Raw genomic sequence first — 72,089 nt, 5'->3', positions numbered from 1 at the left:
TCCCTCATCAATTCTATGATTCACCTCATCTTTCATAGACCCATCCGCTGACACGTCCACTCCCAAATATCTGAATACGTTCACCTCCTCCATACTCTCTCCCTCCAATCTGATATTCAATCTTTCATCACCTAATCTTTTTGTTATCCTCATAACCTTACTCTTTCCTGTATTCACCTTTAATTTTCTTCTTTTGCACACCCTACCAAATTCATCCACCAATCTCTGCAACTTCTCTTCAGAATCTCCCAAGAGCACAGTGTCATCAGCAAAGAGCAGCTGTGACAACTCCCACTTTGTGTGTGATTCTTTATCTTTTAACTCCACGCCTCTTGCCAAGACCCTCGCATTTACTTCTCTTACAACCCCATCTATAAATATATTAAACAACCACGGTGACATCACACATCCTTGTCTAAGGCCTACTTTTACTGGGAAAAAATTTCCCTCTTTCCTACATACTCTAACTTGAGCCTCACTATCCTCGTAAAAACTCTTCACTGCTTTCAGTAACCTACCTCCTACACCATACACTTGCAACATCTGCCACATTGCCCCCCTATCCACCCTGTCATACGCCTTTTCCAAATCCATAAATGCCACAAAGACCTCTTTAGCCTTATCTAAATACTGTTCACTTATATGTTTCACTGTAAACACCTGGTCCACACACCCCCTACCTTTCCTAAAGCCTCCTTGTTCATCTGCTATCCTATTCTCCGTCTTACTCTTAATTCTTTCAATTATAACTCTACCATACACTTTACCAGGTACACTCAACAGACTTATCCCCCTATAATTTTTGCACTCTCTTTTATCCCCTTTGCCTTTATACAAAGGAACTATGCATGCTCTCTGCCAATCCCTAGGTACCTTACCCTCTTCCATACATTTATTAAATAATTGCACCAACCACTCCAAAACTATATCCCCACCTGCTTTTAACATTTCTATCTTTATCCCATCAATCCCGGCTGCCTTACCCCCTTTCATTTTACCTACTGCCTCACGAACTTCCCCCACACTCACAACTGGCTCTTCCTCACTCCTACAAGATGTTATTCCTCCTTGCCCTATACACGAAATCACAGCTTCCCTATCTTCATCAACATTTAACAATTCCTCAAAATATTCCTTCCATCTTCCCAATACCTCTAACTCTCCATTTAATAACTCTCCTCTCCTATTTTTAACTGACAAATCCATTTGTTCTCTAGGCTTTCTTAACTTGTTAATCTCACTCCAAAACTTTTTCTTATTTTCAACAAAATTTGTTGATAACATCTCACCCACTCTCTCATTTGCTCTCTTTTTACATTGCTTCACCACTCTCTTAACTTCTCTCTTTTTCTCCATATACTCTTCCCTCCTTGCATCACTTCTACTTTGTAAAAACTTCTCATATGCTAACTTTTTCTCCCTTACTACTCTCTTTACATCATCATTCCACCAATCGCTCCTCTTCCCTCCTGCACCCACTTTCCTGTAACCACAAACTTCTGCTGAACACTCTAACACTACATTTTTAAACCTACCCCATACCTCTTCGACCCCATTGCCTATGCTCTCATTAGCCCATCTATCCTCCAATAGCTGTTTATATCTTACCCTAACTGCCTCCTCTTTTAGTTTATAAACCTTCACCTCTCTCTTCCCTGATGCTTCTATTCTCCTTGTATCCCATCTACCTTTTACTCTCAGTGTAGCTACAACTAGAAAGTGATCTGATATATCTGTGGCCCCTCTATAAACATGTACATCCTGAAGTCTACTCAACAGTCTTTTATCTACCAATACATAATCCAACAAACTACTGTCATTTCGCCCTACATCATATCGTGTATACTTATTTATCCTCTTTTTCTTAAAATATGTATTACCTATAACTAAACCCCTTTCTATACAAAGTTCAATCAAAGGGCTCCCATTATCATTTACACCTGGCACCCCAAACTTACCTACCACACCCTCTCTAAAAGTTTCTCCTACTTTAGCATTCAAGTCCCCTACCACAATTACTCTCTCACTTGGTTCAAAGGCTCCTATACATTCACTTAACATCTCCCAAAATCTCTCTCTCTCCTCTGCATTCCTCTCTTCTCCAGGTGCATACACACTTATTATGACCCACTTCTCGCATCCAACCTTTACTTTAATCCACATAATTCTTGAATTTACACATTCATATTCTCTTTTCTCCTTCCATAACTGATCATTTAACATTACTGCTACCCCTTCCTTTGCTCTAACTCTCTCAGATACTCCAGATTTAATCCCATTTATTTCCCCCCACTGAAACTCTCCTACCCCCTTCAGCTTTGTTTCGCTTAGGGCCAGGACATCCAACTTCTTTTCATTCATAACATCAGCAATCATCTGTTTCTTGTCATCCGCACTACATCCACGCACATTTAAGCAACCCAGTTTTATAAAGTTTTTCTTCTTCTCTTTTTTAGTAATTGTATACAGGAGAAGGGGTTACTAGCCCATTGCTCCCGGCATTTTAGTCGCCTCATACGACACGCATGGCTTACGGAGGAAAGATTCTTTTCCACTTCCCCATGGACAATAGAAGAAATAAAAAAGAACAAGAGCTATTTAGAAAAAGGAGAAAAACCTAGATGTATGTATATATATATATGCATGTGCGTGTCTGTGAAGTGTGACCAAAGTGTAAGTAGGAGTAGCAAGATATCCCTGTTATCTTAGCGTGTTTATGAGACAGAAAAAGAAACCAGCAATCCTACCATCATGCAAAACAGTTACAGGTTTTTGTTTCACAGTCATCTGGCAGGACGGTAGTACTTCCCTGGGTGGTTGCTGTCTACCAACCTACTACATATATATATATATATATATGTATATATATATATATATATATATATATATATATATGAAAGACTATGCTTCTTTAAGCTCCTCAAGACTTGGAATAAAAAGATAATTGAGGAGCATTGCAGTAAACCTATTGGCCCATTCTAGGCAGGTCTATTATACACCTAGCCACACACCAACTCATGTACCTGTCAAACTTATGTCTAATGATACTCGAAGTTCTCGCTTCGATGACGCTGTTTGGGTGTTCGTTCCACTCATCTGCAACTCTTGCTAAATTAGTACTTTCCTATATCTTTTACAAATCTAAATTTATCCAACTAGAATCCACTGCACAACGTGTTATTTGTATCCCCTTCATCTCTTCCTGCTATCCATTTCTATACTTCATTCAGATCTCCCTAAATTCTACGTCTTTTCAGAGAGTGAGAATTGAGTGCCATTAGCCCATCTTTGAAGGAATGATTTCTGGTACAATGAATCAACGTTGCCATTACTCTCCGCATATTTTTCAGCACATTCATGTCTATTCTGAAATATGGATGCCTGAGTTAAGCAGCATAATCTAACCGAGTCCTTATCAAAGATGTAATGTTGAAGCTTAATCTTAGGTTATTGCGGATACGCATGCATTATTCTCTTGACTTTAAATTTCTGCTAATCAGAATTTCCTAAATATTTTCGTGTTCTTTTTAACTAAGTTCTACGTAATTTAGCTACTAAATGTCATAGTTATTTTCTTTTCCTTAGATTAAAAACCCATACATTTGCCTTCACCGATCTGCATTTGCCACTTGTATAATTTGTCATATTTATAATTTATTTTCGTCCTGGGATTTCGTTTGTATCGTCTTGTGTTGAGGCAGGAAATAAATATTAAAAAAGTACACATTTCTTTTTCACTAACAATAAGCTGACCCTAAATTTATTCCTAAATACCTCAAGGAAAATCTTGGAGTGGTCTTTTACTCCTACCAACCTTAATATCACATTCTCTTTTGACTTTCCATATTAATTTCTTTTCGCATTTCTTTTAAATTGATTTAAATTGAATGTATTATTCAATACGGTTTGGAAGTACTTGTTTATCTATTCAGGGTCATATTTATTTGCTTGTCCTAATTTCTCCGTTGAGAACACATGCGACTTAGGCAGCTTGAACAACGCCTTGGGTATCATACTGACATCTATCACTATCGTCTATCCTGCCTCTCTCACAAAAATCGCTAGCTATACCCATCTGTGTGTAGAAGAAAATCTTAGTGATCAAAAGCGTTTTCTCACTTGAGGGTTCCAACATCAACCTTATATGAGTCACTGTTACCAGTTAACCTCCTTCATAAACCATGAAGGATATTTCCAATACTCTCGAAAAATGGAAAGCAAAGAATGACTAATTGTTCATCTTTGCGTAACACTAGTACACACATACTGTCCACTAGCCTCGTATTCTGACTATGAATCCTCTTTTTCAGAGGTTAACATGAATGCACTTTATTTTTTGTCATTTCTGAAAATGATAAGACGCTTTTAGGAAGGGAAAGGTGACGTCTTCCCTGGCCTAACTTGGCTGTGGCCCTGCTGCCTCTTCCTACAAGGAGTCTACCTGGAGAGTGCTCCGGGGGTCAACACCCCCGTTACCCGGTCCATGAACAAGCCGTACGGCGTATCAGCACCTGATCAGTTAGGCCGTTACTGGCGGTCGTAAAATGAATATGTCATATTTAAGGATTTAATTAACGCTGGTTTTCAGTATTTCTCAGTTTCTTTTTCTCAGTTATGTCTCTACTGAGAAATATTTCTCAGTTATAATGTGTACAGTCCTACACAGTCCAACTCTCCAGACCTTCCTTTAAGTAAAGCATATTAACATTGAGGGTATGAAGCAGATCGAATGAGGCATTCAAAAGTTATCAATCGAAAACCAATATTCAATTTTTTTAAAATTTCAATAAAACTGGCAAATTAACAGCTACACTGCAAAACACTGGTCTAAAACATAATGGAAGTGATATGGTGATACTAACATGATGAGGAAAACATTTATGTATTTTTCAGGATAGTTGTTAACGGAAACGTTTCTCCACGAATCTCTTTTCTATTAGGATTTTTAGAAGCCTCTCGTTGCCAAACGTTTCCTTTAATAAATTTCTTGAACTGTCCATGAGTATCTTTTTTTCTAAACAATTTTTACTAAGATACACCAAAGCCAATCAGAAGTGGCATTACCTAATTTTTTTCCCCAGAAAATAATTTGCTTAATAAAATTGGTAAATTAAAAATTACACAGCACAAAATTAATGGGAACATTCCTTACCATCACTGAAAGCTTAAAGCCGATTAGAAGAGACATTTTCCACTTATTGCTCAGAATCCACAGATTCCAAGTTTATTGTGATAGTAAATATGCAAAATTTCATCCACGCAGCCTACATTTACTTATAGGGAACCACTGTATCCATAAGATGTGTCAGTAGTTAAGATTCAAGCCTTTCAGATAAGGCATACTCACTTTACGGAAAAAAATACTTTAATTCCATTTTAACGGTAACATTGGTAAAGTGGAAATCAAACTCAGGAAGGAGCTATATAAAACTCACCGAAAGGTACCTGCACATGCTCCATAGTTGGGATCAGAGACCTTGGGATCATGGGGAAAAAAATGCCACACGTTTCCTTATATATATATATATATATATATATATATATATATATATATATATATATATATATATATATATATATATATATATATATATATATACATATATATATATATATATATATATATATATATATATATATATATATATATATATATATATATATATATATACATATATATATATATATATATATACATATATATGTCGTGCCGAATATGTAAAACTGGTCAATTAGCAAGAACTCATTTAAAATTAAGTCCTTTCTAAAATTTTCTCTTATACGTTGAAAGATATATTTTTTTCATTATTGTTAATGTGAAAATTTTTAATTTTGCACCAAAAGAATCTTAGAAAACTTACCTAACCTTATTATAACAAGCGCAATTTATTTTAGCCTAACCCAACTAAATATATTTTAGACTTGTTTACAGTAATTTAATACTAAACAAACACAGTGAAATATATTTTTTTCGTTAGGTTCAGAATGATTTTAGCGAAATTATTGCATACACAAATTTTCACTTGTCCTATATGGCAAGATGAGCGTTGCTAATTAAGCCAAGATGGCAAGTTCTGCCTATTCGGCACGACATATATATATATATTTTTTTTAATATAGGATGGGGTCCACCTCTGGTGGACCCCATATATATATATATATATATATATATATATATATATATATATATATATATATATATATATATATATATATATATATATATATATATATATATACATATACATATATATATATATATATATATATATATATATATATATATATATATATATATAAATATATATATATATATATATATATATATATATATATATATATATATATATATATATATATATATATATATATATATATATATAGGGAGGTACCACCTCTAGAACTGTCCTGGGGACCCTCATCCTCAGAGAAAAGAATAAACTTCCTTCAGGGAAAACTCAAGGTTCTCCCTGAAGCTGTTTGAGAATTTTCTCCTACCACCCCCTATATTTAATACATATTTTATTTGAAGACAACATACATGTTGGCAAGCACCTTTTCAGTGATCGGGCCATCCCATTCAGTAATGTTCAAATCTCCAACGTCTGTTTTTTCTACACAGCATACTATAAGAGTGCCGCGAGGCGTGTTGAGGCGGTGGTCTCGTCCAATAGCTTCAGGCTAGGCTACGTGCTCATTTTAGTGAGTGTGAAATCTTCATCTGCAGCAGCGGTTTGTGTGAGTTAATGAGTGGCGCAGTGAATCCTACCAGCTGGCCCATTCATGCTTACAATGAAGTTTACTTCGTTTCTTTTTGTGGCTGTCAGTTGGAAGCTCCGCGAGAGCTATGGCAAGAGAGAAGGAAATTGAGAACGAGCGTGGCAGAAGCGGCAAGAAGAGCTGAAGTTTTAACATTACTAGTAGTCTTATCAGTGTGGCGAGCAGTAGTAGTACTACCAGTGGGTGTAGTAGTAGTCTTATCAGTGTGGCGAGCAGTAGTAGTACTACCAGTGGGTGTAGTAGTAGTCTTATCAGTGTGGCGAGCAGTAGTAGTACTACCAGTGGGTGTAGTAGTAGTCTTATCAGTGTGGCGAGCAGTAGCAGTACTACCAGTGGGTGTAGTAGCAGTCTCATCAGTGTGGCGAGCAGTAGCAGTACTACCAGTGGGTGTAGTAGTAGTCTTAACAGTGTGGCGAGCAGTAGCAGTACTGCCAGTGGGTGTAGTAGTAGTCTTATCAGTGTGACGAGCAGTAGCAGTACTACCAGTGGTTGTAGTAGTACTACCAGTGGTTGTAGTAGTAGCCATATCTAAGGAATTATTAGGTGTTGTAACAGTGGTAGTTGTAGCATCAGTAGTGGCAGTAGCATTATTAGCTGTAGTAGTAATAGTGGTCATATTAGTGGTGGATATAATTATCGTTTCAGTGGAGGTAGAAGTAGTAACAGCGATGGTAGTAGACGCTGCATCAGTGGTGGTACTAGTAGCTGCATCAGTGGTAGTACTAGTAGTTCCATCAGTGGTGGTAGTAGTAGCTGGATCAGTGGTGGTACTAGTAGTTGCATCAGTGGTGGTAGTAGTTGCTGCATCAGTGGTGGTACTAGTAGTTGCATCAGTGGTGGTAGTAGTAGCTGCATCAGTGGTGGTAGTAGTAGTTGCATCACTGATGGTAATAGTAGTTGCATCACTGATGGTAGTAGTAGTTGCATCACTGATTGTAGTAGTAGTTGCATCACTGATGGTAGTAATAGTTGCATCACTGGTGGTAGAAGTTGCATCACTGATGGTAGTAGTAGCTGCATCAGTGGTGGTAGTAGGAGTAGCATCGGTGGTGGTAGTAGTAATTGCATCAGTGGTGGTAGTAGCAGTTGCATTACTGATGGTAGTAGTAGCTGCATTACTGATGGTAGTAGTAGTTGCGTTACTGATGGTAGTAGTAGTTGCATCAGTGGTGGTAGTAGTAGTTGCATCACTGATGGTAGTAGTAGTTGCATCACTGATGGTAGTAGTAGTTGCATCAGTGGTGGTAGTAGAAGTAGCATCGGTGGTGGTAGTAGTAATTGCATCAGTGGTGGTAGTAGTAGTTGCATTACTGATGGTAGTAGTAGTTGTATTACTGATGGTAGTAGTAGTTGCATTACTGATGGTAGTAGTAGTTGCATCAGTGGTGGTAGTAGTAGTTGCATCACTGATGGTAGTAGTAGTTGCATCACTGATGGTAGTAGTAGTTGCATTACTAATGGTAGCAGTAGTTGCATCACTGATGGTAGTAGTAGTTGCATTACTGATGGTAGTAGTAGTTGCATCACTGATGGTGGTAGTAGTAGTAGTTGCATCACTGATGATAGAAGTAGTTGCATCACTGATGGTAGTAGTAGTTGCATCACTGATGGTAGTAGTAGTTGCATCACTGATGGTAGTAGTAGTTGCATCACTGATGGTAGCAGTAGTTGCATCACTGATGGTAGTAGTAGTTGCATCACTTATGGTAGTAGTAGTTGCATCACTGATGGTAGTAATAGTTGCATCAGTGGTGGTAGTAGTAGTTGCATCAGCGGTGGTAGTAGGAGTAGCATCGGTGGTGGTAGTAGTAGTTGCATCACTGATGGTAGTAGTAGTTTCATCACTGATGGTAGTAGTAGTTGCATCAGTGGTGGTAGTAGTAGTTGCATTACTGATGGTAGTAGTAGTTGCATCACTGATGGTAGTAGTAGTAGTTGCATCACTGATGATAGAAGTAGTTGCATCACTGATGGTAGTAGTAGTTGCATCACTGATGGTAGTAGTAGTTGCATCACTGATGGTAGTAGTAGTTGCATCACTGATGGTTGCAGTAGTTGCATCACTGATGGTAGTAGTAGTTGCATCACTTATGGTAGTAGTAGTTGCATCACTGATGGTAGTAATAGTTGCATCAGTGGTGGTAGTAGTAGTTGCATCAGCGGTGGTAGTAGGAGTAGCATCGGTGGTGGTAGTAGTAGTTGCATCACTGATGGTAGTAGTAGTTTCATCACTGATGGTAGTAGTAGTTGCATCAGTGGTGGTAGTAGTAGTTGCATTACTGATGGTAGTAGTAGTTGCATCACTGATGGTAGTAGTAGTTGCATCAGTGGTGGTAGTAGTAGTTGCATCACTGATGGTAGTAGTAGTTGCATCACTGATGGTAGTAGTAGTTGCATCACTGATGGTATTAGTAGTTGCATCACTGATGGTAGTAGTAGTTGCAGCACTGATGGTAGTAGTAGTTGCATCACTGATGGTAGTAGTAGTTGCATCACTTATGGTAGTAGTAGTTGCATCACTGATGGTAGTAGTAGTTGCATCACTGATGGTAGTAGTAGTTGCATCACTGATGGTAGTAGTAGTTGCATCACTGATGGTAGTAGTAGTTGCATCACTGATGGTAGTAGTAGTTGCATCACTGATGGTAGTAGTAGTTGCATCACTGATGGTAGTAGTAGTTGCATCACTGATGGTAGTAGTAGTTGCATCACTGATGGTAGTAGTAGTTGCATCACTGATGGTAGTAGTAGTTGCATCACTGATGGTAGTAGTAGTTGCATCACTGATGGTAGTAGTAGTTGCATCACTGATGGTAGTAGTAGTTGCATCACTGATGGTAGTAGTAGTTGCATCACTGATGGTAGTAGTAGTTGCATCACTGTAGTAGTGATGGTAGTAGTAGTTGCATCACTGATGGTAGTAGTAGTTGCATCACTGATGGTAGTAGTAGTTGCATCACTGATGGTAGTAGTAGTTGCATCACTGATGGTAGTAGTAGTTGCATCACTGATGGTAGTAGTAGTTGCATCACTGATGGTAGTAGTAGTTGCATCACTGATGGTAGTAGTAGTTGCATCACTGATGGTAGTAGTAGTAGTTGCATCACTGATGGTAGTAGTAGTAGTTGCATCACTGATGGTAGTAGTAGTTGCATTACTGATGGTAGTAGTAGTTGCATCACTGATGGTAGTAGTAGTTGCATCACTGATGGTAGTAGTAGTTGCATCACATCACTGATGGTAGTAGTAGTTGCATCATGGTAGTAGTAGTTGCATCAGTGGTGGTAGTAGTAGTTGCTGATGGTAGTAGTAGTTGCATCACTGATGGTAGTAGTAGTTGCATCACTGATGGTAGTAGTAGTTGCATCACTGATGGTAGTAGTAGTTGCATCACTGATGGTAGTAGTAGTTGCATCACTGATGGTAGTAGTAGTTGCATCACTGATGGTAGTAGTAGTTGCATCACTGATGGTAGTAGTAGTTGCATCACTGATGGTAGTAGTAGTTGCATCACTGATGGTAGTAGTAGTTGCATCACTGATGGTAGTAGTAGTTGCATCACTGGTGGTAGTAGTAGTTGCATTACTGATGGTAGTAGTAGTTGCATCACTGATGGTAGTAGTAGTTGCATCACTGATGGTAGTAGTAGTTGCATCACTGATGGTAGTAGTAGTTGCATCACTGATGGTAGTAGTAGTAGTTGCATCACTGATGGTAGTAGTAGTTGCATCACTGATGGTAGTAGTAGTTGCATCACTGATGGTAGTAGTAGTTGCATCACTGATGGTAGTAGTAGTTGCATCACTGATGGTAGTAGTAGTTGCATCACTGATGGTAGTAGTAGTTGCATCACTGATGGTAGTAGTAGTTGCATCACTGATGGTAGTAGTAGTTGCATCACTGATGGTAGTAGTAGTTGCATCACTGATGGTAGTAGTAGTTGCATCACTGATGGTAGTAGTAGTTGCATCACTGATGGTAGTAGTAGTTGCATCACTGATGGTAGTAGTAGTTGCATCACTGATGGTAGTAGTAGTTGCATCAGTGGTGGTAGTAGTAGTTGCATCACTGATGGTAGTAGTAGTTGCATCACTGATGGTAGTAGTAGTTGCATCACTGATGGTAATAGTAGTTGCATCAGTGGTGGTAGTAGTAGTTGCATCACTGATGGTAGTAGTAGTTGCATCAGTGATGGTAGTAGTAGTTGCATCACTGATGGTAGTAGTAGTTGCATCAGTGGTGGTAGTAGTAGTTGCATCACTCATGGTAGTAGTAGTTACATCACTGATGGTAGTAGTAGTTGCATTACTGATGGTAGTAGTAGTTGCATCACTGATGGTAGTAGTAGTTGCATCAGTGATGGTAGTAGTAGTTGCATCAGTGATGGTAGTAGTAGTTGCATCACTGATGGTAGTAGTAGTTGCATCACTGATGGTAGTAGTAGTTGCATCACTGATGGTAGTAGTAGTTGCATCAGTGGTGGTAGTAGTAGTTGCATCACTGATGGTAGTAGTAGTTGCATCAGTGATGGTAGTAGTAGTTGCATCACTGATGGTAGTAGTAGTTGCATCACTGATGGTAGTAGTAGTTGCATCACTGATGGTAGTAGTAGTTGCATCACTGATGGTAGTAGTAGTTGCATCACTGATGGTAGTAGTAGTTGCATCACTGATGGTAGTAGTAGTTGCATCAGTGGTAGTAGTAGGAGTATCATCGGTGGTGGTAGTAATTGCATCAGTGGTGGTAGTAGAAATGCATCAGTGGTGGAAGTAGCAGTAACAGAGACAACGGAACAATGCTCTTCTCCAGACTGAGGGACTGACCACCTCAAAACTTTAAGGGTGATGGACTGATTACATCGTCTTCAAGTATCTTCTGCTTCTATCAACTTTTCTGTACTCGACTGAAGAAGCCTACTGTGTAGGCGAAACGTTTCGAAATAAAGATACCTAACTGTTGCATATGTGTCTTACCTAACAGTAGTTGCATTACTGATGGTAGTAGTAGTTGCATCACTGATGGTAGTAGTAGTTGCATCAGTGGTGGTTGTAGAAATGCATCAGTGGTGGAAGTAGCAGTAACAGAGATGATGGTGGTAGTAGTAGTAAGAGTGGTGATAGAAGTAGTAGTAATAAGAATGGTGATAGCAGTAATAACAGTGATGGTAGCAGTAATTTTATTTGCAGGGATAGTGGTGGTAGTTTTATCAGAGGCAATAGTACTAATAATAGTGAAGATAGTAATAGTAGCTGCCACAGCAGTAGTAGTATTATTAATAGCAAAACTAATAGTAGTAGTAATAGAGGTATTAGTAGTGGTAGCATCATTGTTAGGATTAATAGCATAAGTGAGAGCAGTAGTAATATCAGTAGTGGTAATAGTAGTAGTAGTAGTAGTAGTAGTAGTAGTAGTAGTAGTAGTAGTAGTAGTATCGGTAGTGTTAGTAATAACAACAGTGTAGGAAGTAGTCATGTGTGATAGTCTTAATACAAGTCATATCAGGGGAAGTGGAAATATCAGATGTAGTTGTAGTATCAGTAGTGTTAGTAACAGTATCAATAGTGGTAGTAACACCAATGGTGCCTGGCGGTGTTTGGAACACCTCTATACTCTGCAAACAAGCCAGTTTAAGCAGTGCTAAGAAACTAACGGTGCTTCCTTTGCGAGGTCCACAGGAAAAACTGCTGGCTATCGAATGCTCTCCAGTCATTCTTACACTGTGTGTCTGCACACCATTCTGGCACCATGACGGATAAAACGTTCAGATTTGTACGTTACCTGTTTTTCCTTTCCTCATCCTTGACAGCCAACCGACATCCGTTTTTTTTCAGATTTCCTAATTTCCTAATCTCCTAATTTGTGGATAAATAGTTTTTCCTATTTATTTACAGATTTACGTAGTCTAATCCAACATAAACTAAATTAACGTAAACAAACTTTATCCGACTTAAGATGAAGTGGCATGTTAAAAAATATGGCGAAATAAAAATTAACATTACCACGAATAAGTTAGTTTAGAAGAAAAGGTTGGTGAGTGCGAGTACGGTAATATTGGCGTCTTACCACTCACTCATTTTCCTCTGCAAGGTGGGAGTCTATCCACTTCTCTCGTGTTATGTTCCATAGACACATGTCTACCTTGTCATGTGTAGGGAACGCATGTCTTATCAGCCATGTTTATGGGTCGCATGTCCTATCACTCATGTGTAAGGAACGCATGTCTTACTAGTCATATTCAGAGGTCGCATGTCTCTCCTGTGAGACATGCAGGTAAGACAAGGAATTTACAATACGTTCCAGCTGCTCTTCTGTGCAGCTGCACTTCTGTGCAGCTGCTCTTCAGCTGCACAGAAGAGCAGCTGTAGTTGTTTCCAGAGATCATGCCCCAGCGGCCATGTCTCCGACAAATTGCATTAGTTATGTTTAAAACGCCAGTATTTGCTTTAGCTTTGTATTTCACTTCAAATGTACTATTTTAGTATACGGATATCCAAAGAAACCCCAAGAAATTTGATTTCTTCGGCACTGCGTAAAAATAATGTAACTAGCATTACTGATTTGTAATTATTGACAGTTATCTTCATTTTTTACTGTCAATTGTCAGGGAAAATGGGGAAGGAACCCTTCTATGTCTAGAGAAATAACATAATAGGAAAGCCAACTTATAACATTCAATTTAATTAAAACTTGGGAAAAAATAAAAATTTAATTATTATTAATACATAATTATTATTAATTGGTTATTATAAATAACCAAATCTGGTTATTTATACTTATAATTATACAGAAAAGGAATAATTTTCTCGAACAGGCATACAAAGTAGATGTCTAGTGATATCTGCTGAAACCGTGGAACAGTGGAACCGCGAAGTCGTGGAACTCCGTGCTCATCAAGAACTGCAAGCCCTTGTCACGTGCCTTCAGCATTCTAAGGAGAGGAAGTATGGACACAGGGGTCATCACACAGTCACTAAAAACAACAGACAGCCTCACTATACAAAGGTGGCGGTAAGCCAATTGCAAAGAACTACATACTGATAGTTCTAACATCCCATATTATAAAAGTAATTGAAAGGACTCTGAGAAGCAACCATCTAGATACCCATCATTTACTTAACCCGGGGCAACACGGGTTTAGAGCAGGTCGCTCCTGCTTGTCCCAGCTACTGGACCACTATGACAAGGTCCTGGATGCTTTAGAAAATAAACGAAAAGCATATGTAGTATACAAAGACTTTGCAAAATCCTTTACAAGTGCTACTATGGTGTAATAACGCACAAAATACATGACAAAGGAATAACAGGAAAAGTTGATAGATGGATCTATAACTTCCTAACAAATAGAACACAAAAAGTAATAGTAAACAGAGTAAAGTCTGAGGCAGGTACAGTGAAAAGTTCTGTTTCACTAGGCACTGTACTTGCTCCCATCCTGTTCCTCGTCCTCATATCTGACATAGACAGAGATATAAGCCATAGCTCCGTGTCTTCCTTTGCATATGACACCCGAATTGCCTTGACATTGTCCTCCATCGAGCACACTGCAAGATTCCAAGCGGACATGAACTAAATCTTTGAATGGGCCGCAGAAAACAATATGAGGTTCAGAGAAGAGAAATTTAAACTTTATCAGGACGTAAAACAAATTTTAACCACACAATAGAGCGAAAATTTAATGTGAAGGACCTGGGAGGGATAATGTCAGAGGATCTCATCTTCGAAAATCACAACAATGTATCCACCACATCTGCTAGAAAAATGATGGGATGGATAATGAAAACCTTCAAAACTAGGGACGCCAAGCCCATGATGATTCTCTTCAAATTGTTTGTTCTCTTTAGGCTGGAACACTGCTGTACACTAACTGCCCCCTTCAAGGCTGGCGATATTGCTGACCTGGAGAATGCGCAAAGAAATTTCACGGCACACATAAGTATGATAAAGCACCTAAATAACTGGGAACAGTTGAGGCCCCTTGATTTGTATTCCCTGGAATGCAGACGAGAAAGATAATTGATAATATACTTGGAAAATCTTAGGGGGATTAGTACCAATCCTACACACGAAAATCGCTCCCTACGAAAGCAAAAGACTCGGCAGGAGATGCAACATTCCCCCGATGAAAAGCAGGGGTTCCACGAGTACACTAAGAGAGAACACAGTAAGTGTCAAGGGCCCAAGACTGTTCAACTACTTCCCAGGATACATAAGGGGGATTACCAATAGACCCCTTTTTGTCTTCAAGAAGGCACTGGACAGACACCTAAAGTCAGTACCTGATCAGTCGGGCTGTGGTTCGTACGTCTGTTTACGTGCCGCCAGCAGTAACAGCCTGGTTGAGCAGACCCTGATCCATCACGAAGCTTAATCTCAGACCGGGCCACGGGGACGTTGACTCCCGAAACCCTCTCCAGGTAAACCGTATTCAGTAGTAGCGAAAGATAGAGGTCATTGTCCATAGACTTTTCAGACTTCTTTTCTTACCACTTCTGGCAAGAAAAGATGTGAGAATGGAAAGAGGAAAGATGAAACTAGCAATAATTCACTCCCTCAGAGTAAGCTTCTTACGTTAGCAACAGTGTCAGAATACACGAGTCAGTATTTTCCGTTACCCCAGCACAGTGTATTAAAGCTAATGTATAGATGTCACCTTGGGAATAAATCTTTTAACTTATTTATTAGCATTTTTTTAAAGAAACTTAATTTTTTGTCTGTTAAAATTATTTGGAAATAAAGAACTGTCTGGTTAATAGTAATTTTGGGTTTTGGAAGGTGTATTAACCTACCAAAGAATTTACGAAAAAATTGTTAAAATGGTGTTGTGTAAATTAGAATTCATAATGAACACAGAAATACTGTAAACATATAAGAAAGTAAATAAGAAATCACGTTTCATTTACATTGGATAAATACATATACGAAGAAATTTGTTTAAATGTTAGTTTAAGATACAACGCATTTAGATTATGCTACGCAGTTTTAGTCACCGTATTACAGAATGGATATAAATGTACTGGAAAACGTACAAAGGAGGATGACGAAGTTGATTTCATGTATCAGAAATCTTCCCTATCTACCTGGAGTCTACCTGGAGGGCATTCATGGGATCAACGCCCCCGCGGCCCGGTCCACGACCAGGCCTCCCGGTGGATCAGGGCCTAATCAACGAGGCAGTACTGCTGGCCGCACGCAATCCAACATACGAACCACGGCCCGGATGATCCGGCACCGTCTTTAGGTATCTGTCCAGCTCCCTCTTGAAGACAACCAGGGGCCTTCCCGTAATGCCCCTTATTGCTGGCGGGAGGCTGTTGAACAGTCTTGGGCCCCGGACACTTATTGCGTTTTCTCTTTGTTGCATCGCCAGCCAAGTCTTTTGCTTTCGTATGGAGTGATTGCTGTGTGCATATTAGGGACCAGTCCCTCCAGAATCTTCCAGGTGTAGATTATGATATATCTCTCTCGCCTGCGCTCTAGTGAGTACAAATCAAGTGCTTCCAGGTGTTCCCAGTAGTTAAGGTGTTTGACGGAACTTATATGTGTAGTAAAGGTTCTCTGTACATTCTTTAGCTCTGCAATTTCACCTGCCTTGAATGGGGATGTTAATGTACAGCAGTATTCCAGCCTAGAGAGAATAAGTGATTTAAAAAGGATCATTATTGGCTTAGCATCTCTTGTCTTGAAACTTCTCTATGAGGATAGACCGAGGGCCCTGAATGGCGTAGAATTATGTGGGATATGATTGAGGTGTATAAATGGAAAGCAGGAATAAATAAAGGGAATGTTAATAGCGTGCTAAAAATATCTAACCGGGACAGGACAGTTGGAAAAATTAAGATTCAGAAAGGATATAGAAAAAGCACGAAGCTAAGACGTAGTGTAGTTTTAAAAATAGGTTGGATAAATACACGAGAGGGTGTTGGTGGGTGTAAGTTGGACCTGAGTACCATGTGCTAATAGGTCTGATGCCTTGCTCATTCCTTAAGTGGATGTGACCTGACCTGTCTATGTGGACCATTGGTTCAAGCCGGGAGGTGACTTGGACCTGCCTCACATGGGCCAGTAGGCCTGCTGCAGTGTTCCTTCTTTCTTATGTTCTTATGTTATCACAGTGGCTTACAAGAATGGTAAAACATGGCAGTGCCCGAATTTTCTTTTCTTCAGATGAAATTCAGAATATGAGTGTTTTAAATACAGTGGACCCCCGCATAACGATTACCTCCGAATGCGACCAATTATGTAAGTGTATTTATGTAAGTGCGTTTGTACCTGTATGTTTGGGGGTCTGAAATGGACTAATCTACTTCACAATATTCCTTATGGGAATAAATTCGGTCAGTACTGGCACCTGAACATACTTATGGAGTGAAAAAATATCGTTAACCGGGGGTCCACTATATAATTATTGCAAAAATAATGGTGCATGATACGGCGATATAAATATCAGAAAGTTGTCACAAGCATGAGGACAATATAACAATAGTTTAAATTTAGCTTGACACTTATTGAGGTAAGACATTGGTTGAAATGTGTCCCCATGTATTTCCAACTGCAGCCGTCCTTCTGTCTATAAAATATCCTGTTAAATAAAAAATAACAATCTCTTGCTACAAATGATAACAATTTATAAAGCTGCTTCTGTTAAAATTTGGAGGGAAGATTCTTCACAGAAAACTAGAAGATGGGATATACTGTCTAATAAATTTGTTAGAATTCTTCGACATAGTCAGAGAGACGAAGCAAGAAAGGCAAGGTTGGATGGAAGCATTTTCTTGGACTGTATAAAATCGTTACCTGTTAACATTATTACAATGTTGGGTGATATCCATCTGTATACGATCAGTATTACTATTAAGTTAACTTACTGAAGATGCAATAAACATGTCATAATGTGGTGATGTCCAGCTCTATGTTCTCTGTGTTGTAAGTGATGTCCAGCTCTATGTTCTCTGTGTTGTAAGTGATGTCCAGCTCTATGTTCTCTGTGTTGTAAGTGATGTCCAGCTCTATGTTCTCTGTGTTGTAAGTGATGTCCAGCTCTATGTTCTCTGTGTTGTAAGTGATGTCCAGCTCTATGTTCTCTGTGTTGTAAGTGATGTCCAGCTCTATGTTCTCTGTGTTGTAAGTGATGTCCAGCTCTATGTTCTCTGTGTTGTAAGTGATGTCCAGCTCTATGTTCTCTGTGTTGTAGGTGATGTCCAGCTCTATGTTCTCTGTGTTATATGTGAATATCTTATTGAATGTGAATTCTTCTTCTTCTTCTTCTTCTTCTTCTTCTTCTTCTTCTTCTTCTTATTATTATTATTATTATTATTATTATTATTATTATTATTATTATTATTATATTTGGGAAAATTTTGGATTTTTTCTAAATTCAGCATGGGGAAATTTGAATAATACAATAATTGTGTAATAAAGTGTGATGCTGATTTGACCCTTTCGAGAAATTTTGAGTAAGGGGGCTGGAGAACAGCTGCTGAGTGACGCCGGGGAAGAGACTCCATATGAATTTAATGTGTGCACACTAGACTTAATTATGCAATGTAATTCGGCATTTTCCGAGGCCAATTTTAGGTGTATCGGCCTGAATTTGTAATAGGAACCCGTGTTAATGTCCCTTGTTGAAGAATTGGGACAGTAAATTTGCGGGACCTCAAGAATTACGTGTAGATTGCGAAAAATAAGGAATGCAACATCACTCACAGGGAAGCACACCATTAGTCCTTGCCAATGTAGGGTCTACATGTTAGGCAGGTGTTGTGGTGTGATCTATCTACAGTAATTAAATGGTAAGTGTTAATAGGAATTTCCTTTCTTATAACACTAATAATTTATGCATAATAATTATATTCTGTGTTCCCAGCAAGCCTAATCCTATATAGTCTGCATAACTTTAATTACCAGAGTAGCTGGTTTTAATATTATAATTATTAATCTAATGTCAGGTCTAACTTTTTGTGAGAGTGGTGAAGAAGTGGCAGTCGAAGGAGTTGCAGTTCAGTTACCTACTGTGATTAAGTCCCACTTACTTCACCCAAATTACTTGCGGGTAATAATTCAGGTGATACCCTGTACATCTCATGCAGGTAATTTTCTCAACTAAAAATAATGATAATAATTTTCACTTTATTATTATTATTATTACCTTTAAATAAACCATCTTTACATTTATCTATTCTTTCTAGTAACAGTATACTCGCCAATAGAGACTTAACATCAACACTATCTAGTACACATTTGTCAAAGTTCAATTCGCAGATTTCTTTAAGAAAGGAAAATGGGTTTTTAATTGTATATTCAAAGGTGCTACACAAGCTTGGGCAAGAAATTTGGAAAGTTTATTAGCTGTACTGGTGACAATAATCGGTTTTATTGGGCAATTGTCCTTATGAACTTCTGGTAAACTACATAAAACATTGGGTTTCTATCCTGATGTAAATGTTTCAGACTAAAATAACTTATCAATTACATTTTAAGTTTTCAACTTTCTTAAAAATTTGTTAAGTTACTCTTTATTAAGGATGGTTATTGGGACATCATGAAATAATTCAGATTTCGTAAAATTATTGATGGTGTGAAGCATTTTGTTCATATAATCACTGTATTTAGTAAAACTACCCCAATTCCCTTCTCTGATTTCGTAATTGGGATTTTATACACAAGACAGTTATTATGTTGATAGAATGATTAATGCCGTTTTTCATGCTGAACTCACGAGTCAGTAAATTTTGTTAAAAAACATACCTCAAATAAATAAAAATAATTGAAATCAACTTTAAAATAATTAAACGAAGCTTATTTTAATCCCTTTGTTAAATACTCTATTCTTAACTTTAGACAACATTTTCCAGCAATAGTGCAATGAGAAATATACACCTCTCGCTTTATTTAATCTTGCACCTTTCAAAGGCAGCTTTTTTTAATCCATTTCATGTTATTTCTAGATTAATAAGAAGTGTCAGACTAGACTTAGCCTAATTAATGTAGACACGGGATAAACAATGACATACTTGGCTCAGAGTGCAGACTCTTCCACACTTCCACACACAAAATAATTACAATTTCGTTCTTTACAAGATTAATGATAACAGGAGAAGCCTGTTCCTCAGGGCATTTCCCTCAATAATTATAGTTTGAACTGTATAATATTAAGTTAATTTTTCTGTTGAGATAATAGTTTTCTGTGCAAGTGGAAAAAACGTAACCAAATGTACGAGTGAAGTAGGAATCTTAAACTATAGGCTAATTAATGTTAATATTATAATTAATATTATACATTAATTACACCCTGTTTTCTAATAGTGAACAGGGGAGGCCTATTTCACTTTTCATGATCCAGTTAACAGCCAGTGTGAAAAAAAATAAGGTCACTATTTATCTTTTAGGATTTTTTACGTATTGAAAAACTTTCCTTTAACCAATGTAGATAGACCCAGAAAGTTATCAGTCTGCAGCAGACACATGTCTTCCGTACACAATGTTCAAATCTGGACACTTCAATTTCAGTCTCATGGTCGAGAAAGTAACAAGCTTCATACTAGACAAAAGTGTTTGCAAAAGTAGTTACTCTCATCGTGACTGATGTACTTCATACAAAACAAGAACATTCTTCTACGTTTATTACTGAAAGTTGTACATGAGATAAAAAATATATATATAAACATCGTTTCCAAAACGAGACGTTCACTGCTCCAGATTCTCAATTGCTTAATTTACAGAAACAAATTTTACATGCATATATGTAAGGAGATACGGATAGCGTCTAAGTTTACTCATTTTCTGAGACTCCTGTACAGCATTTAAGGCTGTTATGCACACGTGCAGCAGCAACTGTACCACCTGGGTAGAGAACAGCAACTACCACCAGAAAGGAAAAACGACCTGGGAATATGCATAATGCCGAGCTTATCGCCGAAAACTCACATTAAGAAGATAATATCAACGGTGTATGTAACTTTCGCAAACACGGAAACTGCTCTCAAGAAATTAAACAAGAATTCTCTTACGATAATATGCACATCGCATAGGTGAGGATAACATTCGAATGTACAGAGCCAGCATGAAACCTACATCTCTAGCTCATATGAAAGCTTGAAAAATCTATTTAGTATTAAACCTAACAATTATAAAGAACATTAAACCAGTCATAGTCAATTAGCGAGCAATGACTAGATACTGACCATCAGGAGGGTTCCTGTGATGGTCATATACGTAGCAATTAAGACCTGGTACTGACAACCAGATTATTCGACAGATAAAGAACTTCAGCTATGAAAACAAACTTCAAGACTTAAATCTCAAAAAAAATAGAAAACAATAAGATTCAGAGAAACCATGACTTATTAAAAAGGTGGATATTGGCGGACTGATGGACGTGTAATCAGATGGAGGTGACACAGATGTCAACTCAACACCACCATGAACCAGTCATATAAGGAAAACGTATTAAACGGAAGATTGTGTGAGTGAACCACACTAGCGCAGGTAGTAGTGTGTGAGTGAACCACACTAGCGCAGGTAGTAGTGTGTGAGTGAACCACACTAGCGCAGGTAGTAGTGTGTGAGTGAACCACACTAGCGCAGGTAGTAGTGTGTGAGTGAACCACACTAGCGCAGGTAGTAGTGTGTGAGTGAACCACACTAGCGCAGGTAGTAGTGTGTGAGTGAACCACACTAGCGCAGGTAGTAGTGTGTGAGTGAATCACACTAGCGCAGGTAGTAGTGTGAGTGAACCACACTAGCGCAGGTAGTAGTGTGTGAGTGAACCACACTAGCGGAGGTAGTAGAGTGTGAGTGAACCACACTAGCGGAGGTAGTAGTGTGTGAGTGAACCACACTAGTGCAGCAAGCAGTGTGTGAGTGAACCACACTAGCGCAGGTAGTAGTGTGTGAGTGAACCACACTAGCGGAGGTAGTAGTATGTGAGTGAACAACACTAGCGCAGGTAGTAGTGTGTGAGTGAACAACACTAGCGCAGGTAGTAGTGTGTGAGCGAACCACACTAGCGCAGGTAGTAGTGTGTGAATGAACCACACTAGCGCAGGTAGTAGTGTGTGAGTGAATCACACTAGCGGAGGTAGCAGTGTGTGAGTGAACCACACTAGTGCAGCAAGTAGTGTGTGAGTGAATCACACTAGCGGAGGTAGCAGTGTGTGAGTGAACCACACTAGCGGAGGTAGCAGTGTGTGAGTGAACCACACTAGTGCAGCAAGTAGTGTGTGAGTGAATCACACTAGCGGAGGTAGCAGTGTGTGAGTGAACCACACTAGTGCAGCAAGTAGTGTGTGAGTGAATCACACTAGCGGAGGTAGTAGTGTGTGAGTGAACCACACTAGCGGAGGTAGTAGTGTGTGAGTGAACCACACTAGCGGAGGTAGTAGTGTGTGAGTGAACCACACTAGTGCAGCAAGTAGTGTGTGAGTGAATCACACTAGCGCAGGTAGTAGTGTGTGAGTGAACCACAATAGCGGAGGTAGCAGTGTGTGAGTGAACCACACTAGCGGAGGTAGTAGTGTGTGAGTGAACCACAATAGCGGAGGTAGTAGAGTGTGAGTGAACCACACTAGCGGAGGTAGCGGAGGTAGTAGAGTGTGAGTGAACCACACTAGCGGAGGTAGTAGTGTGTGAGTGAACCACACTAGCGGAGGTAGGAGTGTGTGAGTGAACCACACTAGCGGAGGTAGTAGTGTGTGAGTGAACCACACTAGCGGAGGTAGGAGTGTGTGAGTGAACCACACTAGCGGAGGTAGTAGTGTGTGAGTGAACCACACTAGCGCAGGTAGTAGTGTGTGAGTGAACCACACTAGCGGAGGTAGTAGAGTGTGAGTGAACCACACTAGCGGAGGTAGTAGTGTGTGAGTGAACCACACTAGCGGAGGTAGTAGTGTGTGAGTGAACCACACTAGCGGAGGTAGGAGTGTGTGAGTGAACCACACTAGCGGAGGTAGTAGTGTGTGAGTGAACCACACTAGCGGAGGTAGGAGTGTGTGAGTGAACCACACTAGCGGAGGTAGTAGTGTGTGAGTGAACCACACTAGCGGAGGTAGTAGTGTGTGAGTGAACCACACTAGCGCAGGTAGTAGTGTGTGAGTGAACCACACTAGCGGAGGTAGTAGAGTGTGAGTGAACCACACTAGCGGAGGTAGTAGTGTGTGAGTGAACCACACTAGCGGAGGTAGTAGTGTGTGAGTGAACCACACTAGCGAAGGTAGGAGTGTGTGAGTGAACCACACTAGCGGAGGTAGGAGTGTGTGAGTGAACCACACTAGCGGAGGTAGTAGAGTGTGAGTGAACCACACTAGCGGAGGTAGTAGTGTGTGAGTGAACCACACTAGCGAAGGTAGGAGTGTGTGAGTGAACCACACTAGCGGAGGTAGCAGTGTGTGAATGAACCACACTAGCAGAGGTAGTAGTGTGAGTGAACCACACTAGCGCAGGTAGTAGTGTGTGAGTGAACCACACTAGCGGAGGTAGTAGTGTGTGAGTGAACCACACTAGCAGAGGTTGTAGTGTGTGAGTGAACCACACTAGTGCAGGTAGTAGTGTGTGAGTGAACCACACTAGCGGAGGTAGTAGTGTGTGAGTGAACCACACTAGCAGAGGTTGTAGTGTGTGAGTGACCCACACTAGCGCAGGTAGTAGTGTGTGAGTGAACCACACTAGTGCAGGTAGTAGTGTGTGAGTGAACCACACTAGTGCAGGTAGTAGTGTGTGAGTGAACCACACTAGCAGAGGTTGTAGAGTGTGAGTAAACCAAACTAGCGGAGGTTGTAGTGTGTGAGTGAACGACACTAGTGCAGGTAATAATGTGTGGGTTAACCGCACTAGCGAAGGTAGTAGCGTGTGAGTGAACCACACTAGCAGAGAATGGGAAAAAGGGAGAGACGAAAATTGGTGGAATTATTTAGAGTTAATAACTGACTTCATGAGCAAAATATACAAGGATTGGGGAAGAAAGTTAAGTACTGTCTAGGAGGAAACCAATGGATTGTGGGAACAAGAGGAAAGGGGTGAAATTGCCAAAATATTGAAAGAAAAATTAAATATCTTAGGGATAAAGAAATGCCAGCTGCTCTAAGCTACCTCAATCACCAGCTAAGAGCTATATCAGCTTGGGTAAATAGATGGCAAGTAACATTTGCACCTGAGAAAACATAAATGACAATTGTCTCTAGCCACCATGATGGTAATGCCGGTGCAGCAGTAGGTATGAATGGGAGGGTGTTGGTGCCTGGGGAAGAAGTTGATATCCTTGGGGTGAAAGCTGACTCCAAACTGACGATGAAGAACCAAGTTGTAAATCTTACAGACAAGGCAGCCAGGAAGCTTACAGCGCTTAGCCGTATCTCCCATCTGCTTGACAGTAGGGGTTGCAAGATTCTGTATGAGGCACAATTACGCTCACACCTTAAGTATGCTCCACTTTCTTGGTTTGCCTTCCCCCCCCCCTCTTTATTCTGCGACTTCTTGACAGAGCAGAGAACAGAGCAAGACATCTCGTCTCTCGCCTGGGCCCATCCTGAATAGATCTGTTATATCAGCAGAGCCTTCAACACAGGAGGGATGTGTGTGGCCTTACTGTTATGTCGAAGTACCACACTTGGCTCCACTTCAAGGACAGCATGAAGCAAGCTTCTATACCACAAGACGGGCAGAAAGCAGCAACTTCACTCTGGCTGTACCCTTCTCCAGAACATCACTTCATCTGAGATCATTTATCCCCAGGATGACTCGAGTCTGGAACACATTCGTACAGCATTATGATGTCAACGAGATAAAGTCAGTTGATCAAATGAAAATGCTGGCCCACAGATGGCTCCAATCTTATCTTGTTCCCTACTTTTATATTTCCTAACAATAAAAATGCTTTCAAATAAGCTGATGTAGGTAACAGCTCTTAGCTTGTCAATAAAGTTAGGAATCCTAATCCTTATCCTGTAAATAGCTTGTCAATAAAGCTATGGATCCTTAACCTAACCTTTTCAAACCCTGTGTAAAAAAAAAATAGCAGATGTAAAATTTTCAGCGAATCGGGAAGTTAGGTATTTTATACCATTTTAATGAATCGGGAAGTACTCCCAAGACAAATGACGCCCATTCCGACTAACTCTCTGGTCAGAAGCATCTCTAAGTGGAATCTGGAGACAGGAAACATTCTTAAGAGTACATTACATAGGGATAAACGATGTAGGAGAAGGGAGAAAAAAGAGTAAGGATGTATTAAGTAGTGTATTGGTGTATTAAAAAATACGTAGTGTATTAAAAATACGCTCCATACATGTCAGCTTACGAGATTTGTTATGAAACCGGACGTGTATTAGTTCTGAAGAGTAGCCAGGACGGGACAGGAGAGGTTTGTGTTAGTCAGTATGAGAAGAGCTGCGGCTGGTGTAAATACGTCGGGATGTTTTTTGTAAGTTTATACCACAGGTTATTTTATTGGTTTTAATGCTCTCATGTTTACCTGTAAGGCCCTAGTTAGTGCAGAGACTTATTTAAGTTTTGGGAGAGTACTCATACAGTCTGCAGAAAAAGGGGTGTCATGGAGCCTCCCACTTTATAATTGATAGTGTTTTTACTCACTAGTAGCAGTGGGCTAGTGAGCTAATGTGAGTAATGGGTGAAGGTGAACTGGAGTGTTATGATGTTGGTATGTAGTAGAGTAGGTTGTATGCTGCATATGTTAATTTACTATTAATATATTATATTTTATATATTTTAGCTTTTGTGCTCTTCCTGTTAATAACTATTGACTCTACACTTTATGTGACGGTACAAGGTGGCCCTAGAGTGGTTTCTTTTTCTATTTTAAATAATATAAATGTCCCTAGACTAAGCAGTTTGTTTACCCTTAGGGGCCACGACTTCTGTTTACGTTACACCGTCAAAAGCGTAACCTGGAGGCCTGAAGGGAAGAATTATCAATTTCAAAATGATAATTCACATTTGAAACCTGGAGAGTCAATATTTAAAGGAACAATATATTATAAAATATTAAGAGTAATAACTTTTTTCAGGTGCAATTAACACAATTATTTTCCTGCCTGATTTTTGTGTGTGCTCATTTAGTGATTTAGGGAGTTATTTAATGATAATTTTCTGTGAATAATAATAATAATAACATAATGAACCTATGCACGTTGCTGTGTGATTTATTGCTTTATAAAAGTAATTCCTGCTGTAATAAGTAAGATGTCAGTAAGTACTGAAGTCTGTAAGTAGTAGTGAGTCTAGTGATGACAAGGGTCGGGGAGGAGACCCTCGATCAAACCCCACTGCTAATAACGAAAGTAATGAAGCACGAATATTAAGACTAAATTTAGCTCTAATTTCAAAAGAAAAAGATATGAGAAGGACTGAACGTACTCAAATACAGGAAGAGAAAGAGTTAGAAATTTTAAGGCTAAAGAGAGAGAGTGAGAAAGAGAGTTTGCTGCTTTACAAAATGGAACAGGTAACAGGGTATACATATTTAATTTGGATAAGGCAATTAAGTATGTGCCAAAATTTGATGGAAAAGATCCTGATAATTTTTTTCTATTGTTTGAAAAAATAGTAAAATGGCAGAAGAGGCAAGACAGTAACTGGGCCACACTAACAAGAACCCAGTTAATTGGTTAAGGGTTACAAGCTGTCAGCTTTCTAGATGAACATGAATTTTCAGATTATGAGAAGATGAAGGATGTTGTTTTACTGGCTTATCAGTTATTGTCAGATAGATATATGCAGAAGTTTAGAGGTTTAAAATTTCAGGATGGACAATCCTTGGTGGAGTATGGAAAGGAGAAGATGTCGCTGCTGACTAAATGATGTCGCTCCAATGATGTAGGTGATTACGAAGGAATAAAGTTTTTAATTTTACTAGAGGATCTTTTGAACAGTGTACCTCCTGACCTTTAGGCATATCCTGAGGAAAATTATTTTAATTATTTTAACCATTCTCTAGAGTTGGGTGAAAGGTTTGTAGCTAACAAAAAGTTGAAGTAGTTATCACCCAGATCATGTTAAAAATAACTTTTCTCCTACTAGGAGGAGTAAGAAATTTCACAGATTTAAGCCAAATTTCTTCTTCCAGCCTCATAATCTAAAGAGTTTTCACCCTACTGACCACCAGAATCCTGGTTCCCAGAGATTTAAGTCTACTTCTCAGCTACTTGCTCAGGCAAGTGGTAAGTCAGTTAGGAGCAGATAGGAGCAGAAAATCTGTTCACTATAAGCCAGAGAATACAACCCCTTCCCTTCCCCCCAAAAAAAAAAAAAAAATCAGTGTACAGTACTATACATGAACAGAGACGGAATATCAAAACAGAGTTACACACTGAAAGAATAAAAATAAAGAGCTGCCCTAGACACCATTGCTCATACAAAGACGAAACTATCTGCAATGATAAAAAATGCAATATTTCTAGCAAGATATTGAGTAATGAAGAAAGAAAGAAGAACCACAGAAGGGGGAGGAGTGGCACTGCCAATAAGAAATCAATGGAGTATTGAACAGGTGAGAAGGTTAATCAGAAATGATAACATTAAGTGCACAATATGGTTCGGGAACACAGTGTAATAGCAGCAATGATTTGCAACCCACAATCATACAGCAGGAAATCAAGCTAGAAATGCCACAATAACAAAACAATGGTTGATATCATAAAAGAAGCAACAAGAAGACCCATCATAACCAAAATAAATAAGTTCAACCATTAAGAAACAGACTGGGAGAATTAGCACCCACATATATGAAGGGCTAAGATGATAGAAGTAATTATTAAAAACTTGGTGGGATCATGTCATGCTGGACACTGCTGTGGGAAAGGGATACCGAACACAGGCGAACAAGCATAAAAGCTGTGATAGAAATATATTTGTATGATCGTGGAAATTCTAGTTTTATTATGGCAAATCATATCTCACAAACCTGCAGTGGCAAAGTATGAGAAACAAGGCACGAGAGATAGAGAAAGAGAAATAAGTGGAATTATATTCTTGGACTGTAAGAGGTCAAATAAAACAAAGATCCTTATGGGAAGGAGACAGAGTGATTATCAGAGAAAAGGCATCATAATGGGGAAATATAACACGTGGAAGTTTTTGAGCATCAATATTAGAACCAGTACTATTTCTGGTAATTGTGAATGATACTCTAGAAGAAACAGAGTTAGATGCATCAATGTTTATAATGATGTGAAATTAATAAGTACAAAGAAAAATAATATCTAAAAATTTCAAGCTTAGTCAGACAAGTGGCTAGTGAATTTTAATCCCAGAAAATGCTGTATTATGAAACCTAGGAAAGGAAGAAGATCAAAAATTGAAAATTGAAACTCCGGGGATAAAGGCTACAAGCTTTATTTAAGGAGAAACGCCTAAAGAGGTTAGTACAGTGGCCAGAAAGTCGCCTGAGGCGCACATCGACTGAATAATTTCTGCAGCATATATTCGAACCATTGAAGACCCATTAAACCATATATGTCAGAACCATCTTGGAAGATGCAGCACCAACATAGAACCGACACAAGATAAAGCACATTAAGAAGCTGGTGAAAATGTAGAGATTTGCAACGAGACTACCACCAGAATAAAGTTTAATGAAATATGAAGAAAGACTCAAGAATCTGAATCTGATGACATTAGACAATAACAATACCAGGGAGACATGATCACGACATGCAAAATGCTCAAGGGACAAAGGACACACACACACTCTTAAGAAGAGGTATGATAAAGCTTATGGAGCAGGGAGAGTGACCAGTGAAGAGGCGGAGCCGGGAGCTGTGGATCGACCCATGGAACCACAATTAAGTGAGTACACACACATCTACACATCTCTGCCCCCTGCAACCACGATTAGGTGAGTACAGACACATACACACACACACACACACACACACACTGGGCCAGCTGGCCCAGTGGCTAACGCAACGGTCTGGAGTTTTTTAAGCAGAGGTATGATAAAGCACACGGTTCAGGGAGAGTGACCTAGTAGCGACAAGTGAAGAGGCGGGGCCAGGAGCTAAGACTCGACCCCTGCAACCTCAACTAAGTGAGTACAACTAGGTGAGTACACGCACACACACACACACACACACACACATAAACAGCAAATACACACTACAAAACCTAACCCATAATATATATATATATATATATATATATATATATATATATATATATATATATATATATATATATATATATATATATATATATATATATATATATAAATAATGGGGGCCCAGATGGGAAATCAATGGCTCAGGAGATCAGAGGAAGATGGGCCTGGAAAGGAACACTGGATGGAAGAGCAATGTAAAAGGATGGAACGAGAGTGGAAGAGCAAACTAGGTGAGCTTTCTCTGAAAATGGAGACGATGGAGGCAGAGAAGAAGAAATGGGAGTTGCAAGCTGAAGCCACAGAATCCAGGATATGGGCCCTAGAATTTGAGGTGAATATGCTGAGGTGAGTTACAGGGCTATTGCCAAAAGCATCTGAAGCAGGTGCACCCCTATTAAACTAGAAGCCCAACGGAAAGGAAGAAGACAAGATTTATGCTAAGGCCCTATCAGTCCACCAAACAAGGCCCAGGAAGGAAGGGGAAGAGCTGTTAGGAGTAGGGATAGCAGTAAGTGAGGGGGGTGCAGACAGAGAAGAGAACAGGTCCCATGCAGAGGCACGACCAAGCCATCAACAGTTACAGGAAAAAAAATAGGGAGACAATGACTATGTACAAAAGTGACCCAGAGACAGAGGGAAAGGCAATGGGAGGAGTAGAGAGAGAGGTCAGTCTTCATTCATGAGCTTCAGGAGAGCGAAGGGAGGACACACACTGAAAGACAGCAGAAAGAAAAACATGAGATTGAAAACATCATTAAAAAAAATTGCTGAGATAATAAATTCTCTAATTGGCGGGTACTAGAAGGGGAGAATGGACCAGTCAAACTGATTTTCAAGACATAAATGGTGCAGAACAGGATCCTGCAAGAGAAATCACGGCTGAAGAAATCCTAAACATATGAAAAGGTGTTCCTGGACTGACAGAACAAGAACAGAATGACAGCAGCTGAGGGAGAGGACACATAAATGAAAGGGGCCAGAAAGAGAGACAAGGATAGAGTCAGCAGAAGACAAGCAGAGCAGGGCAGAGCAACAACCGCAAGCACACACAGACCCACCCTCAGAACCCCACAGCCAAACACGCTATCCCAATACAAACCACAATCCGCGCTCACAGCCCTCACCCCACACTATGCAGTAGAATCCCATAGCACACTGCCAGGTCCCCCACTCCCCCAACCCCAACAGACCCCCCAGAACACAGTAGTGGAGAGGAAACTGAAGGTATGGTACACCAACACTAATGGAATAACGAATAAGTTGGAGGAGTGGCACGAAAGAATCAGAGGCATCACCGGACATCACAGCTCTCACACAGCTGGAAGTTAAAGACAAAGAGGACCCACATGGACGTCAATAAGTGTTTCTTGTCTCTGGTTGATCGGGAAGTGTTATGATCTCGTTCAAGAAGTGGTGTGGCAGGCTTCATCTATAGCTTTAAGTGCAGGTATGATAACGCCCAGTAATCGAGGAGGGAGTGACTCCGGCAACCGCCAAGTTGAGAGACCGGGCCAGGAGCGACGACTCGACCTCTGCACCCACATATAAGTGAATACATATAAGTAAGTGTACAAACTCACATACACACACACACACACACACACAGTAGAGACAGGAAGGACTCTGGGGGGACAGACCAGATGGGGACACCAGCAAGGAATACACCAACAAGTGTTGGACGACATTCATACAGATGAGGAGGAGGTGAAGAAACTGCTAAGGGACATCGATACCTCAAAGGCAATGGGACCGGACAACATCTCCCCGTGGGTCCTTAGAGAGGGAGCAGATATGTTGTGCGTGCCACTTGCCACAATCTTCAACACATCCCTGGAAACTGGGCAACTACCTGAGGTATGGAAGACGGCAAATGTAGTTCCCATTTTTAAAAAAGGAGACAGAAAAGAGGCACTAAACTATAGACCTGTGTCATTGACGTGTATAGTATGCAAAATTATGGAGAAGATTGTCAGGAGGAGAGTGGTGGAGCACCTGGAACGGAACGGGAGTATAAATGCCAACCAGCACGGATTCACGGAAGGCAAATCCTGTGTCACAAACCTTCTGGAGTTTTACGATAAAATAACAGAAGTAAGACAAGAGAGAGAGGGGTGGGTTGATTGCATCTTCTTGGACTGCAAGAAGGCCTTTGACACAGTTCCTCACAAGAGATTAGTGCAGAAGCTAGAGCATCAGGCGCATATAACAGGAAGGGCACTGCAATGGATCAGAGAATACCTGACAGGGAGGCAACAACGAGTCATGGTACGTAATGATGTATCACAGTGGGCACCTGTGACGAGCGGGGTCCCACAGGGGTCGGTCCTAGGACCAGTGCTATTTTTGGTATATGTGAACGACATGACGGAAGGGTTGGATTCAGAAGTGTCCCTGTTTGCAGATGATGTGAAGTTAATGAGGAGAATTAAATCTGATGAAGACCAGGCAGGACTTCAAAGAGACCTGGACAGACTGGACACCTGGTCCAGCAAATGGATTCTCGAATTTAATCCTGCCAAATGCAAAGTCATGAAGATAGGGGAAGGGCACAGAAGACCACAGACAGAGTATAGGCTAGGTGGCCAAAGACTGCAAACCTCACTCAAGGAGAAAGATCTTGGGGTGAGTATAACACCGAGCATGTCTCCGGAAGCACACATCAATCAGATAACTGCTGCAGCATATGGGCGCCTGGCAAACCTGAGAACAGCATTCCGATACCTTAGTAAGGAATCATTCAAGACACTGTACACCGTGTATGTCAGGCCCATACTGGAGTATGCAGCACCTGTTTGGAACCCGCACTTGATAAAGCACGTCAAGAAACTAGAGAAAGTACAAAGGTTTGCGACAAGGTTAGTTCCGGAGCTAAGGGGAATGTCCTATGAAGAAAGATTAAGGGAAATCGGCCTGACGACACTGGAGGACAGGAGGGTCAGGGGAGACATGATAACGACATATAAAATACTGCGTGGAATAGACAAGGTGGACAAAGACAGGATGTTCCAGGGAAGGGACACAGAAACAAGAGGCCACAATTGGAAGTTGAAAACACAAATGAGTCAGAGAGATAGTAGGAAGTATTTCTTCAGTCATAGAGTTGTAAGGCAGTGGAATAGCCTAGAAAATGACGTAGTGGAGGCAGGAACCATACACAGTTTTAAGACGAGGTTTGATAAAGCTCATGGAGCGGGGAGAGAGAGGGCCCAGTAGCAACCGGTGAAGAGGCGGGGCCAGGAGCTAGGACTCGACCCCTGCAACCACAAATAGGTGAGTACAAATAGGTGAGTACACACACACACACACACACACACACACACACACACACACACACACACACAATATACCTAATATCAACAAACCTTCTACAAACAGAATAAATTGAAATCCGTATATACCTTGATTGCGTAAACACACAAATATTTGTCAGAATAAATGTTTGCCTGCCTTTTATGTATCACTGCAGTAACTCTCTCATTATATTTATATTACGAAGTCATTATGAAAATGAAGTTCACTAATGTAGTCACTTGCAATTCTTAATTAAAAAAATTTGTTCATTTATATTTATATATAAAAGTGGAATTCTCTATTCTTTAGTAATTATTTTTTTGTGTTTGGAAAACAGTCATTTGCTGCGGCTGCTCCGTGGTGCGCTGTATAGCCCTTGTGGTTTAGCGTTTCGTTTTTTATTATAATAATAATTTAGAAAATGATATGTTACATTGATGAATAAAATGTTCGTGGATCTATAATATATGAAACGACCATTTTTATTGAAAAAATACAGTGAAAACAAAAAAAATGTATTTTGTGTTAAAGAGAAGAAAGGCAGTACCACCACGAATAACATTTTGCAGACTTGTGGCCACTCACATACCAATCAAATATTAACTAAATAAATAAATTGCACGTTTGTTTTACTTTGATAGAAATGAATGTAAAGCCAAACAATGCGAACAAAACAAACAGTATATTTGATACGAAAACTTTTGTGGAAATCTGGATTATCTGCTTCTCGGACATTGTTATCAAACCAACTCGTCAACACAAGAGGGTACCAGGGTCATCACCAGGGATCACCAACAACCCTAGTCATCACACCTGCGCCATCATCACCACCCTCACCTCAATGGATGTCAAGAGAATCCATGTTAAATCAAATTAATTAAATTACAGGCAATTACAAGTATTAGTAAATTTAAATAATAAAAGTAAACTAATGCCATAAAACTTTCCATCGTCACGAAGTGCTAAAAATTATGATTTACCCATTTATGGGGCGTCCGCACACAGAAATGGCCATTATTTAAACACAGTCTCATCATGCACAGAGACGATCAAACACTTCGGCAAATGATACGTATGAAAATTAAATTTAAAAATTGTGGTCAATTGAGGTCAAGAGGTTCCTCGCTATCACTGGGCAGTGCTTTTAATTAATGGATAAAGAAATGATAATTACTTGCCTCTTTAGTAGAAAATATCAACTGTTTTATAATAACGAGGGCATTCAACTGTGTGAAAACAGGAAATTAAAAACAAGAGAATGTGAAAATGCTAGTGAATTTACAATATGCCAGGTATAGGGGAAGAGTCAGCAGCCATAACTCTAACTCTGCTTATGTATTTTGAGAGACCAGAAAACTGTGCAGTGGGAACTTCATACAGTCTAATACTATGATTTATTCCCTTGAGATTAACAATTAGTGGTTTTGTGAATTATATTCCACACTACCCTGTGTGGAAGATTTATGTGCCATCTGAAACAGAAAGAAAAAGTCATCAGTCTTGACAGTATGCCAATATATATATATATATATATATATATATATATATATATATATATATATATATATATATATATATATATATATATATATATATATATATACATATATATATATATATATATATATATATATATATATATATATATATATATATATATATATATATATATATATATATATATATATATATATATATTATATATAAATATATGCAAACCAACCACTCTGAAAGAATAGAGAAATTCCAAGCGCTTTCGTGACTACTCACATTATCAAGGAACTATGAAAGTAAAGCATCCAAGGAAGCTATATAAGGGGTCTGGCCAACACCTCACTATCAGATCCCACAACGGTTAAACACCTGACGTGCGCCGGCCCAACTGGAAAGGTCCTTTGCACAACTCACCAACAAACTATTCTACCTAAAAAAATTTAAAAATTATTATTTGTCCAGTGTATTATTAAATTCTTCCCAAATTCTATTAATTATAAATGGATCTAATTTATATAAACCAAAGGAAATATTCATATTATTGTCAAAACTGCTTTTTATGAAATAAGATTCAATTATATTCCTGTCGACCATGGACTTGTTTGATACTACTTTCTCAACTTTTTGAAAATCAATTGGATGGTTAAAATCTCTTACATGAATAAATAGAGCATTGGAATCTTGTCCAGTTCTAATGCTATATTTATGTTGTTTTAATCTTAGTTCGAGATTTTTACCAGTTTGACCGTAATAAACTTTATCGCAAATTTTACAAGGAATCTTATAGACACATCCATCAGCATTTTGGGGGGAATTTTTTATCAAAAGTTTTTTTACTGTATCAAGATTTTTGAGTGCAACTTTAATATTAAAAGTCTTAAGAAGAGAAGGCATATCAACCAAGTTTTCATGGTAAGGGAGAACCAACATATTTTTAGTTGAATAAGGCTGGTTGTCCCTTTTTGGATTGTAAAAAGTATTTCTAGCAACTTTAAAAGATTTATCAATTACATTTCTTGGGTAATTTAAATCATTACCTATTTCATAAATTTTGGATATTTCCTCATCTATGAACTCAGGACTACAAATTCGTAAAGCTCTCAAAAACATTGATGAGAAAACAGACAGTTTGACTCTATCTTGATGCGAGGAATAATAGTGGACATAGGAACAGTTATTTGTAGGTTTTCTGTAAATTTTAAATTTGAATTCATTATTACCCTTAATAATTAAAACATCTAGAAAAGGCAATGAGTTATTTTCTTCAAACTCAACAGTAAAGTTTATAGAATGGGCTAAGTTATTTAATTTTCCAAGGAAATGGTGTATATCTACATTTTTGGGCATAAGACACAAAATATCATCAACATATCTGAACCATTTAGCTCTATTAGGGAGGATTGTGTTAAGCAACCTTGTTTCAAAAAATTCCATGTATAGGTTACTAAGAACAAGTGAAAGAGGATTTCCCATTGCCATACCAAACTTCTGAGTGTAAAACTTATCATTAAATACAAATTTTGCATCAACAATGCAAAGTTTAATAAGTTTAATGATAGTAGGAACTGGCAATGGTAAATCATAGTTAACGAGTTCTTCAGATAAGAAACTTAATAAATCATCAACAGGAACTTTCGTAAACAAAGAAGTAACATCAAAACTAACCATGTTAAAATCATTTAAGTCAGTCAAGGAGCTTAATTTAACAACCAAGTCTATGTTGTTTTTAACATTAAAGTTAGAAATTTTGCCAACAATAGGGCTCAAAATATCAACAAGCCATTTGGATAATTTATATGAAACTGACCCTATGGAGCTAATAATTGGTATGACGGGATTCCCTGGTTTGTGTGTTTTTATTAGTCCATACATGTAAGGTAAAGATGGATTAGTGGAAGTAAATTGACTAATTCATCTTTGCCTTTCAGTAGAAGTTTTATTGTTTTATTGAAATTGCTGTTAACGGTTTCTAGGGGATTTTTCCTAAGTTTAGAATAGGTTTCAGTATCATCTAAGAGATTATTCATTTTTTCTTGGTAATCATTTTCTTTCATAATTACTATTGCATTTATTTTGTCTGCTTTAGTAAGGCGCAAATTTTTATTGTTATTAAGTGTATAATAAGACTTAAAGAATCTTTGAGGGCAATTGGGAATGTTTGGTTTTAACATAGAGCTATATACCATTCCTTTACTAATATTAATTTCAACAGAGGATAAATCAGAAAATTTCTCAAAGTTACAAAAGGCTTTTGCATTTTCAACATTATTAAGTTTTTTTGAAGTTGCAAAACTTAGGCCAAAACCTAGAGCAGCAGTTGTATGTTTGTCTAAAATTTCATCTGATAAGTTAATTACAAAATTGTTTTTACCATGCTTTGTCCAATCACTATTTTCAATTAAAATGTCTAATTTTCTTTGTAGTTTGCTCTTGAGTTCATTACAAATTCTTCTGAGTTTATTATAGCAATGATCCAACATACTGCGTTTCCATTCTGATGGAATGGCCTGATTAAAAGAGTATGAGGTAATCAGTTCCTCAGCCTGGAGTCGATGTGTTCAGTCCATCAATCTTGTAGAATGTACAGCATAGGGCCGTAGACGTGGCTTATATACTGTAGTGAGGTGACGTGAAGCAGATGGAGGCGGGGTCATAGTGGTACCATCCACTAGTCGAAGTAGGTCTTCGTCCAGAGGTTGAACAAGTGTTGAAGAATTCTTTGTAACAAGATCCCATGATGCTGCAGTGTCTGAGAGTTGTGATGAATGGTTTGAAAAACCGACAAGTTGAAGATTGAGACACTTATGCAGCATATGGGAATCTTTATTCAGGAAACGTTTCGCCACACAGTGGCTTCATCAGTCCAATACAAAGAGGAAGGCGTAAGGAGAGGAGGAGTATGAGGTAATCAGTCCCTCAGCCTGGAGTCGATGTGTTCAGTCCATCAATCTTGTAGAATGTACAGCATAGGGCCGTAGACGTGGCTTATATACTGTAGTGAGGTGAGGTGAAGCAGGCGGAGGCGGGGTCATAGTGGTACCATCCACTAGTCGAAGTAGGTCTTCGTCCAGAGGTTGAACAAGTGTTGAAGAATTCTTTGTAACAAGATCCCAGGATGCTGCAGTGTCTGACAGTTGTGATGAATGGTTTGAAAAACCGACAAGTTGAAGATTGAGACACTTATGCAGCATATGGGAATCTTTATTCAGGAAACGTTTCGCCACACAGTGGCTTCATCAGTCCAATACAAAGAGGAAGGCGTAAGGAGAGGAGGAGTATGAGGTAATCAGTCCCTCAGCCTGGAGTCGATGTGTTCAGTCCATCAATCTTGTAGAATGTACAGCATAGGGCCGTAGACGTGGCTTATATACTGTAGTGAGGTGAGGTGAAGCAGGCGGAGGCGGGGTCATAGTGGTACCATCCACTAGTCGAAGCAGGTCTTCGTCCAGAGGTTGAACAAGTGTTGAAGAATTCTTTGTAACAAGATCCCAGGATGCTGCAGTGTCTGACAGTTGTGATGAATGGTTTGAAAAACCGACAAGTTGAAGATTGAGACACTTATGCAGCATATGGGAATCTTTATTCAGGAAACGTTTCGCCACACAGTGGCTTCATCAGTCCAATACAAAGAGGAAGGCGTAAGGAGAGGAGGAGTATGAGGTAATCAGTCCCTCAGCCTGGAGTCGATGTGTTCAGTCCATCAATCTTGTAGAATGTACAGCATAGGGCCGTAGACGTGGCTTATATACTGTAGTGAGGTGAGGTGAAGCAGGCGGAGGCGGGGTCATAGTGGTACCATCCACTAGTCGAAGTACGTCTTCATCCAGAGGTTGAACAAGTGTTGAAGCATTCTTTGTAACAAGATCCCATGATGCTGCAGTGTCTGACAGTTGTGATGAATAGTTTGAAAAACCGACAAGTTGAAGATTGAAACACTTATGCAGCATATGGGAATCTTTATTCAGGAAACGTTTCGCCACACAGTGGATTCATCAGTCCAATACAAAGAGGAAGGCGTAAGGAGAGGAGGGGTATGAGGTAATCAGTCCCTCAGCCTGGAGTCGATGTGTTCAGTCCATCAATCTTGTAGAATGTACAGCATAGGGCCGTAGACGTGGCTTATATACTGTAGTGAGGTGAGGTGAAGCAGGCGGAGGCGGGGTCATAGTGGTACCATCCACTAGTCGAAGTAGGTCTTCGTCCAGAGGTTGAACAAGTGTTGAAGAATTCTTTGTAACAAGATCCCATGATGCTGCAGTGTCTGAGAGTTGTGATGAATGGTTTGAAAAACCGACAAGTTGAAGATTGAGACACTTATGCAGCATATGGGAATCTTTATTCAGGAAACGTTTCGCCACACAGTGGCTTCATCAGTCCAATACAAAGAGGAAGGCGTAAGGAGAGGAGGAGTATGAGGTAATCAGTCCCTCAGCCTGGAGTCGATGTGTTCAGTCCATCAATCTTGTAGAATGTACAGCATAGGGCCGTAGACGTGGCTTATATACTGTAGTGAGGTGAGGTGAAGCAGGCGGAGGCGGGGTCATAGTGGTACCATCCACTAGTCGAAGTAGGTCTTCCTCCAGAGGTTGAACAAGTGTTGAAGAATTCTTTGTAACAAGATCCCATGATGCTGCAGTGTCTGACAGTTGTGATGAATGGTTTGAAAAACCGACAAATTGAAGATTGAGACACTTATGCAGCATATGGGAATCTTTATTCAGGAAACGTTTCGCCACACAGTGGCTTCATCAGTCCAATACAAAGAGGAAGGCGTAAGGAGAGGAGGAGTATGAGGTAATCAGTCCCTCAGCCTGGAGTCGATGTGTTCAGTCCATCAATCTTGTAGAATGTACAGCATAGGTATGTATGTATGTATAATGTTCGCCAAGACCGTAGTCCTGGCACGGGTCTCAATCTTGCGATGACCCGTCTCTGGCTCCCGAGGGAGAAAGGTTTCTACATTGATGCGACATATGCTGTTCAAGCACTCTTCTGGTCAGTTCAACTGGTGCATCTCATAAGCGACAACACCGTATGTACTCCTAACTGTGGACACTAACGAGGAGGAGGATATGTCGTTATCACAGGTAACAGCTTGTCTGGTTCGTTGACTCCATGGTACACTAGTGTGGCCGCAGTCATCTCTGGTTCCTCTTCGGGAGGGAATATCACTCCTAGTTGCCTGCGGAGTGTCTCAGTAACTTCGCACTCCAGAAGATAGTGTGTTAGGGGCCGCTGGACAACGTGCTGACAGTACTGGCACATCTCCTCCTCAGCCTTGCCTACCATCATCTTGGCTGTGGGGAAGCCCAAACGAAGCCGATGGATGGCGGTACACTGCGCTCTGGACCAGCTTCTATCATATGGAGGGGGTTCTCCCTGAGTCGCTGCTCGGTACCACTGTTGAGATGGGGTATCACCTAAGACCTTCCCCATAAGTTTCATGGCTCTGGCAGCCACCAGTTTGGTCTGTCGTAGGCTGATTGGGACAGTAATCCCAACATGTGGATAGTTTGTTGCTGCCTTGGCTGCATCATCTGCCGCCTCATTTCCCCGGATGCCAGCATGGCTGGGGATCCAGTTCAATGTCGATCTGTTACCCTGAACTTCTAAGGCTGTCATTATGCTCAGGATCGATGTGATGAGGTGGACATTGTCCTGTGGTTGAGGATGGGAGAGGGCATTGATTGCAGAGGTGGAATCAACATGTATGACAGGTCGGAGTCGATGTCGTAGGGCATGTGACAATGCCTGCTGAATCGCCACCAGCTCAGCTTGAAGGATCGTGCAGTGGTCAGGGAGTCGCCAGCCTTGTGTGTGACCATTGTGGTACAGTCCAGCTGCTGCTCTCTTCCTGCCAGGGTCGACAGAACCATCTGTGAAATACACTGCACATGTGCCTCCCTCTGCCAGTGCCATTCTTGTCTCAGCATGATTGCTGAGAGTGTCTTGACTGCAGAGACGCTTAGAGATGGGTAGCTGCATGATGCAAACATCGGCTGGATCTGGGCGCCAGGGAGGTGGTGGATGGTACCCAGCAACAGGAAGGTCACAACTCTTTTCAAGGAGTAGTTGTATAGGCAGCAGCTTCCGTCCAGCAGCACAAAACGAACGAATCCAGGAGTAGTCCGTGAAGAGTGTGGGATCTTGTGCCATGGTTGTCAATATCCGTCTACTTAGTGGGGTACCTTGCTGCCTGTGCAGAATCGTGGCCACTTTGCAGGCGTTTATGTATCTTACTCTGTCAGCCAAGGAAGGAAGCCGGGCCTCAGATCTGAGACATACTGTGTTGGTCCAGATGGGGGCCCCAAGCATAGTTCTTATCGCCTGATTTTGTACGACCTCCACTCTTTGCCTGCTCTGCGGGAAGAGATGAGCTAACGCCGGTGCACCGTAGTCAATGAGCGAGCGTATAGCTTGTATATAGTACAAGTGAAGTACATCTTTACTTGCCCCTGCACGGTGCCTCGTCATGGCTCTCATGGCGTTGAGTCTGAGTAGAGCACGTGACCTGACATACTCGGCCTGTTTCTGAAAGGTCAGCTTTTTATCAATGTAGATTCCCAAGTACAGGTAGGAGCCTGTCCACTCAACTTCTATATCCTGAATACGTAATCTATTCACAGGATCTGGTCCCTTGAACATCATTGCAAGAGATTTCTCGGCCGAGATCTTGAGGCCTAGTTCCTTGCAAGACTACGTAATTAGGTCCAAAGCTCTCTGAGCCTGTCGTTCTAAATTGCCTTTCCCATTCACTACGAGTGCAAGATCATCAGCATAGCTGAGGAGCTGTGTACCACTATGAAAGGGAAGGCTCACAAGTTCCTGCATAAGAATGTTAAACAGGGTAGGACTGAGCACACCTCCTTGTGGCGTACCGTTTTCCAGGGATTTAAAGGAAGAGTAGTGTCCCTGAAAGCTGACACAGGCCTGCCTGCCCCTAAGGTAGGACTCTATCCAGGCCAGGAGGCGTCCTTTGATTCCCTTCCGAGCTAGTATTGCCAGAATTGCTGTGGGGCTGGCTAGCTCAAATGCCTTTTCAAGGTCGAGGTAGACGACAATACTAGGTTTTTCGTTACTGTCAGCAATCTGGCTTAGTAGAGTGGTTATGCACTCTGCTGTACCCACTCCTTTGGTGAAGCCAAATATGTGATGATGAGAGGGTCCAAGTTTCCATAGGAGGCGGTTTAACACCATCCTCTCAGCATAGGGCCGTAGACGTGGCTTATATACTGTAGTGAGGTGAGGTGAAGCAGGCGGAGGCGGGGTCATAGTGGTACCATCCACTAGTCGAAGTAGGTCTTCGTCCAGAGGTTGAACAAGTGTTGAAGAATTCTTTGTAACAAGATCCCATGATGCTGCAGTGTCTGACAGTTGTGATGAATGGTTTGAAAAACCGACAAGTTGAAGATTGAGACACTTATGCAGCATATGGGAATCTTTATTCAGGATACGTTTCGCCACACAGTGGATTCATCAGTCCAATACAAAGAGGAAGGCGTAAGGAGAGGAGTATGAGGTAATCAGTCCCTCAGCCTGGAGTCGATGTGTTCAGTCCATCAATCTTGTAGAATGTACAGCATAGGGCCGTAGACGTGGCTTATATGCTGTAGTGAGGTGAGGTGAAGCAGGCGGAGGCGGGGTCAATCTTCAACTTGTCGGTTTTTCAAACCATTCATCACAACTGTTAGACACTGCAGCATCATGGGATCTTGTTACAAAGAATTCTTCCACACTTGTTCAACCTCTGGACGAAGACCTACTTCGACTAGTGGATGGTACCACTATGACCCCGCCTCCGCCTGCTTCACCTCACCTCACTACAGTATATAAGCCACGTCTACGGCCCTATGCTGTACATTCTACAAGATTGATGGACTGAACACATCGACTCCAAGCTGAGGGACTGATTACCTCATACTCCTCCTCTCCTTACGCCTTCCTCTTTGTATTGGACTGATGAAGCCACTGTGTGGCGAAACGTTTCCTGAATAAAGATTCCCATATGCTGCATAAGTGTCTCAATCTTCAACTTGTCGGTTTTTCAAACCATTCATCACAACTGTCAGACACTGCAGCATCATGGGATCTTGTTACAAAGAATTCTTCAACACTTGTTCAACCTCTGGACGAAGGCCTACTTCGACTAGTGGATGGTACCACTGTGACCCCGCCTTCGCCTGCTTCACCTCACCTCACTACAGTATATAAGCCACGTCTACGGCCCTATGCTGTACATTCTACAAGATTGATGGACTGAACACATCGACTCCAGGCTGAGGGACTGATTACCTCATACTCCTCCTCTCCTTACGCCTTCCTCTTTGTATTGGACTGATGAAGCCACTGTGTGGCGAAACGTTTCCTGAATAAAGATTCCCATATGCTGCATAAGTGTCTCAATCTTCAACTTGTCGGTTTTTCAAACCATTCATCACAACTGTCAGACACTGCAGCATCATGGGATCTTGTTACAAAGAATTCTTCAACACTTGTTCAACCTCTGGACGAAGACCTACTTCGACTGAGGTCAGCGGTCAGTAGTCAGTCGTCACGTGAGGTCACAAACCCTGAGCTGCTTTGGGGATTAGCGTGGACGGTTACAAAACATGGCTTGCTTCTGCAGTGTTTTAAAAATTGAGGTTGGAGAGTTGAAGGAGGAGGTCTTGCTTCTCCAGGAGGAGATTAGGAGGCTGAATGTCCACCTCAATGGGTCTGGGAGAGAGTGTGAGGTGGCTGGAGTTGTGGGGAATGAGGCTTCTAGCAGTGAGGTGCAGTCTGTCTCTCGCTGTGAGGAGGCTGTAGTTGGGGAGGTAGCAACGGCTACCAGCAGTGAGGTGCAGCCCAGCACCTGCTACAGTGGCGAGTGGTTCACAGTAATGGGAGGCGCATCAGAGTAAGGAAAGTTAAGAGTGAAGATCTGAAGGTAGGAAATCGCTTCTCTGTTCTTCAGGATGAATGTACTTCAGTGGCCAGTGAAGGTAAGGGTGCTATTTCCCCTGCTAATGGAGGTAAGCGCATTCTTGTGGTTGGTGACTCTCAGGTAAGATATATTGACCGTGCTTTTTGTAATAGGAATAAGAAGATGAGAGATAGAGTGTGCTTCCCTGGAGCTGGTGTTGGGGACACTGTCAACAGGCTGGATAATATCATGTCAGGTAATGGGAACAAGCCCATTATCTGTCTCAGTGCTGGTGGAAATGATATTGGGAAGGGTAGGAGAGAAGAGCTGCTAGATAAGTACAGGTCAGCTATAGATTTCATTAAGTCTAAGGGCGGGATCCCAATCATATGTAGCATCTTGCCTAGAAGGGGAGTAGGAAATGAATGGTTGTCTAGGGCAATTGGTGTAAATTGCTGGCTAGACAGATACTGCAAGGAACTTGCAATCCCATTCATTGACAACTGGAACAACTTTTATGGCAAACATGATATGTATGCAAGGGATGGGGTACATCTCTCTGGGGCTGGGGTGGTAGCACTTGCAGACTCGATTGAGAAGGCCATTGGTGAAATGCCTATGATTTTAAACTGATGGAAGATAGAGGTATGGGTGTGTGTGGGAAACAAGCAGGTTGCAACACTAGGGTTGGAAACAGTAAATGTATAAAAGGCATTCAGCATGAAGTTATAAATAAAAACAATAGATCAGGTCAGCAAACAAAGGGGAACAGCAGAGGGCAGCAAGGGACTAGCTCCCTTAAGGTTTACTATACTAATAGCAGGAGTGTATAAAATAAGATAGATGAGCTAAGATTAATTGCAAGCGCAGGAAACATAGATATTATTGCTATAACAGAGACCTGGCTCAATCTGAAAGATAGAGAGATGCCCTCTGAATGTCACATACAAGGCTATAAATTATTCCACACTGACAGGGTCAATAGGAAAGGTGGTGGAGTAGCGATGTATGTCAGAGACAATTTAAATTGTTGTGTTAGACAAGATATTAAATTAGAAGCGTCAGCCACTGAATCTGTTTGGTTACAGCTTCTCGAGGGCCGAGAAAAACTAATTTTGGGTGTGATTTACAGGGCCCCAAATCTTGATAGGGAGTGCAGTAAACTTCTATGGGACGAAATTCGTAAGGCATCTACATACGAAAATGTTGTGCTAATGGGAGATTTCAACTATAGACAGATTGACTGGAGCAATCTGACAGGAAATTTAGAGTCAGGTGACTTTCTTGATACTATCCAGGATTGTTTTTTAAAACAGTTTGTGACAGAGCCAACTAGGGGAAATAACCTCCTTGACTTGGTTCTTGCCAGTAGGGAAACACTAATTAATAATCTTGAGGTTAATGATGAGCTTGGGGAAAGTGATCACAAATCACTCAGTTTTAATTTATCATGGAATTCCCCTAATAATGACAATCAAGTCTCCGTCCCTGACTTCCGCTTGGCTGATTTCATAGGACTGAAAAATTATTTACGTGGGCTGAACTGGAATGACCTGACTAAGGGTCAGGTAGGTGGTGATGGTTGCCGATATGTCGCTTTCCAGGGCATAGTTCTAGCTGCTCAGTCAAATTATGTTCCAAATAGGGAAATCAGATCAAACAAAAATTATCCTAAATGGTCAAAAGAGAGGCATATATAGGCAAATCAAAAGAGGGGAGGGGCAATTAAGAAATCGATATATTCAGTTAAAGAAAAGCAAAAAGAGATTATGAGGTTAAAGTTGCAAGAGATTCGAAGACTAACCCAAAAGGATTCTTTCAGGTATACAGAAGTAAGATCAGGGACAAGATAGGCCCACTCAAAAGTTCCTTGGGTCAGCTCACTGACAGTGATAAGGAAATGTGTATAAGTTTTAACACATACTTCCTCTCAGTTTTTACACAGGAGGATACCAGCGATATTCCAGAAATGATAAATTATGTGGAACAGGACGATAATAAACTGTGCACGATTAGGGTCACAAGTGACATGGTCCTTAGGCAAATAGGTAAATTAAAACCTAACAAATCCCCAGGCCCTGATGAAATGTATGCAAGGGTTCTAAAGGAATGTAAAGAGGAGCTTAGCAAACCTTTGGCTAATCTTTTCAACATATCACTACAAACTGGCATGGTGCCAGGTAAGTGGAAAATGGCAAATGTGAAACCTATTTTCAAAGCAGGTGACAGGTCCTCAGCTTCGAACTATAGACCAATAAGCCTAACCTCCATATTGATAAATTAGACACATGTGCAACTCTTGGGTATCTTTATTGAGGAAACGTTTCGCCACACAGTGGCTTCATCAGTCCATACATATAAAATGGTATAAAATACCGACAGATTGTTAGGTAAGACACATATGCAACAGTTAGGTATCTTTATTTCGAAATAAAGATACCTAACTGTTGCATATGTGTCTTACCTAACAGTCCATACATAGGAGAAACTTGAAGAACAGGAGGAGAATGAGGTAATCAGTCCCTCAACCTTGAGTCGATGTGTTCAGTCCATCAATCTTGAGTAGAATATTGAGTATTCTACTCAAGATTGATGGACTGAACACATCGACTCAAGGTTGAGGGACTGATTACCTCATTCTCCTTCTGTTCTTCAAGTTTCTCCTATGTATGGACTGATGAAGCCACTGTGTGGCGAAACGTTTCCTCAATAAAGATACCCAAGAGTTGCACATGTGTCTAATTTATCAACATGTCGGTTCTCTGAACCATTCATCTGCTAACCTCCATAGTGGGAAAATTTATGGAATCAATAATTGCCGAGGCAGTTCGTAGCCACCTTGAAAAGCATAAATTAATCAACGAATCTCAGCATGGTTTTACAAAGTGGCGTTCCTGCCTTACAAATTTATTAACTTTTTTCACTAAGGTATTTGAGGAGGTAGATCATGGTAATGAATATGATATTGTGTACATGGACTTCAGTAAGGCTTTTGAAAGGGTCCCACATCAGAGACTATTGAGGAAAATTAAAGCACATGGAATAGGAGGAGAAATTTTTTCCTGGATAGAGGCATGGTTGACAAATAGGCAGCAGAGAATTTGCATAAATGGGGAGAAATCAGAGTGGGGAAGCGTCACGAGCGGTGTTCCACAGGGGTCAGTGTTGGGCCCCCTGCTGTTCACAATATACATAAACGACATAGATGAGGGCATAAATAGCGACATCAGCAAGTTTGAACATTAAAGTGGTATAAAATACCGACAGGTTGTTAGGTAAGACACATATACAACAGTTAGGTATCTTTATTATGAAACGTTTCGCCTACACAGTAGGCTTCTTCAGTCAAGTACAGAAAAGTTGATAGAAGCAGTAGATATTGCAGGTCTGTACCAAGATACCCTTGTGTTGCAGTGTCTGACAGATTGAACATTAAAGTGGTATAAAATACCGACAGGTTGTTAGGTAAGACACATATACAACAGTTAGGTATCTTTATTATGAAACGTTTCGCCTACACAGTAGGCTTCTTCAGTCAAGTACAGAAAAGTTGATAGAAGCAGTAGATATTGCAGGTCTGTACCAAGATACCCTTGTGTTGCAGTGTCTGACAGATTGAACATTAAAGTGGTATAAAATACCGACAGGTTGTTAGGTAAGACACATATACAACAGTTAGGTATCTTTATTATGAAACGTTTCGCCTACACAGTAGGCTTCTTCAGTCAAGTACAGAAAAGTTGATAGAAGCAGTAGATATTGCAGGTCTGTACCAAGATACCCTTGTGTTGCAGTGTCTGACAGATTGAACATTAAAGTGGTATAAAATACCGACAGGTTGTTAGGTAAGACACATATACAACAGTTAGGTATCTTTATTATGAAACGTTTCGCCTACACAGTAGGCTTCTTCAGTCAAGTACAGAAAAGTTGATAGAAGCAGTAGATATTGCAGGTCTGTACCAAGATACCCTTGTGTTGCAGTGTCTGACAGATTGAACATTAAAGTGGTATAAAATACCGACAGGTTGTTAGGTAAGACACATATACAACAGTTAGGTATCTTTATTATGAAACGTTTCGCCTACACAGTAGGCTTCTTCAGATTATAAGAACATAAGAACATAAGAACATAAGAACGAAGGAACACTGCAGAAGGCCTACTGGCCCATGCGAGGCAGGTCCAAGTCCCTACCGGCTTAAGCCAATGCACCCAACCTAGTCAGGTCAGGTCACATTGACTTAAGGGAGGAACACGGCAACCGACCTGTTAGCACAAGCTATCAGGTCTAACTCACACCCACCCACATCTACTCATGTATTTATCCAACCTATTTTTAAAGCTACACAACGTTCTGGCCTCTATAACGGTACTTGGGAGTTTGTTCCACTCATCCACAACTCTATTACCAAACCAGTACTTTCCTATATCCCTCCTGAATCTGAATTTTTCCAACTTAAAACCATTGCTGCGAGTCCTGTCTAGGCTAGATATTTTCAGCACACTATTTACATCCCCTTTATTTATTCCTGTCTTCCACTTATAAACCTCAATCATATCCCCCCTAATTCTACGTCTTTCTAGAGAGTGCAGTTTCAGGGCCCTTAGTCTATCCTCATAGGGAAGGTTTCTGATACATGGGATCATCTTTGTCATCCTCCTTTGTACATTTTCCAGAGAATTTATATCCATTCTGTAATACGGTGACCAAAACTGTGCAGCATAATCTAAATGAGGCCTAACCAAGGATGTATAGAGTTGAAGAACAACCTGAGGACTCCTATTATTTATGCTTCTTGATATGAAGCCAAGGATTCTATTAGCTTTATTGCGAACACTTATGCACTGTTGTCTTGGTTTCAGATTACTGCTAACCAGAACTCCTAAATCTTTTTCGCAATCCGTAATATTAAGATCTACATTATTTAGTTTATATGTGGCATGGTTATTGTCCTGTCCAACATTTAGAACTTTGCATTTGTCTATATTGAACTGCATCTGCCACTTCTCCGACCACTGCATCAGTCTATTCAAATCTTCCTGGAGTGCTCGAATGTCCTCGTCAGAATGAATTCGACGGCCTATTTTGGTGTCATCGGCAAACTTGCCGATGTCGCTCTTTATGCCCTCATCTATGTCGTTTATGTAGATTGTGAACAGCAGGGGGCCCAACACTGACCCCTGTGGAACACCGCTCGTGACGCTTCCCCACTCTGATTTCTCCCCATTTATGCAAACTCTCTGCTGCCTATTTGTCAACCATGCCTCTATCCAGGAAAAAATTTCTCCTCCTATTCCATGTGCTTTAATTTTCCTCAATAGTCTCTGATGTGGGACCCTGTCAAAAGCCTTACTGAAGTCCATATACACAATATCATATTCATTACCATGATCTACCTCCTCAAATACCTTAGTGAAAAAAGTTAATAAATTCGTAAGGCAGGAACGCCCCTTTGTAAAACCATGCTGAGATTCGTTGATTAATTTATGCTTTTCAAGGTGGCTACGAACTGCCTCGGCAATTATTGATTCCATAAATTTTCCCACTATGGAGGTTAGGCTTATTGGTCTATAGTTCGAAGCTAAGGACCTGTCACCTGTTTTGAAAATAGGTATCACATTTGCCATTTTCCACTTATCTGGCACCATGCCAGTTTGTAGTGATATGTTGAAAAGATTAGCCAAAGGTGTGCTAAGCTCCTCTTTACATTCCTTTAGAACCCTTGCATACAGTTCATCAGGGCCTGGGGATTTGTTAGGTTTTAATTTATCTATTTGCCTAAGGACCATGTCACTTGTGACCCTAATAGTGCACAGTTTATTATCGTCCTGTTCTACATAATTTATCATTACTGGAATATCGCTGGTATCCTCCTGTGTAAAAACTGAGAGGAAGTATGTGTTAAAAATTCTACACATTTCCTTATCACTGTCAGTGAGCTGACCCGAGGAACTTTTGAGTGGGCCTATCTTGTCCCTGATCTTACTTCTGTATACCTGAAAGAATCCTTTTGGGTTAGTCTTCGATTCTCTTGCAACTTTAACCTAAGATAAGCATAGCTTGATTAATGATACTCAGCATGGATTCACAAGAGGCCGGTCTTGTCTAACTAATTTATTAACTTTCTTCAGTAAAGCTTTTGAGGCTGTTGACCACGATAAAGAATTTGATATTGTTTACTTAGATTTTAGTAAGGCATTTGATAGAGTTCCGCACCAGAGACTGTTGAAGAAAGTAGCAGCTCATGGCATTGGGGGAAGGGTGCTCTCGTGGATCGAATCATGGCTCACAGACAGGAAGCAGAGAGTGTCCATAAATGGGGTTAAATCCGAGTGGGGATCAGTAACAAGTGGCGTTCCACAGGGATCAGTCTTGGGCCCGTTGTTGTTTATAATATATATCAATGATCTTGATGAAGGAATTACTAGTGATATGAGCAAATTCGCCGATGACACGAAGATAGGTAGGATAATTGATTCAAACGTAGATGTTAGGGAACTTCAGGAGGATTTAGACAAACTCTACTCTTGGTCAGAAAAGTGGCAGATGCAGTTCAATGTAGATAAATGCAAGGTTCTGAAGCTCGGGAGTGTCCATAACCCTAGCACTTACAAGTTAAATAATGTAGAACTTAGCCATACAGATTGTGAAAAGGACTTGGGGGTTATTGTAAGCAGCAACCTTAAACCAAGACAGCAATGCCTAAGCGTACGTAATAAGGCAAATAGATTACTGGGATTTATATCAAGAAGTGTAAGCAACAGAAGTCCAGAGGTCATACTGCAGCTTTATACATCATTAGTAAGGCCTCACCTAGATTATGCATCTCAGTTCTGGTCTCCATACTACAGAATGGACATAAATTCCTTAGAAAACATTCAGCGTAGGATGACTAAATTAATACATAGCATTAGAAATCTTCCTTATGAAGAAAGATTGAAGACTCTCAAGTTACATTCACTTGTTAGACGAAGAATGAGGGGAGACCTGATCGAGGTGTATAAGTGGAAGATAGGTATTAATAAAGGGGATATTAACAAGGTTTTGAGGATATCTCTCCAAGAGAGAACCCGCAGTAATGGATTTAAGTTGGATAAGTTTAGATTCAGAAAGGACATAGGAAAGTATTGGTTTGGAAATAGGGTAGTTGATGAGTGGAACAGTCTACCTAGTTGGGTTATTGAGGCTAGGACTTTGGGTAGTTTCAAATTTAGGTTGGATAAGTACATGAGTGGGAGGGGTTGGATTTGAGTGGGACTTGCACATCAGAGCTTATTTCTTGGGTAGCATTGAAAATTGGGTTGGTCAAATGTTTGTCAGTGGGATGAATTGTAAAGGACCTGCCTAGTATGGGCCAACAGGCCTTCTGCAGTGTTCCTCCTTTCTTATGTTCTTATGTTCTTAAGTACAGAAAAGTTGATAGAAGCAGTAGATATTGCAGGTCTGTACCAAGATACCCTTGTGTTGCAGTGTCTGACAGATTGAACATTAAAGTGGTATAAAATACCGACAGGTTGTTAGGTATACAGAAGTAAGATCAGGGACAAGATAGGCCCACTCAAAAGTTCCTCGGGTCAGCTCACTGACAGTGATAAGGAAATGTGTAGAATTTTTAACACATACTTCCTCTCAGTTTTTACACAGGAGGATACCAGCGATATTCCAGTAATGATAAATTATGTAGAACAGGACGATAATAAACTGTGCACTATTAGGGTCACAAGTGACATGGTCCTTAGGCAAATAGATAAATTTCAAGTGAGAAGGGTTGGATCTGAGAGGGACATGACCTCTCAATTGCCTCTCACTACTACTACTACTACTACTACCCTGCACCTCTCCTTCCGGCAGTATTTAAGTCTCCGCACTGTCGCTTGATCTTCAGATAGTTCCTGTCTATGGAACTGAACTTCTCCAGGCCGAGGGACTGACAACCTCAAATTCTACGACTTTAAGGGTGATGGACTGATTACATCGTCTTCACATCTCTACTGTTCCTGCCTACTTTCTGTATTCGACTGAAGAAGCCTACTGTGTAGGCGAAACGTTTCGGAATAAAGTTGTCTAACTGTTGCATATGTGTCTTACCTAACAACCTGTCGGTATTGTATACCATTTTGATGTTCAGATAAATTAAAACCTAACAAATCCCCAGGCCCTGATGAACTGTATGCAAGGGTTCTAAAGGAATGTAAAGAGGAGCTTAGCACACCTTTGGCTAATCTTTTCAACATATCACTACAAACTGGCATGGTGCCAGATAAGTGGAAAATGGCAAATGTGATACCTATTTTCAAAACAGGTGACAGGTCCTTAGCTTCGAACTATAGACCAATAAGCCTAACCTCCATAGTGGGAAAATTTATGGAATCAATAATTGCCGAGGCAGTTCGTAGCCACCTTGAAAAGCATAAATTAATCAACGAATCTCAGCATGGTTTTACAAAGGGGCGTTCCTGCCTTACGAATTTATTAACTTTTTTCACTAAGGTATTTGAGGAGGTAGATCATGGTAATGAATATGATATTGTGTATATGGACTTCAGTAAGGCTTTTGACAGGGTCCCACATCAGAGACTATTGAGGAAAATTAAAGCACATGGAATAGGAGGAGAAATTTTTTCCTGGATAGAGGCATGGTTGACAAATAGGCAGCAGAGAGTTTGCATAAATGGGGAGAAATCAGAGTGGGGAAGCGTCACGAGCGGTGTTCCACAGGGGTCAGTGTTGGGCCCCCTGCTGTTCACAATCTACATAAACGACATAGATGAGGGCATAAAGAGCGACATCGGCAAGTTTGCCGATGACACCAAAATAGGCCGTCGAATTCATTCTGACGAGGACATTCGAGCACTCCAGGAAGATTTGAATAGACTGATGCAGTGGTCGGAGAAGTGGCAGATGCAGTTTAATATAGACAAATGCAAAGTTCTAAATGTTGGACAGGACAATAACCATGCCACATATAAACTAAATAATGTAGATCTTAATATTACGAATTGCGAAAAAGATTTAGGAGTTCTGGTTAGCAGTAATCTGAAACCAAGACAACAGTGCATAAGTGTTCGCAATAAAGCTAATAGAATCCTTGGCTTCATATCAAGAAGCATAAATAATAGGAGTCCTCAGGTTGTTCTTCAACTCTATACATCCTTGGTTAGGCCTCATTTAGATTATGCTGCACAGTTTTTTTCACCGTATTACAGAATGAATATAAATTCTCTGGAAAATGTACAAAGGAGGATGACAAAGATGATCCCATGTATCAGAAACCTTCCCTATGAGGATAGACTAAGGGCCCTGAAACTGCACTCTCTAGAAAGACGTAGAATTAGGGGGGATATGATTGAGGTTTATAAGTGGAAGACAGGAATAAATAAAGGGGATGTAAATAGTGTGCTGAAAATATCTAGCCTAGACAGGACTCGCAGCAATGGTTTTAAGTTGGAAAAATTCAGATTCAGGAGGGATATAGGAAAGTACTGGTTTGGTAATAGAGTTGTGGATGAGTGGAACAAACTCCCAAGTACCGTTATAGAGGCCAGAACGTTGTGTAGCTTTAAAAATAGGTTGGATAAATACATGAGTAGATGTGGGTGGGTGTGAGTTAGACCTGATAGCTTGTGCTAACAGGTCGGTTGCCGTGTTCCTCCCTTAAGTCAATGTGACCTGACCTGACTAGGTTGGGTGCATTGGCTTAAGCCGGTAGGGACTTGGACCTGCCTCGCATGGGCCAGTGGGCCTTCTGCAGTGTTCCTTCGTTCTTATGTTCTTATATACAACAGTTAGGTATCTTTATTATGAAACGTTTCGCCTACACAGTAGGCTTCTTCAGTCAAGTACAGAAAAGTTGATAGAAGCAGTAGATATTGCAGGTCTGTACCAAGATACCCTTGTGTTGCAGTGTCTGACAGATTGAACATTAAAGTGGTATAAAATACCGACAGGTTGTTAGGTAAGACACATATACAACAGTTAGGTATCTTTATTATGAAACGTTTCGCCTACACAGTAGGCTTCTTCAGTCAAGTACAGAAAAGTTGATAGAAGCAGTAGATATTGCAGGTCTGTACCAAGATACCCTTGTGTTGCAGTGTCTGACAGATTGAACATTAAAGTGGTATAAAATACCGACAGGTTGTTAGGTAAGACACATATACCTCTCAGTTGCCTCTCACTACTACTACTACTACTACCCTGCACCTCTCCTTCCGACAGTATTTAAGTCTCCACACTGTCGCTTGATCTTCAGATAGTTCCTGACTATGGAATTGAACTTCTCCAGGCCGAGGGACTGACAACCTCAAATTCTACGACTTTAAGGGTGATGGACTGATTACATCGTCTTCACATCTCTACTGTTCCTGCCTACTTTCTGTATTCGACTGAAGAAGCCTACTGTGTAGGCGAAACGTTTCGGAATAAAGTTGTCTAACTGTTGCATATGTGTCTTACCTAACAACCTGTCGGTATTGTATACCATTTTGATGTTCACATATACAACAGTTAGGTATCTTTATTATGAAACGTTTCGCCTACACAGTAGGCTTCTTCAGTCAAGTACAGAAAAGTTGATAGAAGCAGTAGATATTGCAGGTCTGTACCAAGATACCCTTGTGTTGCAGTGTCTGACAGATTGAACATTAAAGTGGTATAAAATACCGACAGGTTGTTAGGTAAGACACATATACAACAGTTAGGTATCTTTATTATGAAACGTTTCGCCTACACAGTAGGCTTCTTCAGTCAAGTACAGAAAAGTTGATAGAAGCAGTAGATATTGCAGGTCTGTACCAAGATACCCTTGTGTTGCAGTGTCTGACAGATTGAACATTAAAGTGGTATAAAATACCGACAGGTTGTTAGGTTGTTAGTTCTGTCGGTATTTTATACCACTTTAATGTTCAATCTGTCAGACACTGCAACACAAGGGTATCTTGGTACAGACCTGCAATATCTACTGCTTCTATCAACTTTTCTGTACTTGACTGAAGAAGCCTACTGTGTAGGCGAAACGTTTCATAATAAAGATACCTAACTGTTGTATATATGTCTTACCTAACAACCTGTCGGTATTTTATACCACTTTAATGTTCAATCTGTCAGACACTGCAACACAAGGGTATCTTGGTACAGACCTGCAATATCTACTGCTTCTATCAACTTTTCTGTACTTGACTGAAGAAGCCTACTGTGTAGGCGAAACGTTTCATAATAAAGATACCTAACTGTTGTATATGTGTCTTACCTAACAACCTGTCGGTATTTTATACCACTTTAATGTTCAATCTGTCAGACACTGCAACACAAGGGTATCTTGGTACAGACCTGCAATATCTACTGCTTCTATCAACTTTTCTGTACTTGACCGAAGAAGCCTACTGTGTAGGCGAAACGTTTCATAATAAAGATACCTAACTGTTGTATATGTGTCTTACCTAACAACCTGTCGGTATTTTATACCACTTTAATGTTCAATCTGTCAGACACTGCAACACAAGGGTATCTTGGTACAGACCTGCAATATCTACTGCTTCTATCAACTTTTCTGTACTTGACTGAAGAAGCCTACTGTGTAGGCGAAACGTTTCATAATAAAGATACCTAACTGTTGTATATGTGTCTTACCTAACAACCTGTCGGTATTTTATACCACTTTAATGTTCAATCTGTCAGACACTGCAACACAAGGGTATCTTGGTACAGACCTGCAATATCTACTGCTTCTATCAACTTTTCTGTACTTGACTGAAGAAGCCTACTGTGTAGGCGAAACGTTTCATAATAAAGATACCTAACTGTTGTATATGTGTCTTACCTAACAACCTGTCGGTATTTTATACCACTTTAATGTTCAATCTGTCAGACACTGCAACACAAGGGTATCTTGGTACAGACCTGCAATATCTACTGCTTCTATCAACTTTTCTGTACTTGACTGAAGAAGCCTACTGTGTAGGCGAAACGTTTCATAATAAAGATACCTAACTGTTGTATATGTGTCTTACCTAACAACCTGTCGGTATTTTATACCACTTTAATGTTCAATCTGTCAGACACTGCAACACAAGGGTATCTTGGTACAGACCTGCAATATCTACTGCTTCTATCAACTTTTCTGTACTTGACTGAAGAAGCCTACTGTGTAGGCGAAACGTTTCATAATAAAGATACCTAACTGTTGTATATGTGTCTTACCTAACAACCTGTCGGTATTTTATACCACTTTAATGTTCAATCTGTCAGACACTGCAACACAAGGGTATCTTGGTACAGACCTGCAATATCTACTGCTTCTATCAACTTTTCTGTACTTGACTGAAGAAGCCTACTGTGTAGGCGAAACGTTTCATAATAAAGATACCTAACTGTTGTATATGTGTCTTACCTAACAACCTGTCGGTATTTTATACCACTTTAATGTTCAATCTGTCAGACACTGCAACACAAGGGTATCTTGGTACAGACCTGCAATATCTACTGCTTCTATCAACTTTTCTGTACTTGACTGAAGAAGCCTACTGTGTAGGCGAAACTTTTCATAATAAAGATACCTAACTGTTGTATATGTGTCTTACCTAACATCAGCAAATTTGCCGATGACACCAAAATAGGCCGTCGAATTCATTCTGACGAGGATATTAGAGCACTCAAGGAAGATTTGAAAAGACTGATGCAGTGGTCGGAGAGGTGGCAGATGCAGTTTAATATAGACAAATGCAAAGTTCTAAATGTTGGACAGGACAATAACCGTGCCACATATAAACTAAATAATGTAGATCTTAATATTACGGATTGCGAAAAAGATTTAGGAGTTCTGGTTAGCAGTAATCTGAAACCAAGACAACAGTGCATAAGTGTTCGCAATAAAGCTAATAGAATCCTTGGCTTCATATCAAGAAGCATAAATAATAGGAGTCCTCAGGTTGTTCTTCAACTATATACATCCTTGGTTAGGCCTCATTTAGATTATGCTGCACAGTTTTGGTCACCGTATTACAGAATGGATATAAATGCTCTGGAAAATGTACAAAGGAGGATGACAAAGTTGATCCCATGTATCAGAAACCTTCCCTATGAGGATAGACTAAGGGCCCTGAATCTGCACTCTCTAGAAAGACGTAGAATTAGGGGGGATGTGATTGAGGTGTATAAATGGAAGACAGGAATAAATAAAGGGGATGTACATAGTGTGCTGAAAATATCTAGCCTAGACAGGACTCGCACCAATGGTTTTAAGTTAGAAAAAATCAGATTCAGGAAGGATATAGGAAAGTACTGGTTTGGTAATAGAGTTGTGGATGAGTGGAACAAACTCCCAAGTACAGTCCTAGAGGCCAGAACGTTGTGTAGCTTTAAAAATAGGTTGGATAAATACATGAGTGGGTGTGGGTGGGTGTGAGTTGGACCTGATTAGCTTGTGCTACCAGGACGGTTGCCTTGTTCCTCCCTTAAGTCAAGGTGACCTGACCTGACTAGGTTGGGTGCATTGGCTTAAGCCGGTAGGAGACTTGGACCTGCCTCGCATGGGCCAGTAGGCCTGCTGCAGTGTTCCTTCGTTCTTATGTTCTTATGTTCTTATGTATAAGTGGATGATGGGCATAAACAAAGGAGATATTAATAAGGTATTGAGGGTGTCGAACCAGATAAGAACCAGAAATAATAGATTTAAGTTGGATAAATTTAGATTTAGAAAGGACATAGGTAAGTACTGGTTTTCTAACAGAGTTGTGGATGCGTGGAACAGTCTTCCTAGTGGGGTGATAGAGGCTAGGACCTTGGGTAGCTTTAAGAAGAGATTGGACAAATATATGAGTGGGAGGGGCTGGGTTTGATTAGTGTCATTGGGTATGGGAGTTAATTCTAGGGTAGCTTTGGGTAGAGGTCGTTTTGACAAGGACCTGCCTTGTATGGGCCAGTAGGCCTTCTGCAGTGTTCCTCCATTCTTATGTTCTTATGTTCTTATATTCCTAGTTTAAAGACGTAACAGCTCCCTCCACTGCGTTGGCCAGTGCTCCCACCCCAAACCTAGATAAGTGAACCCCATCCCTGGCATACATGTCATTTTTGCTATAGAAGAGGTCCCAGTTATCAATGAATGTTACCGCAAACTGGTAAGTCTTGAACTTAGATTAAAACAACATAAATATAATATTAAAAGAGGACAAGATTCTGATGCTCTGTTTATTCATATTAGTGATTTTGGCCATCCAATTGATTTTCAAAAAGCTGAGAAAGTAGTATCTAGTAAGTCCATGGCCGAGTGGAATATAATAGAATAAAATCTCATAAAAGTAGTTTTAAAATAATATAAAAATGCTTTTGAGTCATACAAATTGGATTCATTTATAATTAATAACATTTGGGAAGAATTTAAGATACATTAGACAAATTGAAACCCAGCCTACATCATCATAAAAAGTCAGGTGTTGTGAGGTGATTATATACACGGCCGGTGTGTTGACTGACCGAGGAGGAGACAGTGGATGCCATGAATTTGCAGGTTCTCAGAGCGGGCAGGACTCAGTCTCCAGCTCAGGAAACAACAGCGATAGAATAACCTCGGTACCAAATCACACCCTCATGGTCCTGAGGGGCAAACAGCACCTCTTGCTGGAGGCAGTAATTCGGGATCGGGTTGACATCGTCTTGCTACAAGAAACTCTGACTGTCCCGACTATGTGCCCAAGACTACCCGGTTTTGCTGGGTATTTTCGGCACATGGACCCGGGCGTTCACTGCAGAGCCACAGCTGTATTTGTATCCAATACAATACCTCACGAGGTTATAGCCAACCCTTTGGACTGTGGGGAGGATGTCGAGGTACAGGCCATCCTTGTGCACATACCTGGGGCGCCCATTACCATCTATAACATCTACAAGAACCCAAGACACACCCTCGACATTGCAGAGCTCCTCGCACTATCACGCACTGAGTGTATTATTGTTGGTGGAGATTTCAACGCACATCACCCAATACTGCACTCTCACTCAGCAACCAATGCTGCTGGCAGACACATAGCAATGCTCCTACACGATATTCCAGAGGTAAAGTTGCTAAACAATGGAAACCCCACACACCTGTTGGGTGGCTGCCTTGGCCTTACCTTCGGGTCAAGACAACTCGCAGCAGGAGCCACATGGAAAACTCATCCTCACCTTGTCAGTGACCACTTTGCAGTGATCAACATCAACAGGCCTCCCACAGTTGTGCTGCCTCCTAGATGGGACGTAAAGAGGGCCAACTGGAAGGTGTTCCAGGATTATCTTCATGACTGGTGGTCCACATACTCTCTATCTGAAGACTGATACAGCTGAACAGGAGCTAATCACTGTTCTCATCCAGGCAGCAGAGTGCGCAATTCCAAAGAAGTCCGCAGGACGCACCCACAAAAGAGACTGGTGTGGTTTTACAACGACGAGGTGCGGGAGCAGAACCACCGCATCAACTCTTTTAGGAAGCTATACAGGCGTAACCCTACGGCAGAGAACAGGAATACTCTGAGAGCCATTGTGCAGCATGCCCGCAGAGTCTCTCTCAGAGTAAAAACTGAGAAATGGCTGGAGTGGTGCTCAACATTCGGGCATCACACCACCTTATCTGAGATATGGGGCAAACTCAACATAGGAACTGGCAAGAGCAAGCCGAGGCCACCAGCACACCCGAACCCATCCCAGGAAGCTGAGAAACTAGTGGAGCTTTTCACTTCCAGGGGAGCCTCCACTCAGCTCCCACATGACATCCGGAATATACAGATGGATCTTCTGCCACAGCGCCAGCTAACGATACAAGCTGCATGTGAGTCTGAAGATGTGACTGATGAAGACCTCACGGACTTGGAACTCCGACGTGCCATTAAGAACACAGGTGACACTGCCCCGGGCATCGATGGTGTTACGTACTCCATGATTGCACGGGCTGGGCAGAGTGGATGGGAGGCCATAATAAACGTCATTAACAAGCCGTGGAGGGCCAGGACACTCCCAGCAGCTTGGAAGAAAGCTACCATCGTACCAATTCCAAAGCCCAAGGACCCAGGCAGTATGAAACCCATATCGCTGACCAGCTGCTTAGCCAAGACTGCTGAGAGGATGGTGTTAAACCGCCTCCTATGGAAACTTGGACCCTCTCATCATCACATATTTGGCTTCACCGAAGGAGTGGGTACAGCAGAGTGCATAACCACTCTACTAAGCCAGATTGCTGATAGTAACAAAAAACCTAGTATCGTCGTCTACCTCGACCTTGAAAAGGCATTTGAACTAGCCAGCCCCACAGCAATTCTGGCAATACTAGCTCGGAAAGGAATCAAAGGACGCCTCCTGGCCTGGATAGAGTTCTACTTTAGGGGCAGGCAGGCCTGTGTCAGCTTTCCTTTAAAACCCTGGAAAACGGTACGCCACAAGGATGTGTGCTCAGTCTTACCCTGTTTAACATCCTTATGCAGGAACTTGTGAGCCTTCCCTTTCATAGTGGTACACAGCTCCTCAGCTATGCTGATGATCTTGCACTCGTAGTGAATGGGAAAGGCAATTTAGAACGACAGGCTCAGAGAGCTTTGGACCTAATTACTCAGTCTTGCAAGGAATTAGGCCTCAAGATCTCGGCCGAGAAATCTCTTGCAATGATGTTCAAGGGACCAGATCCTGTGAATAGATTACGTATTCAGGATATAGAACTTGAGTGGACAGGCTCCTACCTGTACTTGGGAATCTACATTGATAAAAAGCTGACCTTTCAGAAACAGGCCGAGTATGTCAGGTCACGTGCTCTAATCAGACTCAACGCCATGAGAGCCATGACGAAGCACCGTGCAGGGGCAAGCAAAGATGTACTTCGCTTGTACTATATACAAGCTATACGCTCGCTCATTGACTACGGTGCACCGGCTTTAGCTCATCTCTTCCCGCAGAGCAGGCAAAGGATGGAGGTCGTACAAAATCAGGCGATAAGAACTATTCTTGGCCCCCATCTGGACCAACACAGTGTGTCTCAGATCTGAGGCCCGGCTTCCTTCCTTGGCTGACAGAGTAAGATACATAAACGCCTGCAAAGTGGCCACGATTCTGCACCGGAAGCAAGGTACCCCACTAAGGAGACGGATATTGACAACCATCATGCTGAGACAAGCATGGCACTGGCAGAGGGAGGGACATGTGCAGTGTATTTCACAGATGGTTCTGTCGACCCTGACAGGAAGAGAGCAGCAGCTGGACTGTACCACAATGGTCACACACAAGGCTGGCGACTCCCTGATCACTGAACGATCCTTCAAGCTGAGCTGATGGCGATTCAGCAGGCATTGTCACATGCCCTACGACATCGACTCCTACCTGTCATACATGTTGATTCCACCTCTGCAATCAATGCCCTCTCCCATCCTCAACCACAGGACAATGTTCACCTCATCACATCGATCCTGAGCATAATGACAGCCTTAGAAGTTCAGGGTAACAGATCGACATCGAACTGGATCCCCAGCCATGCTGGCATCCGGGGAAATGAGGCGGCAGATGATGCAGCCAAGGCAGCAACAGACTATCCACATGTTGGGATTACTGTCTCAATCAGCCTACGACAGACCAAACTGGTAGCTGCCAGAGCCATGAAACTTATGGGGGAGGTCTTAGGTGATACCCCATCTCAACAGTGGTACCGAGCAGCGACTCAGGGAGAACCCCCTCCATATATATGATAGAAGCTGATCCAGAGCGCAGTGTACCGCCATCCATCGGCTTCGTTTGGGCTTTCCCACAGCCAAGATGATGGTAGACAAGGCTGAGGAGGAGATGTGCCAGTACTGTCAGCACGTTGCCCAACTGCCCCTAACACATTATCTTCTGGAATGCGAAGTTACTGAGACACTCCGCAGGCAACTAGCAGTGATATTCCCTCCCGAAGAGGAACCAGAGATAACTGCGGCCACACTAGTGTACCATGGAGTCAACGAACCAGACAAGCTGTTACCTGTGATAACGACATATCCTCCTCCTCGCTAGTGTCCATAGTTAGGAGTACAAACGGTGTTGTCGCTTATGAGATGCACCAGTTGAACTGACCAGAAGAGTGCTTGAACAGGATATGTCGCATCATTGTAGAAACCTTTCTCCCTCGGGAGCCAGAGACGGGTCATCGCAAGATTGAGACCCGTGCCAGGACTACGGTCTTGGCGAACATTATACATACAAAGAAAGAAAGATGAGTATAGACAAAGAACAGCAGCTGAAATTAAACCATATATACAAATTTGCTAACAACTATTGTACAGAATATCTTGCTTCAAGCCAATATTGTACTAAAGGAACGTGAATACTGTTTACAGTGACAGTATCAGGTGACCAGACCTCAAACATCATTTTTTTACAGTGATAAAGACTATAACTAGTTAACAGATAATGCCAAAGTTAGCCTTATAACAAATAAGTTTAAGAATACAACTAAAGAATAACTAATAAATGAAACTAAGAGACGGAAGATAGTTATTCATTGTATTATTCAATTACTGATAATATAATTTTGATATCGTCAATATACATATATATATTTATTTTGATTAATATTGTTATAAAAAAGGGTAGAGAATAAAAGTGAATTAATATATGCCTCACTACATATCTGATATATTCATGTACTATTTTTTATTTTTTATACTCAATATTGACACAAATAAAATATTAATAATTATGTAACTAATATATTCATGTTATTGATATTTCTGTGACAAATTTATTTTCTATTTTTTTTATTGTTCACGTTTATAAAAGGAGTGACAACTCTACTATGTAGATAATATATACATGAAACTGATATATACACACTGTATTGATTTTTATTAGTTGGTTAATTGGGCTTAAACTCCAGAGAGAGAGAGAGAGAGAGAGAGAGAGAGAGAGAGAGAGAGAGAGAGAGAGAGAGAGAGAGAAAGAGAGACTTAAAGAATGAGTGAGAGAGAGAGAGAAAGACTGAGACAGAGAATGAGTGTGAGAGGGAGATAGAGATTGGTAGATAGATAGACAGATAGATAGATAGATAGATAGATAGATAGATAGATAGATAGATAGATAGAGAAGTAAAATAGGGGAATTCCCCCTAGAAAATATAACACAGTAAAAATACAGTTTCTAAACACACACACACACACACACACACACACACACACACACACACACACACACACACACACACACACACACAAATACAACAACCATGGTAGCAGAGTGCAGTGTTGACGATAATTTTTCTGGAGAAGAGAATGCAGGGAATGTGTAATACAGAGGCAGAGTTTCCATGAAACTTGTGCTGAAATAAATACCAACAATGTGTTAGTTAGGTGATGAAGATTGCTGTGTATGGTAGTCAGGCGAACAAATTTAAACAAACATAATTAATGCATTGGTATCTCTTGCCAGAACAAAATAACTTTCACAGATAACCTAATGTGTGTAGTGTGGGAGAAGACCAAAGATAGAATAGACAGAAGATAGAAGATTAGTTTGGAGAGAGGGTAAATTAACATAAAAGCAAAGCCAGAAAATATAAGATTTAAGAAATCGGAGAAGTGATCATAAAATACGAAACAAACAAGCAAATTTTATTTCTTCGTGCAGTATAAAATTTAGTTTACATGTACTAAAATATTGTTATGCGAAAGTGAACACACTTACAGAAAAAATAAACAGTGAAAAGACACCACAAGAAGCTACAAGATAACTCCCAACAGAAGTGAAAATATGAGGAACTAATTAGAGATATAACAGTCTTTGATAATAGACTTTGAATTCAACTTCATTGAAGTGTAAGCAAGCATAAATTCCTGTGTGGATAATCTAAGAGACAGCAGGCGAGATGTTTTCTTTACTTAGGTTATTTTTAGCAATCCAAGAATTTACGATGATGAAATATACAATGAACTAACAAAACATTACTTGGAAAACCATTCTGAGAACTCTCAATTCAAAACAATGCATAGAAAAGTTGAATGAACAAAGTTTCTTTATAATTTTCCTGCTAAGAGAGTTTAAACTGAGATCAAACATAAAGTGAAGAAAAGAGTAGTTGAACTGTACATAAAGAAAACGCAAAAATAAAGTAAGAAAAGTCTCAGATCAATACCAGACGTTTAGCATGGTATCAACCAGAATAAACACCATTCAGCGGACCATTCAGGAAATTTGATGAAAATCCTAATAACGTTTTCACGTTTGCAAAGTCCAGGACAAAAACTTATTTCAGTACTGGTCCTCAACCCACAGAAGGCTCATACACGATGATTTAAAAGAAATGATTGAAATCATAAAAGAACAGCATGAATAAATTTTCAGGAAACCATTTTAAACTATGAGAGATGAAGACCCAGAGTGAAGCGCACTCACAGCATTGAGACGAGCAGTTTGCTGTAGGACGCTGAGGCACTTAGCACATTTTCATAAGTCTTTTCTGCAATGTTGTTCCAGCATCATGACTGATTATGGCGCTGAAACTTATGCCCTATAAGCTTACCTAGCTTAATATATTTTAACCTTGATTAATCTATTGTAAACTATAATAAGTGAAGTTAATGTAATTCAAACTAACCTCTGCTTGCCTAACATAATTAAAGCTAACATAATGCAAGCTTAACTTCCTTATCTATATTAATAAAAGCTAACCAAACCAAAGCTACTCTAACGTAACGTAAGGTGGCCTGGTGGCTAAAGCTCTCGCTTCATACGGCGAGAGTCCGGATTCGATTCCTGGCGAGGGTAGAAACAGTGGGCGTGTTTCTGTACACCGGTTATCTATGTTCCCCATCAGTAAAATGGGTACCTGGGTGTTAGTCGACTGGTGTGGGTCACATCCTGGGACAAAACTAACCTAATTTGCCCGAAATGCTCTGCATAACAAGGAGCTTTCTAAATAGTTGTATGTCACTGATGTCAGCAAGGCCTGTATACCATGTACATGTACTTGTAGAAATAAAGATATTATTATTATTATTATTATTATTATTATTATTATTATTATTATTATTATTATTAACCTGAAGCCTATCTTTGGTCAGTACCGATGGTCATCGCTCTCGTTAATACTAGGTTGTTAGTAATATATCTGTTGTCTCTTGGTGCAAGCATTGCATCCCTGCTTTTCACTGGGGTATTTTGCACCGTCTGTCAAGCCTCTTGTTTTCCTCAACAGGAGTAATTTTTGTGTAAAAATCTGGAACCAATCCCATCCGAATATTTTAAGTGCAAATTTGAGGTACTGCATCTTCCTCGTCTTCGCTCCATGGAATACAGACTTCAGGTGTTCCCAATAATTTACTTTTCTATTTATTCCAGTAGTGAAATCTCTCTTTTCTACTTCCAACGCTGCAATTCTACCTTCTATTAAGGCGACTGTTGGTATACAGCAATATTATTAGGTTAAATTAAGTTAAAATGAATTTAAAAGTTTTTCCTAGTCTGTGAGGCTGGGATTATTTGAAACCTAGTGGCAAAGTGTATTAAAAAAAAGCGTGATGAGGAAAGTAGTCAGCCAAAGTTCGCTGATTAAGTTTTAGATAAGAACTGACCAGATCGAGAAAAATATTATAACCTTTCGAGGAAAGAGGAGAGAGTGAGGAAAACATTGCAACCTCATGAGGAAAGAGAATAGAGAGAAAAACACTGCAACTTCATGAGGAAATAGAACAGAGAGAGAGGAAAACATTGCAACTCCATGAGGAAAGAGAATAGAGAGAGAGGGAAAACAGTGCAACTTCACGAGGAATGAGAACAGAGAGAAAAACATTACAGCCTCACGAGGAAAGAGAACAGATAGAGGGAAACACTGCAACCTCGTGAGGAAAGAGGAGAGATGAAAATAATTCGCCTTGAAAGTTAGACAACAGAAAGTTAACATGTGTGCTACAGGTTTAATTACTGTGAACAAGTGCAATTTCTCATGTGTCAGCATGTTATTGTCTTCATATACGTAAGGAAAATGCTGGTGAAGGTTCTTGAGCCAAGGAATTTGAATTACCCTTCCCTCCCTATGATTAATTTTGACTACCTCCCACACTCAAGGCGCTGGATCACCCCTACGCTTTTAATGCTTCACCATCATCAAAATGACATCTTACGCAAGTAATGAATATTTAATAATAAACTTATCTGCAGAAGAAAATATTTGCAACTGTAAATTATTATAAAACATTTGAAAAACGAATCATAGGTAATTTTAAATATATGTTTGTGAATGTTTGTTTGTTTATGAGTTTGTGTTTCTTTAACTCAGTCACCAAGAAAGCCAGTTGGCTATATAGCATTCCAGAAATTTAAATGAGGCTGGCGAAAGAAGATTTTTTTCTTGGCTCTAACATGTTTAGGGAAACCATTTTATAGATTTCTTTTTAGTCACTGAAAAAGATGAGCAGCTTTCCAAAATATTAGTTTGGGATGGCGCCCCTTGGTACAGCATTGCAATATATTAAAATTATTTTAATGATGATTTCAAAAACATATACGGCGTTCCAAATATTTTAAAGGGACGGAGCCCCCCTTTGCACATTTTTTGGGGAGCATATTATTTCTTAGAGGTTAAAATTAATACATGCATTGCCTCCTGACCAGGCAGATCCCCTACACCTGCCTCCTGAAAGACAGGTGCAGGGACATGAATCTCCCACACAGGTAGCTACAGAGGTGTGGGGGTCTCCCACACCTGCCTCATGAAAGGCAGATGTGGGAGCATAAATCTCTCACACCTGCCTCCTGAAAGGTGGGTGTGAGGGCATGAACCCCCCATACCTGTCTCCTAGTATTCTATACGCAAGGGCACATGAGTCTCCCAGAGTCCCCTCCCCAACACCTCCTCACAAGGCAGGTGCAGAGAGGAAATTTTTTTAAACCATCGGATGAACTACTAAGGTAAGAAATATTTGCATAAACTTTTTTATAGTAATAAGCTATCATACAAGAAGCGAAATATAGATGAGGAGAACTGGATTTATCCGCTAGTAACAAAATATATGAAAGATTCTTAGATGAAGGACATATAAAATAACAGTAAATTCGGAACTAACCAAGTTACACTTACACCTACCACTCAGCAATCCTTGGACAACCAGGATTTATGGGTTATCAAAAACCCATAAGTTCAGCATCCCTCATAGTCTCAACACATCAAGAATCAACACTACCTCACAAAAATTGGCAGAGTTCCTTTCTAAACATCTCTCCAAATTTGTGTGTAGCGAGGCACACCTCAAGCACTCAAGAGGACCTCATCGTCCGTGTAAGAGATGTAAATAGGGCTTAGTCAGCCCTATTTGCCACCAAACTAACGACACAAGCTTCTGAAACTGTCGGCAACACTTTGGACCTGCTCCTCACATATTTACCGAAGAAGTTCAGTATGTGAGGTAAGAATGGCCCTTTGTAAATCCGTGGACGCAATCTAATTACCTCCTATGCCCCAGAACCTGTAAGATTCATATGGGTTAATAATTACTTACGAATATAATCAGGGATGTGTAAAACACGCATTATGTGCGTTTCAGGAGCATCACTTAACTTAGCAGGTCTGCAGTATCGGGCCTTGCAACATTGCCAAATTCCAGATAACGCCATCGGTTGTTCATTCAACTAAAGTTAAAGTGAAGGCAAGTCAAAAGTAGATTCTTTGGGACGATATACATTAAACCAGCTAACATAACTTATGTACCCCATGTGCATTAATTAAGAGAGAATACATAATAAGCAAAAAATGGTTCTCAAATAATAGCACTCCACACCAGTGACACCACACTGGTGTGGAGGTAAACCACACTCGTGTGGTTTACCTCGCTGAACTTATTGATACAAGTAAAATAATCAGGTCTAACGCCTGTTTCACCCAAGTGATTACTAGTCAATGTCGTTATGCCCTTCCCCCTTACCCCCAGTTTGACGTCAATCAACACCTTAAGCGTTCCACCAGTCAAGTTGACTACAGAGCAGTAATGGTGTTACGTGGAGAGATAAGACCAGTTTGAAATACATGCTCTACGCACGCAACAACGCATTATCTTGAAACGCACCACAGTCCAGAAAAAACAGTAACAGCGTTTAAAACATGACTGTGAATTAAAAATCTTAGCAGAAGCACCTGCAACTCCCATTCCAGGGAAAATGTTACTTTGACATGATAAAGTTCCACACAGAGCAAAAAAGTTATTTCAATAAAATTTTACTCTGCACCTTTGTCTTCCTTAGTTCAATAGGCAGTACGGCCTTTTATCCAAGTATGTGGCTGGTAGAAGCGTGCATCAAGATATGACTGATATAACATTCTGAGTCAGACAGCTGGAAGAAATATATAAGATCAGTGACCTGGACTGCAGCCAAAATCCAGACAACGAGCTAACAGTTACCATATCTGACCCGTAGTTCCTATACAACCTCTTCGGGAAAAAGACAACACAAAAGGAGCAGGCAGTCAGACTATGAAAGCTCGGAATGACAGATTTCAATATCAGTATTTCATGTATGCAACCTGTTTCTCATGTGTGATGGAAAATAACAACTGAAAACACTTCTGGAGCAGAGGCACAGTCATTGGCCCTCACTCCAGAGCAACAGACATTAAAGGCAGCAAACAAAACTCTCCTAAATTCCATCAATATAACATTTATCTTTACAAACATATAGGGTCTAAAGCCGTCAACAAACAACAAAATTCCTTACATCAAAGGACTGCTCACGGAGGCAAATGCAATGTTTGCAGCTTTCACAGAAACCCACACAAAGGATCATTTTGACAACGAAACATGGATCCCAGGTTATAACCTATTCAGATGCAACAAGACTAAACAGGTAACAAGTAAGTAAGTAAGTTCATTCAGGTATACACAAATACAGTTACATAGAATTATCATACACAGCAGCATATGTGTAGAGAACCTAGGATAACCCAAAAAAGTCAGACAGAGTGACTTATTTCCATTGGGGTCCTTTATTTTCCAGGGGGGTTGGCTTGTAAATCATTTGCTCAGGACTCCTAAACACCTCAGATGATGTAGTTGAAGTTTTGGCAGTAAAGCATGAAAACCAAAACTTTGCCACTGTAGTTGCATACAAACCTCCGAATGCAACTTCCCAGCAATCCCAGGAACAGCTTTAGAAAATTGACCACTGTCTGGTAAATCTCCCAACGCCTGCCCCAAACATCTTGCTAATGGGAGATTTCAATTTGAAACACCTAAAATGGAGGAGTGTAGCAAATAATATTTTAGCAGAGATCACCCCAGGAGGCTACTCAGGTAAAAATTCAGACACACACAAGCTATTAAATCTTAGCACTAAATTCACTTTAAACCAGCAATGTTAAAGCCTACATGACTAGAAAATCCGCTGGACCTCATCTTCACTAACAACGACGATCTGATACGTAATATAACCGTATCAATGGCAATACACTCAGATCACAACATAATAGAGGTACAGATATATATGCACAGGGATCCTGATCAACAAAATGTGATCAGTGATGAGGGTGTCTTCACAAAACTCAACTTCAATAAAAAAAACATACAACAGGAACAAGTCAACCATGTACTTAATGAAACAAACTGGGAAGATATCCTAAACAACACGGATCCGAACCTTTGCCTAGAAAAAGTTAACTCTGTGGCACTTGAGGTCTGCTCAAGGCACAAAAGAAAGAGATGTTAACTAGAAAGAGAGAGATGCTTCTTATACAGACGGAGGCGAAGAATTACAGAGCTGCTGAGAGGGGCCAATACATATGAAATACGAAGATAGGCTCTGGTCAGAGAAATACCAAATATCGAACTTAAGCTTAAGGAATCTTACAGAAGACAAGAATCTCAGGAAGAACTAAAAGCCATAAAGGAAATTGAAAAAAGAACAATTCTTCTTCTCTTATGCCAAATTTAAGGTAAAAACAACATCCAGTATTGGGCCCCTGCTTAGGCGAGATGGGACATACACAGATGACAGCAAAGAAATGAGTGAGATACTAAAGTCCCAATACGACTCAGTGTTCAGCGAGCCGTTACCCAGACTTAGGGTCGAGAATCTAAATGAATTCTTTATGAACGAGACCCAAACTTTCGTCATATTAAAAATCTCTGATGTTATCCTAACACCACAAGACTTTGAAAAGGCAATAAATAATATGCCCATGCACTCTGCCCCAAGCCCAGACTCATGGAACTCCGTGTATATCAAGAACTGCAAGAAGCCCCTGTCACGTGCCTTCGGCATTCTATGGAGTGGAAGCATGGACACAGGGGTCATCCCACACTCACTAAAAACAACAGACAAAGCCCCACTATACAAAGGTGGCAGTAAAGCAATTGCAAAGAACTACAGACCGATAACACTAACAAAAATCTTTGAAAGGGTTCTAAAAAGCAAGATCGTCAACCACCTAGATACCCATCAGTTACACAACCCAGGGCAACATGGGTTTAGAGCAGGTCGCTCCTGCCTGTCCCAGCTACTGGACCACTATAACAAGGTCCTGAATACTATAGAGGATAAACAAAATGCAGATAAAGTGTACACAGACATTGCAAAAGCCTTCGACAAGTGTGACCATGGTGTAATAGCTCACAAAATGCGTGATAAAGGAATAACAGTAAAAGCTGGTAGATGGATCTGTAATTTCCTGACAAATAGAACACAAAGAGTAATAGTGAACAGAGTAAAGTCTGTGGCAGCTACGGTGAAAAACTCTGTTCCACAAGGCACAGTACTCGCTCCCATCCTATTCCTAATCCTCGTATCTGACAGTGATGTAAGCCATAGCTCCGTGTCTTCCTTTGCGGATGACACCCGAATTACCATGACAGTGTCCCCCATCGAAGACACTGCAAGACTCCGAGCGGACATCAGCCAAATCTTCAAATGGGCCACTCAAAACAATATAAAGTTCAATGAAGAGAAATTTCAACTACTCAGATATGGAAAACATTAGAGCGATAAAGTAATGTGAAGGACCTGGGAGTGATAATGTCAGAGGATCTCATTTTCAAAGACTACAACAATGTACCCACCGCATCTGCTAGAAAAATGATAGGATGGATAATGAGAATCTTCAAAACTAGGGACGCCAAGCCCTTGACGATTCTTTTTAAATCTCTTGTTCTCTCTTGGCTGGCATTTTGCTGTACACTAACTGCCCCTTTCAAGGCAGCCGAAATTGCTGACCTGGAGAGTGTACAAAGAGCTTTCACGGCACGCATACATAAGTACAATAAAACACCTAAATTACTGGAAACAGTTGAAGTCCCTTCATTTGTCTTTCTTGGAACACAGGCGAGAGACTCTGGCAAGCCATGTAGTGGAGGCAGGAACCATACATAGTTTTAAGACGAGGTATGATAAAGCTCACGGAGCAGGGAGAGGGAGGACCCAGAAGCGCTCAGGGAAGAGGCGGGGGCAGGACCTGAGTCTCGACGCCTGCAACGACAATTATGTGAGTACAATATACACTTGAAAAATCCTAGAGGAATTAGTACCAAACTTGCACACGAAAATCACTCCCTATGAATGCAAAAGATCGGCAATAGGTGCAACATTCCTCCAATGAAAAGCAAGGGCGCCACGAGTACACTGAGCGACAACACAATAAGTGTCAGGGGCCGAAGACTGTTCAACTGCCTCCCAGGATACATAAGGGGGATTGCCAGTACATCCCTGACTGTCTTCAAGAAGGCGCTGGACACGCACCTGAAGTCAGTACCTGACCAGCCGGGATGTGGTTCGTACGTCATTTTCGCGCGGCCAGCAGTAACAGTCTGGTTGATCAAACCCTGATTCACCACGAGGCCTGGTCTCAGACCGGGTCCCGGGGGCGTTAATCCCTGGTATACTCCAGGTAAGGGAAACAAAGCTGTCTTTTGTTCCCACTATGTGACTATTATATAGAATAATGTACCTGCACAAGATGACCTGACCATACTTGTGGTGTCTCCATGGCATGACCTGACCATGCTTGTGGTGTCTCCATGGCATGACCTGACCATGCTTGTAGTGTCTCCATGGCATGACCTGACCATGCTTGTGGTGTCTCCATGGCATGACCTGACCATGCTTGTGGTGTCTCCATGGCATGACCTGACCATGCTTGTGGTGTCTCCATGGCATGACCTGACCATGCTTGTGGTGTCTCCATGGCATGACCTGACCATGCTTGTGGTGTCTCCATGGCATGACCTGACCATGCTTGTGGTGTCTCCATGGCATGACCTGACCATACTTGTGGTGTCTCCATGGCATGACCTGACCATGCTTGTGGTGTCTCAATGGCATGACCTGACCATGCTTGTAGTGTCTCCGTGGCATGACCTGACCATGCTTGTGGTGTCTTCATGGCATGACCTGACCATACTTGTGGTGTCTCCATGGCATGACCTGACCATGCTTGTGGTGTCTCCGTGGCATGACCTGACCATGCTTGTGGTGTCTCCGTGGCATGACCTGACCATGCTTGTAGTGTCTCCGTGGCATGACCTGACCATACTTGTGGTGTCTCCGTGGCATGACCTGACCATGCTTGTGGTGTCTTCATGGCATGACCTGACCATGCTTGTGGTGTCTCCATGGCATGACCTGACCATGTTTGCGGTGTCTTCATGGCATGACCTGACCATGCTTGTGGTGTCTCCATGGCATGACCTGACCATGCTTGTGGTGTCTTCATGGCATGACCTGACCATGCTTGTGGTGTCTCCATGGCATGACCTGACCATGCTTGTGGTGTCTCCATGGCATGACCTGACCATGCTTGTGGTGTCTCCATGGCATGACCTGACCATGCTTGTGGTGTCTCCATGGCATGACCTGACCATGCTTGTAGTGTCTCCGTGGCATGACCTGACCATGCTTGTGGTGTCTTCATGGCATGACCTGACCATACTTGTGGTGTCTCCATGGCATGACCTGACCATGCTTGTGGTGTCTCCGTGGCATGACCTGACCATGCTTGTGGTGTCTCCGTGGCATGACCTGACCATGCTTGTAGTGTCTCCGTGGCATGACCTGACCATACTTGTGGTGTCTCCGTGGCATGACCTGACCATGCTTGTGGTGTCTTCATGGCATGACCTGACCATGCTTGTGGTGTCTCCATGGCATGACCTGACCATGTTTGCGGTGTCTTCATGGCATGACCTGACAATGCTTGTGGTGTCTCCATGGCATGACCTGACCATGCTTGTGGTGTCTTCATGGCATGACCTGACCATGCTTGTGGTGTCTCCATGGCATGACCTGACCATGTTTGCGGTGTCTTCATGGCATGACCTGACCATGCTTGTGGTGTCTCCATGGCATGACCTGACCATGCTTGTGGTGTCTCCATGGCATGACCTGACCATGCTTGTGGTGTCTCCATGGCATGACCTGACCATGCTTGTGGTGTCTTCATGGCATGACCTGACCATGCTTGTGGTGTCTCCATGGCATGACCTGACCATGCTTGTGGTGTCTCCATGGCATGACCTGACCATGCTTGTGGTGTCTCCATGGCATGACCTAGCCATAC

Source organism: Cherax quadricarinatus, chromosome 2, assembly GCF_038502225.1.
Source record: "Cherax quadricarinatus isolate ZL_2023a chromosome 2, ASM3850222v1, whole genome shotgun sequence".
Lineage (NCBI taxonomy): Eukaryota > Metazoa > Arthropoda > Malacostraca > Decapoda > Parastacidae > Cherax > Cherax quadricarinatus.
This window is presented reverse-complemented; position numbering follows the sequence as displayed.